The 70,913-nt window shown below is 43.4% G+C and overlaps 2 protein-coding genes, 3 long non-coding RNA genes, 9 other non-coding genes and 3 pseudogenes across 16 annotated transcripts in view; 5 read left to right on the forward strand and 12 right to left on the reverse strand.

The window, feature by feature from the left end:
• The window catches only part of LOC114856494 (U2 spliceosomal RNA), a 191-nt gene extending 45 nt beyond the window's left edge, over positions 1–146 (reverse strand). Inside the window, exon 1 of the small nuclear RNA XR_003786123.1 lies at positions 1–146. This exon is cut by the window's left edge and continues 45 nt beyond it. This is a non-coding gene — a small nuclear RNA (U2 spliceosomal RNA).
• A 587-nt stretch (positions 147–733) lies between these two features.
• Positions 734–896, reverse strand: LOC114856416 (U1 spliceosomal RNA). The gene has a single exon (XR_003786056.1). It is a non-coding gene; the product is annotated as a U1 spliceosomal RNA (small nuclear RNA).
• Positions 897–2,813: 1,917 nt separating this feature from the next.
• LOC114856495 (U2 spliceosomal RNA) lies at positions 2,814–3,004 on the reverse strand. The gene has a single exon (XR_003786124.1). It is a non-coding gene; the product is annotated as a U2 spliceosomal RNA (small nuclear RNA).
• Positions 3,005–3,592: 588 nt separating this feature from the next.
• Positions 3,593–3,755, reverse strand: LOC114856459 (U1 spliceosomal RNA). Its single transcript, XR_003786091.1, has one exon. It is a non-coding gene; the product is annotated as a U1 spliceosomal RNA (small nuclear RNA).
• A 1,921-nt stretch (positions 3,756–5,676) lies between these two features.
• On the reverse strand, positions 5,677–5,867 carry LOC114856417 (U2 spliceosomal RNA). The gene has a single exon (XR_003786057.1). It is a non-coding gene; the product is annotated as a U2 spliceosomal RNA (small nuclear RNA).
• Positions 5,868–6,453: 586 nt separating this feature from the next.
• On the reverse strand, positions 6,454–6,616 carry LOC114856463 (U1 spliceosomal RNA). The gene has a single exon (XR_003786095.1). It is a non-coding gene; the product is annotated as a U1 spliceosomal RNA (small nuclear RNA).
• Positions 6,617–8,529: 1,913 nt separating this feature from the next.
• Positions 8,530–8,720, reverse strand: LOC114856418 (U2 spliceosomal RNA). The gene has a single exon (XR_003786058.1). It is a non-coding gene; the product is annotated as a U2 spliceosomal RNA (small nuclear RNA).
• A 585-nt stretch (positions 8,721–9,305) lies between these two features.
• LOC114856460 (U1 spliceosomal RNA) lies at positions 9,306–9,468 on the reverse strand. The gene has a single exon (XR_003786092.1). It is a non-coding gene; the product is annotated as a U1 spliceosomal RNA (small nuclear RNA).
• Positions 9,469–10,020: 552 nt separating this feature from the next.
• LOC121202255 (uncharacterized) lies at positions 10,021–11,789 on the reverse strand. Its single transcript, XR_005897735.2, has 4 exons — positions 11,653–11,789; positions 11,035–11,275; positions 10,692–10,921; positions 10,021–10,550 (listed from the first exon to the last, which is right to left on the reverse strand). It is a non-coding gene; the product is annotated as an uncharacterized LOC121202255 (long non-coding RNA).
• LOC114855709 (uncharacterized) lies at positions 10,792–17,064 on the forward strand. 2 transcript variants are annotated; one of them, XR_008694820.1, is made up of 7 exons: positions 10,792–10,926; positions 11,568–12,346; positions 13,569–13,682; positions 13,978–14,217; positions 15,047–15,485; positions 15,675–16,383; positions 16,811–17,064. It is a non-coding gene; the product is annotated as an uncharacterized LOC114855709 (long non-coding RNA). The 2 variants fall into 2 exon arrangements; XR_003785966.3 differs by having other exon boundaries at positions 11,568–11,751.
• Positions 12,332–12,494, forward strand: LOC114856468 (U1 spliceosomal RNA). The gene has a single exon (XR_003786100.1). It is a non-coding gene; the product is annotated as a U1 spliceosomal RNA (small nuclear RNA).
• A 144-nt stretch (positions 17,065–17,208) lies between the features above and the next one.
• LOC129604156 (uncharacterized) lies at positions 17,209–19,083 on the reverse strand. Its single transcript, XR_008694819.1, has 3 exons — positions 18,813–19,083; positions 17,751–17,852; positions 17,209–17,515 (listed from the first exon to the last, which is right to left on the reverse strand). It is a non-coding gene; the product is annotated as an uncharacterized LOC129604156 (long non-coding RNA).
• Positions 19,084–19,669: 586 nt separating this feature from the next.
• On the reverse strand, positions 19,670–19,849 carry LOC114856428 (U2 spliceosomal RNA; annotated as a pseudogene).
• Positions 19,850–33,390: 13,541 nt separating this feature from the next.
• On the reverse strand, positions 33,391–33,517 carry LOC114856436 (U2 spliceosomal RNA; annotated as a pseudogene).
• Positions 33,518–36,570: 3,053 nt separating this feature from the next.
• LOC114856362 (uncharacterized) lies at positions 36,571–43,365 on the forward strand. The gene is made up of 12 exons (XM_055509264.1): positions 36,571–37,558; positions 38,050–38,355; positions 38,988–39,078; positions 39,187–39,381; positions 39,497–39,859; positions 40,021–40,211; positions 40,288–40,597; positions 40,718–41,253; positions 41,352–41,540; positions 41,613–42,072; positions 42,197–42,455; positions 42,873–43,365. The coding sequence occupies exons 4-8, from the start codon at positions 39,244–39,246 to the stop codon at positions 40,784–40,786; spliced, it is 1,071 nt and encodes a 356-aa protein (XP_055365239.1). The 5' UTR covers positions 36,571–37,558; positions 38,050–38,355; positions 38,988–39,078; positions 39,187–39,243; the 3' UTR covers positions 40,787–41,253; positions 41,352–41,540; positions 41,613–42,072; positions 42,197–42,455; positions 42,873–43,365.
• A 23,014-nt stretch (positions 43,366–66,379) lies between these two features.
• Positions 66,380–70,913, forward strand: part of LOC114856098 (interferon-induced GTP-binding protein Mx3-like) — a 9,519-nt gene continuing 4,985 nt past the window's right edge. Inside the window, exon 1 of one of the 2 annotated variants that reach the window (XM_055508874.1) lies at positions 66,380–66,450. The gene's annotated coding sequence lies outside the window, so the exon portion shown is untranslated. Of the gene's footprint in view, positions 66,451–68,780 lie in introns of those variants that run through there. The other variant, XM_029151774.3, reaches the window with a different exon arrangement.
• LOC114856434 (U2 spliceosomal RNA) lies at positions 68,412–68,587 on the forward strand (annotated as a pseudogene).

Here is a 70,913-nt window from a genome sequence, read left to right on the forward strand (position 1 = left end):
GTGGAGTGGACGGAGCAAGCCCCTATTCCATCTCCCTGCTCCAAAAATCAATTTAATATATGGTCCCCGGGTAGGGGACGTATCAGATATTAAACTGATAAGAACAGATACTACACTTGATCTTAGCCAAAAGGCCGAGAAGCGATACCGCCATGACGTAGAAGCTGAAGTACACGTTCTCCCCAACAGTCAGTCTCAGTGACGGTGCAAACGTCTACGTTCAGTTGACCAGTAGATTAGAGTTTAACAGTGTGGTCCAGTGGGACCAAATGCTAAGACGTGCAACGCTTACAGAAAACGGAGGAAAGGGTTGCTCCTTAAACGTTTAAAGTCATGGTTAGTAGGGCGCCACTGGGTCATGTGACAGGCTATTGTCCAATAGGATTCATAATAAATTGGTGCTGATGACGTTTGTCATTATTACTTCTGTGTTAACTAGTCTAGCCTCAGATGAGCTAATACAAACAAATCTATCATCTTTCTCACTGAAGAAAAACTGTTTGCTCGATTAACAAGTTGACAAATAAAACTGCAGCTTCCACATCTAGTGGAGAAAAGAGAAATGCATCGAAATGTAATAAATAAAACGGGTACGGTAAAGATCAACTGAATGAATGAAGCTTGTATTTATTACAGCAGAATAGTTAAAGAACAGATTTGAGAGTAGATTTTTTACGTGAGCCATAGCTTCATTCATACAATACTCAACGCCAATACCTTTTGAACACTTAATCAGGGGAGAGCGCGAACGCAGTCCCCCACTACCAGAAATTATGCAGTCGAGATTCCCACATTTGGGGAATTCGCAGAGGTCAGTCAGCCTCAGTGCAATGGCTGAGCCTCGCCCTGGGTGAACCACCTACATGATCATGGTATCTCCCCTGCCAGGTAAGTATGAGTTGCTGAACCCGCGCTCGGGAGCCCCTTTCACACGTGATCCCTGATGACTGACGGTGCTGAAAATCATTAAACTCACAAAGTACAACGTCTCAGAAGGACGTGAAAGCACAGAAATCCACCCCAAAGGTAATGCGTTATACATAAGGACACAGACGTTATTTATATTTTTTACGATAGAATACCACATCTCCCATCGTGCTTTGTAGCAGTTCCCGGAAGTACGACACCCAGAAGAACAGCTTTATTGAGTTCTACTGGGCTCCACTGTTTACTTTAGGGACTGTTTTAACCGTTTATACGGTAGTTAAATGTCTACAGTGATAAAGAACGGTTCGTCCAAAATTTACCGGTGACCATATACTTGTAAAAAACCAATCGCGTGGCAGAACTGAACCGCAGACAACCAATCGAGTCGCAGCTGAAATCAGAAAAACAGCGCCTGCGTGGGTAAAAAGCGACTCCACATTTCTTTTAACACAGACCGTTACATATAGTTTAGATCAGCCGAAGTCTGTTTCTGCACATTACTTAAATTGCAAAGCTGCCTGAGGACCTGTTTTGCGGTAGGAAAGAATTATAGAATTATTTGTTTCCGCGACTGTTAGAGGATGAAGCGAAATCAATGTGTGTCTTTTAGATGCACGATTTTATATAGAAGTTTGTTCTCTGACAAAGGAAACATTTTGAAGCAACAACCGTTTCTTAAGTTACTATGTAAAAATGTCTGATTATATCTTTGAAGGTGCAAAGGAATTTGGACTCATCAGATCATATTTCCAAAGTTTAGCTGTTTTGATCTTTAGTCGTTGCTACAACCTCATTATTAGACCATATTTTTGCATTAGCTGGATAAATGACTTTGAAGGAATGTTGTTGCTTCAAGTCCATTAGAAATAACGCTAGTTTTGTCGGCTAGTGACGCTAGTTTTGTCGGCTTTAAATAGTTTTCATCTTCATTTGAAACAGACGAGTTAACGTTACAAAATGTTTCCTTTGTCAGAAAACAAACTTCCACGACTAAAGTTGTGCAGCTAAAAGTACACATTCACAATATTCTACTGGCCCGCTTCATCCTTTCGCGGAAACCAACAATTATTTCCTACCGCAAAACATGTCACCATACGTCCACAGGCAGCTTTGCCATTTAAGTAATGTGCAAAATCAAACTCTCTGACCTAGCATATGTGGAACAGTCTGTGTTAAAAGAAATGTCGAGTCGCTTTCTACCCACGCAGGAGCGGGTGCGAGCGCCGATTGTCTAATTTCAGCCGCGACTCGAGGAACCGCATTAACTGCAGCAATGCACGATGGGAGACGTCCCTCTAGGATGTTGTACTTTGTGAGTTCAAAGAGTTTCAGCACCGCCATTCATCAGGGATCACGTGTGAAAGGGTCTTCTGAGAGCGGGTTCAGCAACTCATACTTACCTGGCAGGGGAGATACCATGATCGGGGAGTAAAGGACAGATACAAACCATAAACTATTGGACGGTCAAACAGAATATCAGCCGTTTAAACTTGATGTATGACGGGACACAAGAGATTAGTTGTTTTTGTAAGAATGTTACAAGAAGAGTGTTGAACCTAACCAGTCACAGAGCACATGATGACTATGTTGGGATCACAGAATAAAGGATTCAACCTTTGAATATATGACTTGGCGTTTACATGAGTCTGTGTCACCGAACCTCATTTAGAACTGAGCTGAGATCAGGAGATGCTTTTCATGAGTGGTTCCTGCATATGTCATACAATCTGTAGGTGGACAGTTTGACATTGCTGTGTAGTGGAACCACATCTTAGATGTTACAAAATATTTTACACTGACTTTTGCAGAGAACAATATCCTGTCAAATATATGGATACATTACTTTCTAATGAATAAGGAGCAGAATCTACCATTTTTACATCCATAGGGGGTGCACCGTTCCCAGAAGTACTGCAATACTGGGTCGATGCGTGGAGTGGACGGAGCAAGCCCCTATTCCATCTCCCTGCTCCAAAAATCAATTTAATATATGGTCCCCGGGTAGGGGACGTATCAGATATTAAACTGATAAGAACAGATACTACACTTGATCTTAGCCAAAAGGCCGAGAAGCGATACCGCCATGACGTAGAAGCTGAAGTACACAGTTCTCCCAACAGTCAGTCTCAGTGACGGTGCAAACGTCTACGTTCAGTTGACCAGTAGATTAGAGTTTAACAGTGTGGTCCAGTGGGACCAAATGCTAAGACGTGCAACGCTTACAGAAAACGGAGGAAAGGGTTGCTCCTTAAACGTTTAAAGTCATGGTTAGTAGGGCGCCACTGGGTCATGTGACAGGCTATTGTCCAATAGGATTCATAATAAATTGGTGCTGATGACGTTTGTCATTATTACTTCTGTGTTAACTAGTCTAGCCTCAGATGAGCTAATACAAACAAATCTATCATCTTTCTCACTGAAGAAAAACTGTTTGCTCGATTAACAAGTTGACAAATAAAACTGCAGCTTCCACATCTAGTGGAGAAAAGAGAAATGCATCGAAATGTAATAAATAAAACGGGTACGGTAAAGATCAACTGAATGAATGAAGCTTGTATTTATTACAGCAGAGTAGTTAAAGAACAGGATTTGAGAGTAGATTTTTTACGTGAGCCATAGCTTCATTCATACGATACTCAACGCCAATACCTTTTGAACACTTAATCAGGGGAGAGCGCGAACGCAGTCCCCCACTACCAGAAATTATGCAGTCGAGATTCCCACATTTGGGGAATTCGCAGAGGTCAGACAGCCTCAGTGCAATGGCTGAGCCTCGCCCTGGGTGAACCACCTACATGATCATGGTATCTCCCCTGCCAGGTAAGTATGAGTTGCTGAACCCGCGCTCGGGAGCCCCTTTCACACGTGATCCCTGATGACTGACGGTGCTGAAAATCATTAAACTCACAAAGTACAACGTCTCAGAAGGACGTGAAAGCACAGAAATCCACCCCAAAGGTAATGCGTTATACATAAGGACACAGACGTTATTTATATTTTTTACGATAGAATACCACATCTCCCATCGTGCTTTGTAGCAGTTCCCGGAAGTACGACACCCAGAAGAACAGCTTTATTGAGTTCTACTGGGCTCCACTGTTTACTTTAGGGACTGTTTTAAACCGTTTATACGGTAGTTAAATGTCTACAGTGATAAAGAACGGTTCGTCCAAAATTTACCGGTGACATATACTTGTAAAAAACCAATCGCGTGGCAGAACTGAACCGCAGACAACCAATCGAGTCGCAGCTGAAATCACACAAACAGCGCCTGCGTGGGTAAAAAGCGACTCCACATTTCTTTTAACACAGACTGTTACATATAGTTTAGATCAGCCGAAGTCTGTTTCTGCACATTACTTAAATTGCAAAGCTGCCTGAGGACCTGTTTTGCGGTAGGAAAGAATTATAGAATTATTTGTTTCCGCGACCGTTAGAGGATGAAGCGAAATCAATGTGTGTCTTTTAGATGCACGACTTTATATAGAAGTTTGTTCTCTGACAAAGGAAACATTTTGAAGCAACAACCGTTTCTTAAGTTACTATGTAAAAATGTCTGATTATATCTTTGAAGGTGCAAAGAAATTTGGACTCATCAGATCATATTTCCAAAGTTTAGCTGTTTTGATCTTTAGTCGTTGCTACAAACCTCATTATTAGACCATATTTTTGCATTAGCTGGATAAATGACTTTGAAGGAATGTTGTTGCTTCAAGTCCATTAGAAATAACGCTAGTTTTTGTCGGCTAGTGACGCTAGTTTTGTCGGCTTTAAATAGTTTTCATCTTCATTTGAAACAGACGAGTTAACGTTACAAAATGTTTCCTTTGTCAGAAAACAAACTTCCACGACTAAAGTTGTGCAGCTAAAAGTACACATTCACAATATTCTACTGGCCCGCTTCATCCTTTCGCGGAAACCAACAATTATTTCCTACCGCAAAACATGTCACCATACGTCCACAGGCAGCTTTGCCATTTAAGTAATGTGCAAAATCAAACTCTCTGACCTAACATATGTGGAACAGTCTGTGTTAAAAGAAATGTCGAGTCGCTTTCTACCCACGCAGGAGCGGGTGCGAGCGCCGATTGTCTAATTTTCAGCCGCGACTCGAGGAACCGCATTAACTGCAGCAATGCACGATGGGAGACGTCCCTCTAGGATGTTGTACTTTGTGAGTTCAAAGAGTTTCAGCACCGTCAGTCATCAGGGATCACGTGTGAAAGGGTCTCCTGAGAGCGGGTTCAGCAACTCATACTTACCTGGCAGGGGAGATACCATGATCGGGGTGTAAAGGACAGATACAAACCATAAACTATTGGACGGTCAAACAGAATATCAGCCGTTTAAACTTGATGTATGACGGGACACAAGAGATTAGTTGTTTTTGTAAGAATGTTACAAGAAGAGTGTTGAACCTAACCAGTCACAGAGCACATGATGACTATGTTGGGATCACAGAATAAAGGATTCAACCTTTGAATATATGACTTGGCGTTTACATGAGTCTGTGTCACCGAACCTCATTTAGAACTGAGCTGAGATCAGGAGAATGCTTTTCATGAGTGGTTCCTGCATATGTCATACAATCTGTAGGTGGACAGTTTGACATTGCTGTGTAGTGGAACCACATCTTAGATGTTACAAAATATTTTACACTGACTTTTGCAGAGAACAATATCCTGTCAAATATATGGATACATTACTTTCTAATGAATAAGGAGCAGAATCTACCATTTTTACATCCATAGGGGGTGCACCGTTCCCAGAAGTACTGCAATACTGGGTCGATGCGTGGAGTGGACGGAGCAAGCCCCTATTCCATCTCCCTGCTCCAAAAATCAATTTAATATATGGTCCCCGGGTAGGGGACGTATCAGATATTAAACTGATAAGAACAGATACTACACTTGATCTTAGCCAAAAGGCCGAGAAGCGATACCGCCATGACGTAGAAGCTGAAGTACACATTCTCCCAACAGTCAGTCTCAGTGACGGTGCAAACGTCTACGTTCAGTTGACCAGTAGATTAGAGTTTAACAGTGTGGTCCAGTGGGACCAAATGCTAAGACGTGCAACGCTTACAGAAAACGGAGGAAAGGGTTGCTCCTTAAACGTTTAAAGTCATGGTTAGTAGGGCGCCACTGGGTCATGTGACAGGCTATTGTCCAATAGGATTCATAATAAATTGGTGCTGATGACGTTTGTCATTATTACTTCTGTGTTAACTAGTCTAGCCTCAGATGAGCTAATACAAACAAATCTATCATCTTTCTCACTGAAGAAAAACTGTTTGCTCGATTAACAAGTTGACAAATAAAACTGCAGCTTCCACATCTAGTGGAGAAAAGAGAAATGCATCGAAATGTAATAAATAAAACGGGTACGGTAAAGATCAACTGAACGAATGAAGCTTGTATTTATTACAGCAGAATAGTTAAAGAACAGATTTGAGAGTAGATTTTTTACGTGAGCCATAGCTTCATTCATACAATACTCAACGCCAATAACTTTTGAACACTTAATCAGGGGAGAGCGCGAACGCAGTCCCCCACTACCAGAAATTATGCAGTCGAGATTCCCACATTTGGGGAATTCGCAGAGGTCAGACAGCCTCAGTGCAATGGCTGAGCCTCGCCCTGGGTGAACCACCTACATGATCATGGTATCTCCCCTGCCAGGTAAGTAGGAGTTGCTGAACCCGCGCTCGGGAGCCCCTTTCACACGTGATCCCTGATGACTGACGGTGCTGAAAATCATTAAACTCACAAAGTACAACGTCTCAGAAGGACGTGAAAGCACAGAAATCCACCCCAAAGGTAATGCGTTATACATAAGGACACAGACGTTATTTATATTTTTTACGATAGAATACCACATCTCCCATCGTGCTTTGTAGCAGTTCCCGGAAGTACGACACCCAGAAGAACAGCTTTATTGAGTTCTACTGGGCTCCACTGTTTACTTTAGGGACTGTTTTAACCGTTTATACGGTAGTTAAATGTCTACAGTGATAAAGAACGGTTCGTCCAAAATTTACCGGTGACCATATACTTGTAAAAAACCAATCGCGTGGCAGAACTGAACCGCAGACAACCAATCGAGTCGCAGCTGAAATCACACAAACAGCGCCTGCGTGGGTAAAAAGCGACTCCACATTTCTTTTAACACAGACTGTTACATATAGTTTAGATCAGCCGAAGTCTGTTTCTGCACATTACTTAAATTGCAAAGCTGCCTGAGGACCTGTTTTGCGGTAGGAAAGAATTATAGAATTATTTGTTTCCGCGACCGTTAGAGGATGAAGCGAAATCAATGTGTGTCTTTTAGATGCACGACTTTATATAGAAGTTTGTTCTCTGACAAAGGAAACATTTTGAAGCAACAACCGTTTCTTAAGTTACTATGTAAAAATGTCTGATTATATCTTTGAAGGTGCAAAGAAATTTGGACTCATCAGATCATATTTCCAAAGTTTAGCTGTTTTGATCTTTAGTCGTTGCTACAACCTCATTATTAGACCATATTTTTGCATTAGCTGGATAAATGACTTTGAAGGAATGTTGTTGCTTCAAGTCCATTAGAAATAACGCTAGTTTTGTCGGCTAGTGACGCTAGTTTTGTCGGCTTTAAATAGTTTTCATCTTCATTTGAAACAGACGAGTTAACGTTACAAAATGTTTCCTTTGTCAGAAAACAAACTTCCACGACTAAAGTTGTGCAGCTAAAAGTACACATTCACAATATTCTACTGGCCCGCTTCATCCTTTTGCGGAAACCAACAATTATTTCCTACCGCAAAACATGTCACCATACGTCCACAGGCAGCTTTGCCATTTAAGTAATGTGCAAAATCAAACTCTCTGACCTAACATATGTGGAACAGTCTGTGTTAAAAGAAATGTCGAGTCGCTTTCTACCCACGCAGGAGCGGGTGCGAGCGCCGATTGTCTAATTTCAGCCGCGACTCGAGGAACCGCATTAACTGCAGCAATGCACGATGGGAGACGTCCCTCTAGGATGTTGTACTTTGTGAGTTCAAAGAGTTTCAGCACCGTCATCAGGGATCACGTGTGAAAGGGTCTCCTGAGAGCGGGTTCAGCAACTCATACTTACCTGGCAGGGGAGATACCATGATCGGGGTGTAAAGGACAGATACAAACCATAAACTATTGGACGGTCAAACAGAATATCAGCCGTTTAAACTTGATGTATGACGGGACACAAGAGATTAGTTGTTTTTGTAAGAATGTTACAAGAAGAGTGTTGAACCTAACCAATCACAGAGCACATGATGACTATGTTGGGATCACAGAATAAAGGATTAAACCTTTGAATATATGACTTGGCGTTTACATGAGTCTGTGTCACCGAACCTCATTTAGAACTGAGCTGAGATCAGGAGATGCTTTTCATGAGTGGTTCCTGCATATGTCATACAATCTGTAGGTGGACAGTTTGACATTGCTGTGTAGTGGAACCACATCTTAGATGTTACAAAATATTTTACACTGACTTTTGCAGAGAACAATATCCTGTCAAATATATGGATACATTACTTTCTAATGAATAAGGAGCAGAATCTACCATTTTTACATCCATAGGGGGTGCACCGTTCCCAGAAGTACTGCAATACTGGGTCGATGCGTGGAGTGGACGGAGCAAGCCCCTATTCCATCTCCCTGCTCCAAAAATCAATTTAATATATGGTCCCCGGGTAGGGGACGTATCAGATATTAAACTGATAAGAACAGATACTACACTTGATCTTAGCCAAAAGGCCGAGAAGCGATACCGCCATGACGTAGAAGCTGAAGTACACGTTCTCCCAACAGTCAGTCTCAGTGACGGTGCAAACGTCTACGTTCAGTTGACCAGTAGATTAGAGTTTAACAGTGTGGTCCAGTGGGACCAAATGCTAAGACGTGCAACGCTTACAGAAAACGGAGGAAAGGGTTGCTCCTTAAACGTTTAAAGTCATGGTTAGTAGGGCGCCACTGGGTCATGTGACAGGCTATTGTCCAATAGGATTCATAATAAATTGGTGCTGATGACGTTTGTCATTATTACTTCTGTGTTAACTAGTCTAGCCTCAGATGAGCTAATACAAACAAATCTATCATCTTTCTCACTGAAGAAAAACTGTTTGCTCGATTAACAAGTTGACAAATAAAACTGCAGCTTCCACATCTAGTGGAGAAAAGAGAAATGCATCGAAATGTAATAAATAAAACGGGTACGGTAAAGATCAACTGAATGAATGAAGCTTGTATTTATTACAGCAGAGTAGTTAAAGAACAGATTTGAGAGTAGATTTTTACGTGAGCCATAGCTTCATTCATACGATACTCAACGCCAATACCTTTTGAACACTTAATCAGGGGAGAGCGCGAACGCAGTCCCCCACTACCAGAAATTATGCAGTCGAGATTCCCACATTTGGGGAATTCGCAGAGGTCAGACAGCCTCAGTGCAATGGCTGAGCCTCGCCCTGGGTGAACCACCTACATGATCATGGTATCTCCCCTGCCAGGTAAGTATGAGTTGCTGAACCCGCGCTCGGGAGCCCCTTTCACACGTGATCCCTGATGACTGACGGTGCTGAAAATCATTAAACTCACAAAGTACAACGTCTCAGAAGGACGTGAAAGCACAGAAATCCACCCCAAAGGTAATGCGTTATACATAAGGACACAGACGTTATTTATATTTTTTACGATAGAATACCACATCTCCCATCGTGCTTTGTAGCAGTTCCCGGAAGTACGACACCCAGAAGAACAGCTTTATTGAGTTCTACTGGGCTCCACTGTTTACTTTAGGGACTGTTTTAAACCGTTTATACGGTAGTTAAATGTCTACAGTGATAAAGAACGGTTCGTCCAAAATTTACCGGTGACCATATACTTGTAAACAACCAATCGCGTGGCAGAACTGAACCGCAGACAACCAATCGAGTCGCAGCTGAAATCAGACAAACAGCGCCTGCGTGGGTAAAAAGCGACTCCACATTTCTTTTAACACAGACTGTTACATATAGTTTAGATCAGCCGAAGTCTGTTTCTGCACATTACTTAAATTGCAAAGCTGCCCGAGGACCTGTTTTGCGGTAGGAAAGAATTATAGAATTATTTGTTTCCGCGACCGTTAGAGGATGAAGCGAAATCAATGTGTGTCTTTTAGATGCACGACTTTATATAGAAGTTTGTTCTCTGACAAAGGAAACATTTTGAAGCAACAACCGTTTCTTAAGTTACTATGTAAAAATGTCTGATTATATCTTTGAAGGTGCAAAGAAATTTGGACTCATCAGATCATATTTCCAAAGTTTAGCTGTTTTGTTCTTTTGTCGTTGCTACAACCTCATTATTAGACCATATTTTTGCATTAGCTGGATAAATGACTTTGAAGGAATGTTGTTGCTTCAAGTCCATTAGAAATAACGTGACGCTAGTTGTAGCGTCCAGTCAAAAAATCAAGCTCATATGGGCTGATTAGCTTCTTTCCTTATTGCTCATTTGTTCTCTTTGATAAGCAGCCATCTTTTCTGTTGGGACTCTAGCACGTTCTGTGCGACGAGGTGTGTCGTTATAGAGAGTTTCCTTGGTGGCTTTGTTTCGATGCTGCACAATTATTGCAGTTAGCAATTTTTCATTACTGTCTATATTTTCATCATCGTTCAATCTTATATTATACCTATAAGTCCTCACTTTTCTGACTCTTTCCTTGCAACTTCGCCATTTGTTCGTTAGAATCCTTGTTACCTGCAGATGAGCATGGTGCATCCTCCATTTTCAGGTCACTGTCCCTTATTCCTGTTGCTCCAGGTATCAGACCAACTTCTGTTGCCTGCTGTTCGCTGTATACGATAGCTTCTACACGTGGTCTTCGACATTGACGACAGCACTGCAGAAGTTCCGAGATCTTACTTTCTTCACAGCGCAGCTTTACTGGTGGTCTGAAGCCTTTCTTTATTGTGGAGGTCACCTCAAACCTGCCGTAAGAGCTCGGCAAAGACACAATACAATAAATGAAACACGACAATCATTAAGCTAGCTTAGCAGACACGAAATCGTTTAAACTTATAATTCAAATAATAAACTTTACCTCGTTGCCACTTTGACCGGAGCTAAACAAACCAAAACAAAAAATACCGTCGCCGTAATTTGCCTCTTTCTTCCTTGACGTCTCTCCCCGTGTACTATTTTCAGTTCTCCGTCGTGTCCACCTTTTTCGCTTTCGAGCGCACCTCGTTCTTGTGGCGCGTTCAACCGTTGAAAACAGTTACCTTTGTGGCACATTCACTGACCCAGCAACAACTCCGTAATTTCCATTAACAAACCGTTTCCTGTGGCAACACAATAAACCAACATCCTCAGACGCTACACTCCCACCAAATCATGTGTGTTTTACTCAATAACACAAATATTAAAATACAAATGATTTCAGAATACATATTAACTTCAGATGAACATAAAGTGCTATAACCTACACTGCATTTTCGTATTTACTTTACCTTATTCAGTTCAGACTCTAAACAAAACTAACTTATGAACTGGCCGTTCAACTACAGACATTTTGCCTGTCTGTACACCTTCTTTGTTCAGATTTTTGTTAACCAACCTCAATGTTTCTTTTAGGCTTGTGCCACCTCTGTCTGAAAGCAATGCTGTGGAGATACTCCTTTCTCCAGCAGCTCCAAACCTGCTCTGTGAGATATTGCACCTGTCGCCATCTTTTGCGTCCATAGAGGTCTTCCTTGATGAACATCCCTGCTGGAGTAGACTTCATGGTGATAAGATGATTAGGAGTGAGCGGTTCCAGGTTGGTTGGATCGTTTAAGTTATCCACTGTCAAAGGGCGACTGTTAACTATTGACATTGCTTCATACAGTAACGTCCCTAGGGAAGAATCACTGAGTCTATAGGAAGGGAGTGAAAGAGTGAGACTGAGGACATTTCTTATGGTCTTAATCTGTCGTTCCCACACTCCACCAGTGTGACTTGCATGGGGTGCATTTAAGACAAAGTCACATTGCATTGAGACCCGAAAGGTTTTTAGTCTTTTTGCATCTAGCTCCTGAAGAGCTGTGTTAAGTTCATTTTTGGCTCATAAAACAGTCCCTAAAGTAAACAGTGGAGCCCAGTAGAACTCAATAAAGCTGTTCTTCTGGGTGTCGTACTTCCGGGAACTGCTACAAAGCACGATGGGAGATGTGGTATTCTATCGTAAAAAATATAAATAACGTCTGTGTCCTTATGTATAACGCATTACCTTTGGGGTGGATTTCTGTGCTTTCACGTCCTTCTGAGACGTTGTACTTTGTGAGTTTAATGATTTTCAGCACCGTCAGTCATCAGGGATCACGTGTGAAAGGGGCTCCCGAGCGCGGGTTCAGCAACTCATACTTACCTGGCAGGTGAGATACCATGATCATGTAGGTGGTTCACCCAGGGCGAGGCTCAGCCATTGCACTGAGGCTGTCTGACCTCTGCGAATTCCCCAAATGTGGGAATCTCAACTGCATAATTTCTGGTAGTGGGGGACTGCGTTCGCGCTCTCCCCTGATTAAGTGTTTAAAAGGTATTGTCGTTGAGTATCGTATGAATCCTATGAATGAAGCTATATAAGGTTTAACTGGAGGGAGTAGGACTTTAAGCAGCACAATTTAACAATATATTACATTTAAAGAATAGCTGTGCCAGTATGAGTTCAACAACAATTAGCTTAATGGAGAATAAGTTGTTACTATTGGCCAACCAGAAAGGAATTTTTTTATACATTTCACAGTCATACATTTAGTGTGTATGTGGGTAGTCGAGGACACAGATTCTGTGACATATGCAGGAACCACTCATGAAAACCATCCCCTGACTGTTGGATGCCAAAAGCTGATCTAGGACTAAGCTCAGTCTAAAATAAGGTTTAGAGCCACAAATTCAAATGAACTTTAAGTCACATGCTTAAGGTTGAATCCTTTATTTGTATATATGTAGGTTTTGATTAGTAGTCATACAATTACGATGAATGAAATGAAATACAAATGACTTGTTTATTGACAAACACTACTACACCATTGTAAATAATCAAGTTTCACAACCTTCAAACAGCTCAGTGTAATTGTGGTCATGCTAACAGCTACACTGCACAGAGCTCCTTAAATTTTAATGTTAATGTTAAATGTTAAATGATTCTCTGGACTGATCCAAACATGACTGTCCAGTCACTGTGGCACTGTTTGGCTCCATTGGATCAGAGGACAGAGGATGATTAACACTATAAACCAGGGGTGTCAAACAGAAGCCATCGAGGGCCGCTTTCCCTGCTGGTTTTCCAAGTCTCACTGGCCCAGCTCCTACTGATAACTTTGATCAGGTGTGTTCAGTCAATGACAAGCTGGAAAAGCCAACTAACACACCTGATCACGGTAAGCAGCAGAGAGAGTTAGAAAACCAGCAGGGGCAGTGACCCTCGAGGACAGAGGAATTTACACATGGTATAAATCTGTTGCGCAATGAGAAAGTTTGTATCTTTCAGGCATGATTATCAGTTGTAAATGTCTTTGCATTAACTCCCCTGGCAGCGTTTAACTGGATGTTACCTGTACACATTATCATGTGTCTGTCTGATGGCCGTCATAGGAGCTGCCCTATACATGCTCATATCTGCTGGATCCTGGATCCCACATCACTTAAGCGAACTTGGCTCATCCAGCTTGTTGGAGAGAGAGCGGACATTTCCTATAGTAACATATGGTACGTATGGCGTGTACCTCCGCTTCCTACAAGCACCATTGTTAGCTATCAGCTCAATGCTGAGCTTATTGCTTTGTTGTCACATACCTTCAGTTTCCTTACAGCTGGTTCCTCCAGCTGTTTAATTTGCTCTTTGACAATGACTCAAATTTGAGATGAAATTATGGTTCAAACTTTTTATCTGAAAGTATCAATTTAAATTGTGTATTAAATTCTGTTTTTCCTCAACAGTGTGGTTCAGGGGGTTTAAGCTAACACACCTGATCACCGATGTTCTCTGCTTGTCCCTTTACAGCCACCCTGGCGATGCCGGGCAGGTCGATGAGTGTCAGGTTGGGAACAGAGACGCGATCTCCAGACTGATCAGGTCGTCGCTGATGCCCACACCCACCACAGCCATTTCATCCCGATGTGGGACTCCATGTCGCCTTTGCAATTGAAGCCCCTGCATTAGTACGGCTTCTCCCATGTGTGGATCCTGATGTGCTCCTTCAAATGGCTCGACTTTTTGAACCTCTTGGTGCAGATGGGACAGGTGTGTCTCCTCTCTTTGGTCAGACCACTTACAGCTTCTTCCAGTGCAAAACTGAAGAGTTCTTTGTGGCACAGGTATATCCTGATATATATCACACTGAACATCCAGAAACATACAGTATCAATCCACAACATCTTCCCGAGATGAGGGCTTGATGGTTTGGGTGTATACCTCAACAGTTGCTTATACACTGCTAGACAGTCTTATTCTGCTTGGCAGCTGTCTGAACTGCAGTTCCCCATAAGAGCTGCCATGTGACATAAGGTGTGGCAGAAATTTCCCATAAAGAGACAGATGAGAGAGTTGTCTTTTGTGAGATTTATTATAAAAATAAAGGAAAATAAAAAATAATGGGGAATGCAAATCAAAAACATGGATGTTGATCTTGCACATCAACAAACCAAAAACCAGCTGGGGAGATCAGTGCTCTGAATGTTTAAGAATGTTTACATTCTCACTTCTGCATCATCGTGTCTTGTTATCCAAAGGAAGGAACACCAAGCTTCGAAGACAAGATGCATTCGCTTTAACAGCTTTGGGTCTGGTGGGGAGTCAGATAGGATGGAGCCAGAGTCCGGGTGTAAAAGACAAACATATATCATAAACTATTAGTCAGTCTAATGGAACATCAGATGTTTAAACTTGATGTACAACAAGGCACAAGAAATTAGTTGTTTGTGTAAGAATGTTCAGTATTGCAACTAACCAGCACATGACGACTGTATTGTATAAGAAAAAGCACACAGGCACAATTTTTAGTTAACGTTAAGGTCTCATTTTCTGTAGCTCTGCAACTTGCTACTGTCTTTTTTGTCCTATCAAACTCAAGGGAGACCATGACTTGGACCAGGTTGGGGCTATTGTGAGAGTGCATCCTACAGTATGTAGGCAACCGGTTCAGGGTGTACCCTGCCTCCCGCCCTCAGCCTTCTTGGATAGGCTCCAGCCCCCCTGCGACCCCGCACGGGATTCAGCAGTAGAAAATGGACGGATGGATGGATGAATGACTTCTAACTTCCCTTCAGCTCATTAGCTGAGATTACACACAGTGGTTTACAATATCGATGCACTGAGCTAAAGCCTGCTGCTGTGTTGCCCACATCAGATTTGCACTTGTTGCTATCTGCCACCGTAATGGCGGACCAGCTAAAAAATGTACGGACCAAAAGAGACCCGCATCACTGGATGTAAACTTCTTTATTATCACTCTCGATCCAAACATGAGTTAAATGAGTTAACGTGAATGGTGATCAGGAGAATCATATAAGGTAAGGCTTTGTGGAATCCCTCCAGGCTTGTATTGTAGTCCAGTAACAGAATAAATGATTCAACCTTAAATATGTGACTTGAAGTTCACATGAATCTAAAAGCTTTTCTCTGAACAACTGATCAGTCCCCCACTGTGACCTAATGACCTAATCATTGATATGTTTTGTTTGTATGTTTTTCTCTTACAGTTAGTGTCTTCAGCTTTTCCCATCAGGGGTTGCCACAGCAAATCATCCTTTTCCATCTATCTCTATCCTGGGCATCTTGTACTTTCACACCAGCCAACCTCATGTCCTCTGTTAGCACATTCATGTATCTCCTCCTCTGTCGTTCTTTTGCCCTCTTCTATGACTCTGAAATTTATTTTAAAAATTCCTTTCTGGTTGGCCAGTAGTAACATCTTATTCTCCATTAAAGGAGTCATATCATGCTTTTCATTCTAAAAAATATTAGACTTTAATGTCTCAGTAAGGTCTCTGTAAATTTTCATCCCATAAAACCCTGTAGATCGTCCACACTGCCCCTGTCAATGTGTGGTTTTCACTCCCCATCAGCAAACGCTGTGTTTTCTGGGCGTGTCGCAAGCGAAGCTGCTCGCCACACCTCTGTGCGGAAGCGCATACCTTTTTTGTTGTTGTTTTTTTTTTTTAATTGGCTCCATGGATACGAGCCACCGCACGGTTACGATACAATAGGTGGCAGTAGTGCGACATTGAGAATGCAATCCACCGCAATCCTCCAAAGAAGAAGAAGACCCACTACAGGACTGCACGACATTAGTCAGCTGGTTCTTAGCGTAGTAGAACCATACGTCTACGATCCCGAATCTGACCCTGAAGCTGAAGAGGAGGCTGTTGAAGTCGCCACATTTCGGCTGATGCAAGATGTGTCTCATTGGTAATGTCGCATTTACTTCAATTTAATTGATTTATGTAATTTGCAAAGCGACTAGCGGTTGCTAATGCGAATGCTAAATGGCGTGTGCAGCTTCAATATTCACAACACGACTTACCTGGAAAACTCTCGTTAATAGAAAACACTACTTTAGCTTACATTATACAAATAAGTTTGAGAGCATAGCTGAAATAATATAAATACATTTTACATTTACACATTTCACTGTTTTTGTCTTACTTGTGCTGCTGCTCTGACAATTTTATTTAAAAAATGTGCATTAATATTTAGAGCAATCACTGCATGACCTACCTGGGAACAAAAAGCATTGGTTCAAATTATATATTGACCTAACGTATTTTTACTGCTTTTAATTATGTTTTTTGTCATTCATGATAAATTTGACAGTAATATGTCTCTGTATCTAAAGTTGTTACAGGTATCTAGTCTACAGAGGCTAGTGAGCTGGTGCTGAGGATTCCTGGGGTGAAGAATCTGAGTTGCCATCTCTTCATGCTTCTTCATGCTTGGGTTGTAGATGAAGGCAGTTTCCTGATGGATAAAACACTAAAACACTCATAGTATGATTGATGTAGACCACCTGTAGAATAACTCCTTTACCGTTTGAGTAAAAATTTGTTTTTTGAGAGTGCAACACTCATTAAGAATTTTTTAAACTTTATTTATATATAATTTATATGCGTTTTATTTATGGCCGCTTCAACTTTATAGCTTACCATATTAGAAAGAGAAAAACATGTAATTTCAATACTATGATTTCCTAAATAAAAGTGTTTTCCCTTCAGAAACAGAGTTCAGTGAAATACATAATAGTTAAAGCCAACTTTATTGTAAACCAAAAAAATGCACCACTACTCCAAAGCTAGAACAAACTGTTACCTTCACACTCCAATGTGCAATGTATAGGTTACTGAGTTAATTAAGAAGTCTGGGGGTTTGAGGACGAAGGAGAAGCTTTTGCAGGGCCTTGCAGACGAAATGCATGAAAGTAGGGTAAACAGGGAGATGTGGTGATCCTTGTTCTCATCACTATTTGGAAGACTGAGCGGAAGCAGTCCTCTACCAGATGGAAGCTGTGGCTGTCCTCACCATCACCTCATCAAAACAAAAGGTACTGCAATCAGAATTGTAGATTAGTGAAATGTTCATTATTATGTAGGTCAAAACCTTCTCTAATGTAAGAACACACAATACCAGACAAAAAATTAAACCAAACAAGAGGACAGGCCTGTCTGTGCTAAAACAACAGATAAACAGTTGTTACAATTCAAATATAAAATCTAAACAGTATATACCAGTTAAAATCTTCTATTACCTATCTTACTGTTGGTACATACAAACTTACATACCTTCACTCCTGAGCTGGGCAGCAGATGTCTGTGTACCAACAGTCTGCAGTGATTTCTCTGTTTGACAGCCTCCTTGCATGTGGGCAACTGGGATTTGCCCTCCTACAGTATAGAAAAGACTGTTACATTTACTGTAAATTGTTTTGGTCCTACAAATATAATGGCTATGGTACAAGCTATAGGTAACTGACCAGATAAGCAGCAGGTATTGTAGAGATGTGACTAATTAGCAACTAAGCTTGAAACACAACACAGTAATCATTCCAACTAATCATGTTAGAATTTGATAGAACAATGACATAACCCCAAATCACAAGTTGATTTAGGCTGTGATACAGGACGGGGTAATAAACATAACCGCGTTCATCTGCAGGTTCTTTTTGTAGCGATCGACAAGCTGTAGCTCTAAAGTGCAAAGGCCTAAAGACATGCTAACGGCTAACGCAACACACAAAACAGGAGCGGCAGCACGTCAACAGGACAAAAGCTCGATCCACCGCTTCCTGCCTGTCGCCGATCGAAGGCCCATCGCTATTAGCTGTTCCCCACACAGGTGTGTGGTTGCACCAACTCAGAGTAGCACATTTGAAAGGGACAAAGGCTCGGTTGACTCACTGTAGCCGTTAGCGATGCTAGCGATTAGCTTGTCTCACATGTGGGTTACTGCATTTTAAACAGACCCAACTAACATATTTAGATATCACAAGTATCAAGCACAAACTTACTACAGCGAGCTAGATCCACCGCTTCCTGTCTGTCGCCGCTGGAAGGGCGATAACGATCAGCTGTTCCCCGCAGGTGTATGTGATTACAGAAAAGGACAGACGCTAGACCCACCGCTCCCTGCCCGTAGCCGCTCGATGCCCATAGCCATTAGCTTTTCTCCACACAGGTGTGTGGCTGCAGGAGCCCACATGAGCACATTTGAAGGGGACAAAGGCTCGGTCGAATGGCTGTAGCCGTTAGCATAGCTAGCTAGTAACTTGACTCACACATAGGTTACTACATTTAAACGGACAAACTAACATTTTAAAACATTATAAATTTTAAGCATGTACTTACTTCAGTGAGTGGATGACGGACTTTAGGAATAGGTCCTTTTTTTCCAACAGGAGCCGTGAAACAAATCCAGCATTGTACGCACCCTCGTTTGAAATGCACATACGTATAAATGCTGAGGCAGTGTTTCTGGCACCGGTCCGTTAAAAATAAAAGTGACCCACAAATCCTCACTTGTTGATCCCTTGTTAAAGTGAATAGACTTTGGTGTTGGTTAGAACACCCAAGAACCGAACTATTTCTATGGGAGGACTTGGGCGCGGCCGTGCTGGTCTGTTCACGGTGAGTGAGAGGGGGGAAATGGGCGGAAGTCCAGTTTTGGTTCGGGATCATTGTGGGGGTGGTGGTTCAGGATTTGCAAGGAGAACTTTCAACCAGTGTGACGACAACTGGGACACGGCCTCAGAGTAGGTCGTGGCTGTTTTCATTGGATGAGAAAATTTACGTTTTCAAAATGTGAAAAAAGCAGGAAATGCATTTCTACCGTGCTCAGTGTGTGTATATGTGACCCATAGAGTCATAGGGACGCTCCAAAATGTCTAAAAAGTGGATTTTGCATGATATGGGCCCTTTAAGCTAATTGTTGTGTAGGAAATGCTGTTGGGCTGATACTGGCACAGCTATTCTTCAAATGTAATGTTAAATTGTGCTGCTTAAAGTTCTACTGCCTACATAAATAACACCAGACAAACAACATCAAATGTGGAACATTTAAAACATGCTCATTAGCTGCACTCCAGCATATGCAAACAAACTGTTTTAATATTTTAAAGATCCGAGCTTAACAAAGTAAACATGCGAGACATAATTCCACTGACCTGCTAAGGTTAAAGCAGCATGGTTTACCGTCATACATGTAGAGAGGATGCACCATTCCCGGATGTACTGCAATACCGGGTCGATGCGTGGAGTGGACGGAGCAAGCCCCTATTCCATCTCCCTGCTCCAAAAATCAATTTAATATATGGTCCCCAGGTAGGAGACGTATCAGATATTAAACTGATAAGAACAGATTTTTTTTGATTAATAAAATTAACTATCTTTACACAAAAGTGTATCCACAAGCCAAAATATTACAACAAATTGAACCAAAATAAAAGTAAACAACCAAAAACAGGAAATTAAAAACAAAAAGTACTTTTCCACCACCCTCCAACATATGATTCCACATGTGACTGCAACCAAAGATCTGAACAACTAGCAAGTCAAATAGATCACACTGTATTTTTACAATAAAAAAAACATTAATTCAAAGTTAAGTCCGCCGTTTACCCCCTTTCCCACCATGTCATTTCTACAACCACCCAAACCCTCCCTTTCATCTGTCTTTGGCAACACCCTAGCTTTGTCACATCCCCACTCATCCTGTCTTGTATCTCCCATTCGACCCTTCTCCTCACCACTTCAGCCCTACATTGTTTTCCATGCCTAACTAAATCATGTCGTGCTAACCAGAGCCCCCGCTTATATAAACTCAACAACAGCCATAATGCCGTACAATCACCCTCAACACATGATGCCCTCACACCCCTCTCCACCACTTCCCAAGACAACACAAAACCCGTCTCAGCCATCCGCACCAGCCTTTGTGCCTCATCCTAAATCGTTCTTGCAAACCCACAGTCCCACAGAACACGATGCACAGTTTCTGGTGCATAACATGCCTCCCTGGGGCAGCACGGAGACCGACTAAGCCTATGCTGGTACATTTTCTCCCTAATCGGGAGACAACTTTGCAAGCAAGCCCAATGCAAGTCCCTCAGCCCATTATCCATCCCCGTCGCCTGTACACAGCCCAAATCCAACTCAGACACCCCGACTACTGGTGGCAAGCCTGCCTTCCCCTGTACAACCCTGTATAAAGACCTATGCTGCTTCCACATTCCACCCTGCAAAGTCTCCGGATGGATCACCCACCGCGCCGCCCTTGGAAAATGCCACGGCATCTGCTCAGACCTCGGGCCGATATTAGACCATGGTATTAGGTTCCTAGCCAAATAGGAAAAGAAATAACACAAACCAGAGCTGGCAGGATGACCTACTGCAGACACCATGTCCTGCAGCAAGGAGGCCACAAAAATGGTGTCTTCACCGGTATGTTTGGCACACCTCTCCCACCCATCTCCACACCCAAAATCATGCGCCCATGTGCAACCCATTCATGCCCACCCCCCCTAACAAAATCAAAAACCACCCGCAAGTCCTTTGTACGACCACTGGCATGGGGAACACATATGCCAAATGGAGCACTGAAGAGGGTACATGCACCTTAAGCACCAAACCCTTCCTCGTCAATGTAAACCTCCTACCTTTCCACAATGCCAACTTAGATTTTGCCCTTCGCAAAGGCCTAAGCTAATTCACTGACGCACTGTTAGCAGTATCAAACAGGACTCCAAGTATCTTTAACAGACCATGACACACTGGCAGGTCCCCCGGTGCATCCTGCCACATCTTCCACCTGCCAAAAATCTTCACTGCACACTTGTCATTATTAAGCCTTGCACTGGAAACTCTACCAAACTCCTTAAATACTTCCAATGCACGTATTGCGCAGTCATCCTTGTCAAGCTGTAACGTAGCATCATCTGCATATTGCAAAATCTCCACTCGCAACCCACCACCCCCTGGAATCAATGCCCCTCTCACCTGAGAGTCAGCTTGGATGAGAGGCTCCATGTACAATACAAACAGTATAGGTGAGAGTGGGCACCCCTGCCTAACCCCCGACCGTAATGCAAATGCACTGCCAATATGGCCATTCACCATCACAACATACACCCTCATACAAAGCCTCCAACAATCCAACCACCACACTCTCAAAACCCATCGCCCTCAAAATTTAAACAAAAAACCCCAATGCACCCTATCAAAAGCCTGGTCCAGACCCACTACCATGAAAGGCAAATCACGATCCTCTGCCCAGGCAGTGACATCACGAATCAACTGCAGGTTAAGTCATGCTGCCCTCCCAGCACCCCTCCTCAAACCACCTAGTGCCTTAGTCAGCTCCAGAAGTGGAAGAAGAAGAGGGGTGCCTCCAACGATGCCACATGCTCACAAGAGACCCGTCCAGCTATTAGGTCTAAAAAACTATGCGGCTCACCGCCCATCGCTTTTTCCTCAAAAAAAAATCCCAATAGTGCTCCGTCACCACCTCCACCATACCCCCACTATCTTCTATCACCCGACCACTCATGTCTTTGACTCCCTTAAAAACCTGTTTAGCCCGCCTTGCCCACACAGAGATAAAGAAATGTGCAGTACACACTTTCTGCATGCAACAAAATCCCAAGCCCTGCGCTCATAAAAGGAGCGCAGCTGACCCTTAAATCGCATGCACACTGATTCATTGGCCAGACCCCAGGTATTTGCTGGGGCCTGTTCCCTTTCAAGCCCCTTTTGCCAGTGTCTCACTCTAGCTGCCTTTTGCCTAGCACGGTGCACACAATACTTTACACAAAAAGGACCTGATACGTTCCTTCACCACCTTCCACCATTCAACAGGCCCCCCCATAATGGACACAGACCAATTCGATCTTGCAGGAAGGAACCCATCATGATCAGAAATTTTTTTTTAACACAGCCCTGCCTGAATTCAAAACAACAGACTTGGGGAAAAAAAAAACAATTCAGTCGTCTGCAGACCCCTCTGGAGTTCCTCCAGGTTGGGACCAGCAACTGTGGCTGCACCTCCCGACTGCCATCCACCAACCCCAAAGCTCGGAGAGGTCTCTCCCACCCCTGACACCCCTCCCCCCTGCCCACCACCACCTCATCATTCCAGTCCCCTCCCACAATAACATGACAGTTTGTAAAACTAAAAGGGACCAGATACTCCACCATCTGCCCCCTTTCCCCCTAACCTGAGAACCGTAAACTACAATGGCTCTAAAAGCCATCCTGTTCAACTGAAAATTCACCCCTACCACGCTCCCCTGTACAACCAAAACATCCTGTTCCACCTGCACCCCCCGCCCAAACAAAACTCCCACCCCCAAAGAATGCACCCAGACTATACTCCGCTCCCCCTTGTCCCCATTCCTCACTAAACCTAAGCACATCCTCACCATCTCTCAAATGTACTTCCTGCACCAAAACAACAGACAACCCCAAGTCCTTAATGAAACTGAAAACCATGATACCTTTCAGAGGATAACGAAGCCCCCTGAAATTAAAAGTTCCAACACACAAAAACATGTTCTACTGTCCCCCACAAAACACAAAAAAACACTTGCAAATCACATCATCAACTCCCGAGCTCAGAGGACCCTTGGGCCCCATACACATCCATGTCGTCCATCTGCTCTGCCCATGAGCATGTTGTACTCCCTGCAGATCCATGTCTCTCCTCTGCCTCCTCTTTCTTCACTCCATGCGGAAAAGAGAGTGTCAACATAGCTTGTAAGAAAGCAAAATCCAAACCAAAGGACTCCACAGCAGAAAAGTTTGTCTCAGTCACAGTTTTGACAACCATACCACTTCCTTCTTTTATGCTGGGTGCCTCGGAAGTGTCGTCAACCTGTGATCCAGCTACCTCCATCACTCCTGAACCTTTGGCTTTCTTAACTACTTGCTGCTCACTCTCCATGCCACACTGCTCCTGTGCAGCAGAATCTGGTCCTCTGCGCCCTTTGAGCATAGTCGCCTGCACGGTGACATCAAAAGCCATCCTTAGTGTTGCATCTGAGGGCACCACCCCGACTCCAGTCACACCAGAAGTCACATCGTCCACCCACCTCTCTCCTGCAGAAACCGCCAACAGATTTACTTCACTCTCGACCACCTCCTCAGGGTTTTGCTGCACATTGAAGCCTCCAGTCGTCCTCGAAAGATCTCCCTCCACTACATCAGCAAAGAACGTTGCTTCTTTGGACAGTTTCTATAGAGATGCCTAAGGTCCCCACATGCATTGCAGATCTTCGCAAAAGGGCATACCTTCATTTTTTTTTTTTTTTTTTTTTTTTTTTGTTCTGTCCAGCAGTTTAGCAAGCAGCATATATTACGCTGAATGCCACATTGTGATGGACAGCTTTGCTTTAACAAGAAGAGTATATATAGAATATATATACTCTTCCTGATTTATGGTTTATTTAATGGTTTATTTAGCTAATCCAAAATGTGTGTGATGTTGCTGTGTGTGGGGGGGGTAAGGGGTGCAACCAGCTGCTGAAACCAAGCAAATCTGTTAAGTAAACAATCGGAGCAAAAAAATAAATAAAAATAAATAAATAAGAAGCATGGATGTACCTTAGGCTAACACATTCACAACTAAACAATTTTTGTACTGTGGTTTACCTTGGAGATTAATACCAATACCAATAAGGTATGTGCACACACTAATACAAACATATACATACAATATACATACATATGTGCATTATTATACATATCCCATACTACTTAATAAAGGTCATGACATACAACACCACAAATTCCACATTCACACATTATTCATATTGGCAGTGATAAGTATCAGTAATACTTACAGTTGGATTTGGAAAGTGTCCCACTACAAGGTTAGTAAGGCTGTAGCTTAACATTATTCACCCAAAGGGTGAGGCAGACGTTGGTGCATGAACAATGCCACTTGTGGAAGCCAGGGTGATGTGAGGGGCTCCGCCACTACGCCCATCCAGCAAGCAGAGGAAGGAATCCCAGCAGCCAGGGAGCCCACACACCTTCAGTTCCAGGAGGGCAGGTGTTGCAACCCAAGCTGCCCACACAGAGCCCCCCAGGCAGAGCTGCAGCAGCAACAGAGACAGCACCCGAGGCCAGAGTGGGCCACCGGGGGTCAACGCTGTCCGCCCCATGAGAACCAGGGGCAAACACTCCCCCCGGCGGGAGGGTCGGCCCGAAAGAGTAGAGCCCGAGGACCCACGGTCCGTAGGGAGCCCGCCAGAAGATGCCCCCGCGCCCAGAGTGGGGCCCGCCCCCAGTCCACCACCCCCACATGGGCGGAGCGGGGCCTACCCCATCGGTCCGACCTCATCCCCTGGCGCCACAGCGGCCTGCAGCTCAAGGCCAGCAATTGGTGAGGTCAGCAGAAAAGAGACCACCCAGGCAGACGATCATCGTACCCCGGGCGAAAAACCGGACCCCCCCACACTTCAACCGCACCACACGCATACCAACTCACACAAACACAGACGCATACACCCACCCACATGTGCAACACACATCATCACATCAACACACACACACACACACCATAGACTCTCTCACAACAAACTAGTCAATCATACGTGAACCAATGCACTCTCAGATACATTCTCGCACCCACACCATTCGTTTGATCACATTCGTGGGGAGGGGAGGTCTCCGGCCTGCCGTCCATGTGGCCCCAGGCAGGGACCGCAGCTCCTCCCGAGCCCCGACCAACCCCCCCAACCCGGGGGAGGCAGAGGGCAGTAGAAAAAGGTACCCCAGAACCCTGCAACCCAGCTTGGACGTGAGTGTGTGGAACTAAAGTGCACTGAAGGTGGGTGACACCTCCAGGAGCACAACCGCTGGCTGACGGTGTGTCCCCCGGACAGTGCCCCCCTTCGCCCTAAATGTCTTTTTGCAGTTAAAACTGGGTGGTGATCTCTCCATCAGGGCCAGTGGCCGAGGCCACAACTGGCCTCAGCCCCAGGCCGCAGTGAAAGAGCCCACCCCCGGCCCTAAATGTATGTATATGTAGCTAAGTATGAGGAACTTTGGGAGATACCCAATTCTCCGGGGGGTCCAGCAGACAGAGCCATCAACGGGAAGGCTCCGTCTACTGGCCCCCCCGGAAGGAGCCCCCAGATTCCTGGACAAGTGTGTATGACTAATGCAATTAAAACTGCAGAGCATCCCACTTGGAAAGGACGGAACCACTTCCCAGTAGCCCCGGTCCCTCCATCAGCAGGACGCCCCTTGCAGACCTAAGTGGATGAATGCGGAGAAATGTAGTTGGGAAGCAGAGCACCAGGGTCCGCAGAGCCAGGTTCCCGACTGGCTCTGCTACCTATCCCACCACCCCCCACAACCCCCAGCCAGGAAGGGACAGCCGAGACCCAGGGACCGCAGTACTACTGCCCAGGCGCCACACGCAGCACAGCCAGAGCCATCCTCACCCTTCTTTCACACTTACCCATTCTCTCGCTCAAGTATGCCCATGCTCGCCCCGTGTAGTGTGACACTCAAACCCACACACATACTCTGCGGTTGTGCATTGAGGGCCAGCCTCCGCCCAGGGCCCAATGAAGGTTCTAGCCTGAGTAGTCCGCCAACCCCCCCTGCAACAGGCCCGATCAGTTACCAGAGGGCGTCGGACCGCTAGGGCAGGCAGCGCCCCAGGGGAGAGACACCCCTCCGGGCACAGGCAGGCACCCCCAGAGGGAGTCCCCCGGACTCAGGTCACCCAGGTCTCCACCCCCAGGTCCGCCCCCGCACACCGGCAGGGAGGCCCGCCTCCGGCTCCCCGGAGACAGGCACACGCCAACCCTCAAAATGGTCCCACCCCGGCACAGGGCCGCCGGTCTCAGCAGCCACCACACCCCCGCCGCAGGGGACCCATGCGGCCAGCCCAGAGTCCACCAACCCGTTGTCCCGGTTCCTTAGGCAGGCAGGCACCACCAACCACTAGTCACCCCCCCTCCACTGTGCCAGACATGACGCAGCACCCGAGCCCCACGCATCCTTACCTGGAAATGGAATCAATCAGAGTATAGTTTTGGTCATTGATTTGATGAAGCAGACAATGTGTCTAAGGTGGTATAACCTAACAAGCTGTTCAGGTATTGAGTAATGCTTAATTTTTTTTTAGTTTTCCAGTTCATGAGGATGATTTTCTTTGCGACACAGAGGGCAGAAAGAAGTGTGTGTGATGAGTTTGTCTCTAGATCAAGCCCACTTAGATCTCCTAGAAGACAAAGTGCAGGGGCTGCTGGGATTGGACAGCTTAACTGGGTTGACAGGTGTTCACATACTCTTTGCCAAAATTGCTGCACAGGTGAACATGACCAGAATGCATGTAGGAATCTATCTGCTGTGTTATCTGTACAGTGAGGGCAAATATTTGAGTTTGTGAGACCCATTTGGAACATCCTTTGTCCTGTATAGTGAGTTCTATGAAGAATTTTGTATTGTATTAGTTGTAAATTTGTATTTTTTGTCATTCTGAATAAATTAGAACATATGTTATTCCAGAACGTGTAATTAGTGGTGATATTGAGATCAGCTTCCCATTTAGAGATCGGAAGGTTCACTGTCTGGTCTACATTGGAAATTAAGATATAGATTTTGGATACTGTCTTTTTCCCTGATATATCAATAAATCGCTCTATTACTGGTGGTGGTTGCATGTGGATGGCAGTATTCTTACTTTTTGCATTAAGTATTGACTTTAGTTGTTGGTATTCTAAGAAATTGGCACTAGTGATTTCATAGTGAGACACTAGTTCTTCAAAAGAGGTAAACTTGTCTCTTGTGAAAACATGTTTCAGATGTGTTATCCCTTTGATATGCCAAGTTGGAAAGTGTATTGCCTTTTTGTTTTGTATGATGTCTGGATTGTTCCAGAGAGGTGTGTTTTGGCAAAGAGTAAGCGAAGACCCATTAATTTTAAGAAACTCCCACCAGGCTTGCAGAGATGCTTTTATGCTAATGTTCTGGTAACAACTATGATGTTTGATTTTGGTGCTGATAAAGGGCAGATCTGCAACTTTAATATTTCCACAAAATGTTTGTTCAATGTCTATCCAGGAGGAGTCTGCTGGCATGGGTTTTATCCATTTGTGGACATGGTTCAGTCTATTGGCAAGAAAATAGTGGTGGAAGTTAGGTAGTTCTAGGCCGCCGCAGCGTCTGGATTTTTGAAGAGTTTTTAAACTAATTCGTGGTGGCTTGGTTTTCCACAAAAACTGTGAGATGTAGGAGTCTAATGTCTTAAACCACGCCTGGGCATACCTTCATGACATGGCCACCCCTTTCACAGTAACGGTATGTCACCCTGGTACACTCGGCATCCACATCACGCCTGCATTTCCTGCAAAAAAGTGGCTGGTGAGCATAATAGAGATAACCCCTATCTGTCCCCAGTTGGAAAAAAGCAGGTGGATGCCTGAGTTCGCCGCGTCCTTCTCTATCCTCATGTGTCCTTTACATATCTTGCAACAATGACACAACGTCAGCAAAACGACAGAAAAAATCCTTTATTGCCAAGTCAGTCACAAAAGGGTTGAACATATGAATGGTAACAACCCTGAAATTTGGTCTATCCAAACTAATCACACCAAACGACCCCAGCTGCCCTGTGTTAGCGATGAACCCCAGCTGAAGCCAAAGTAAGATCATATCCTCTTGCCTGTGGATGCCACCAAAGGCAATAAACGTCGACGAGAGAGAGCAGCTCCTTTTCTTCTTACAAAAACATCTTTTGGCATCATCTCTCTGCTTGCTTGCTTCCTTCCACTGAAAACGAAAAGTGTGACACAGGCCAACACAAAGAAAAGCCTGTCCAGCCATGATGAGACGCTATGAATCCCCTCCCCGGGTAGGGGACGCATGAGATATTAAACTGATATGAACAGATTTTTTTTTTATTTTGTTTTTTTTAATTATAAAATTAACTACTTTTACACAAGAGTGTATACACCATCCAAATTATTACAACAAATTGAACCAAATATAAACCAAAACAACCAAAAAGAGTGAATCAAAACTAAAAGTACTTCTCCACCACCCTCCCCAACATATCATTCAACGTTTGACTGCAACCACAGATCAGAACAATTAGCTAGTCAAATACATCACACTGTATTGTTACAGTAAAAACCAACAAACAAAAACAAAATAGTAATTCAAAGTCAAGTCCGCCATTTACCCCTTTTCCCACCGTGTCCTCTCTACAACCAACCAAACCCTCCCTTCCATCTTTCTTTAGCAGCATGGTACCCCAGCTTTGTCACATCCCTACTCACCCTGTCTTGTATCTCCCATTCGACTCTTCTCCTCACCTCTTCAGCCCTACATTGTTTTCCATGCCTAACTAATTCTTGTCGTGCTAACCAGAGCCCTCGCTTATATAAACTCAACACCAGCCATAATGCCGTACATTCGCCCTCAACACTTGATGCCCCCACACCCCTCTCCACCACTTCCCAAGACAACACAAAATCTGGCTCAGCCTTTCTCACCAGCCTCCGTGCCCCATCCCAAAACATTCTTGCAAACCCTAGTCCCACAGAACATGATGCACCGTTTCTGGTGCATTACATGCCTCCCTGGGGCAGCACGGAGATCGACCTAGCCCATGCCTGTACATTTTCTCCCTAACCGGGAGACACCTATGCAGGCAAGCCCAATGCAAGTCCCTCAGTTCATTGTCCAGCCCTGTCGCCTGTACACGGCCCCAATCCACCTCAGACACCCCAACTACTGGTGGCAAGCCCTTCTTTCCCTGTACCACCCTGTATAAGGACCTATGCTGCTTCCACAACCCACCCTGCAGAGTCTCCGGATGGATCTTTACCCACCGCGCCGCCCAGGCAAAATGCCATGGCATCTGTTCAGATCTTGGGCCGATATTAGACCATGGTATTAGGTTCCTAGCCGAATAGGAAAAGAAATAACGCAAACCAGAGCTTGCAGGATGACCAACCTCAGACACCATGTCTTGCAGCAAGGAAGCCACAAAAATGGTGTCCAACTTCAACGGTATAGTTGGCACGTCTCTCCCACCCATCTCCACACCCAACATCATACGCCCACGTGCAACCCATTCATACCCACCCCCCCAAACAAAATCAAAAACCACCCGCAACAACGTTCTTCGCACAACCACTGGCATGGGGAACACGTATGCCAAATGGAGCACTGAAGAGAGTACATCCACCTTAAGCACCAAAACCTTCCCCGTCAAAGTCAACCTTCGACCCTTCCACAATGCCAACTTAGCTTTTACCCTTCTCATAAGCCTAAGCGAATTCATTGATGCACTGTTAGCAGTATCAAGACTCCAAGTATCTTTAATGGACCATGACACACTGGCAGGTCCCCCGGTGCATCCTGCCGCATCTTCCACCTGCCAAAAAACTTCACTGCACACTTGTCAATATTGAGCCTTGCACCAGAAACTCTACCAAACTCCTCAAATACTTCCAATGCACGTATTGCGCAGTCGTCCTTGTCGAGCAGTAACGTGGCATCATCAGCGTATTGTGAAATCTTCACTCGCAACCCACCACCCCCTGGAATCAATGCCCCTCTCACTCGAGAGTCAGCTCGGATAGCGGCTGCCAGAGGCTCCATGTACAGTACAAACAGTAAAGGTGAGAGTGGGCACCCTTGCCTAACCCCCGACTGTAATGCAATTGCACTGCCCATGTGACCGTTCACCATCACAACACTCTGCACACCCTCATACAAAGCCTCCAACCATCCCACAAAACCTCTTCCGAAACCCATCGCCCTCAAAACACTAAACAAAAAACCCCAATGCACTCTATCAAAGGCCTTTGCCTTTGCCTGATCCAGACCCACCACCATGAGAGGCATATCACGATCCTCTGCCCAGGCCGTGATATCACGAATCAACTGCAGGTTAAGACGTGATGCCCTCCCTGCAACCCCGCATGTTTGGTCTACGTGAACAATACTGGGAAGGATGGTTCCAAGCCGCCCTGCAAAAACTTTAGCCAGAACTTTGTAGTCCACACCAAGCATTGTCAAAGGCCTCCAATTGTTCAATTCACTAGCATCACCTTTCTTAAACAACAAAACAATTACCCCAAGCTGCATTGATCGCCCCCAAGTGCCGCTTCTCAGACCTTCCGTGAGGACCTCCAAAAGGACTGGCCCCAACAGGCTCCAGAAAGCTAAATAAAATTCGACAGGCAAACCATCAAGTCCCGGAACACGCCCTCTCCTCAAACTACCCAGAGCCTTAGTCAGCTCCAGTAGTGTGAGGGATGCCTCCAGCGCTGCCGCATGCTCGCAAGAGACTCGTCCAGTTACTAGGTCTAAAAAACTACACGGCTCACCCCCCACCACTTTTTTCTCAAAAACCTCCCGATAGTGCTTCGTCACCAGCTCCACCATTCCCCCACTATCTGTCACCACCCGACCGCTCGTGTCTTTGACCCCCTTAAAAACCCGTTTAGCCTGCCTTGCCCTTACAGAGCTAAAGAAATGTGCAGTACATTCCTCGGCACAATTCCTCCTTCTGCTTGCAACAAAATCCCGAGCCCTGTTCTCATAAAAGGAGCGCAGCTGACCCTTCAATCGCATGCACACTGACTCATTGGCCAGACCCCCGGCATTTGCCAGGGCCTGTTCCCTTTCAAGCCCTTTTTGCCAGCGTCTCACCCTAGCTGTCTTTTGCCTAGCACGGCGCACGCAGTACTTTACATAAAAAGACCTGATACGTTCCTTTGCCACCTCCCACCATTGAACAGCCCCCCCACATAGTGGACGCAGACCAATTAGGTTTTGCAGGAATGTCTCAAAACTACCCCGAAACGCAGCCTCTCCCAAAACACTACAATTCAACTTCCAATAACCTGGTCCAAAACCTTGTCCCTCCACAGTCCCCATAAAAACCAACCCATCATGATCAGAAAAAAAATTGACACAGCCCTGCCTGAATTCAAAACAATAGATTTAGAAAAAAACACATAATCCAGTCGCCTGCAGACCCCTCTGGAATTCCTCCAGGTGGGGCCTAGCAACTGTGGCTGCACCTCCCGACTGGCATCCACCAACCCCATAGCCCGGAGAGGTCCCTCCCACCCCTGACACCCCTCCCCCCTACCCGCCACCTCATCATTCCAGTCCCCTCCCACAATAACATGACGGTTTGTAGCGCAAAACGGAACCAAATCCTCCACCATCTGCCTCCTTTCCCCCCTAACCTGAGAACCATAAACTACAATGGCTCTAAAAGCCAACCCGTTCAACTGAAAATCCACCCCTACCGCCCCCCCCCTGCACAACCACAAAATCCCGTTCCACCTGCACCTCCCGCCCAAACAATACTCCCACCCCCGAAGAATGCACCCCACCAATACTCCACACCGCCCCCCCTTGTCCCCATTCCTCACTAAACTTAAGCACATCCTCACCATCCCGCAAATGTACTTCCTGCATCAAAACAACAGACAACCCCAAGTCTTTAATGAAATTGAAAACCATAATCCTTTTCAGAGGATCACGGAGCCCCCTGACATTAAAAGTTCCAACGCGCAAAAACATGCCCTGTTGTCATCCACAACGAACACAAAAAACCTGCACAGCACATCATCAAGTCCCAAGCTCCGAGGACCCTTGAGCCCCATACACATCCATGTCGTCCATCTGCTCTGCCCAAGAACATGTTGTGCTCCCTGCAGATCCACGTCTCTCCTCTGTCTCCTCTTTCCCCACTCCATGCGGAGAAGAGAGTGTCAACATGGCTGGGGAGAAAACAAAATCCAAACCAAAGGACTCCACAGCAGAAAAGTTTGTCTCAGTTGCAGTTTCGACAACCATACCACTTCCTTCTTTTGTGTTGGGCACCTCCGAAGTGTCGTCAACCTGTGGTCCAGCTACCTCCGGCACTCCCGAACCTTTGGCCTTCTTGACTACTTGCTGCTCACTCTCCATGCCACACTGCTCCTGTGCAGTAGTATCCGGTCCTCTGCGTCCTTTTCGGGTAGTCGCCTGCACGGTGACATCCACAGCCACCCTCGGCGTTGCATCTGAGGGCACCGCCCCAACCCCAGTCACACCAGAAGCCGCATCGTCCACCGACCTCTCTCCTGCTGAAATCGCCAACAGATTTATTTCACTCTCGCCCACCTCCTCACGGTCCTGCTGCACATTGCAGTCTCCAGTCGTTCTGGAAAGATCTCCCCCTACTACATCAGCAAAAGAACGTTGCTTCTTTGGACAGTTCCTATAAAGATGGCCAGGTTCCCCACATGCATTGCAGATTTTCCCAAAAGGGCATGCCTCCATGACATGGCCATCCCTCTCACAGTAACGACATGTCACCCTGGTACACTCGGCCTCCACATGGCCATGACGCCGGCATTTCCTGCAAAAAAGTGGCTGGCGAGCATAATAGAGATAACCCCTATCTGCCCCCAGTTGGAAATAAGCAGGTGGATGCCTGAATCCATCGTGTCCTTCTCTATCCTCATGTAGCAGGACTTGAAACTGTCTGCGCCCAGTCCAAAATCCACAAGAGTCTTTTACATATCTTGCTGACGACACAACGTCAGCAAAACGACCCAAAAAATCCTTTATTGCCAAGTCAGTAACAAAAGGGTTAAACATATGAATGGTAATAACCCTGAAATTTGGTCTATCCAAACTGATCACATCAAAAAAACCCAGCTGCCCTGTATTAGCTAATCGCCTGCAGCTATCAGCGACAGTTTGATGAACTGCAGCTGAAGCCAAAGTTAGATCATATGCTCTTGCCTGTGGATGCCACTGAAGACAATAAACGTCGACGACTTTAAGAGACAGCAGCTCCTTGATGATCTTCTTACAAAAAACATCCCTTGGCATCACTTCTCCACTTACTTCTTTCCACTGAAAACGTAAAGTATGACGCAGACCAACACGAGGGAAAGCTTGTCCGGACGCCATGACAAAACACTGTAAAGTCCCCCCCCCCGGTGTAGGGGACGCATCTGATATTAAACTGATAAGAACAGATACTACACTTGATCTTAGCCAAAAGGCCGAGAAGCGATACCGCCATGACGTAGAAGCTGAAGTACCTATTCTCCCAACAGTCAGTCTCAGTGACGGTGCAAACGTCTACGTTCAGTTGACCAGTATATCAGAGTTTAACAGTGTGACCCAGTTGGACTAAACACTGGATATAATGGAGGAAAGGTTTGCTGTTTAAACGTTTAAAGTCCTGGTTAGTAGGGCGCCACTGGGTCATGTGACACGCTATTGTCCAATAGGATTCATAAAAGCGCTCCACCCGCATTTCGCTGTCAAATAAAATACCCATCCCTGATGAGTCCACTACCCCCACACTCCACCAATGTAAACTGTTGAATGGCCCCGTCATCATCCAAACCACAACCTGTCATCACGTTCTCCTCTGTGATCTTCTGTCCTTCACCAGCTCCCACCTGTATAATTTCACCTGAAGCTGAATCACGATCACGCTGCTCCTCCACAAAGCTCATTTCCACCCTAGTGACCTGCTTTGCCACCTCAGCAAAAGTCTTTTTCCGGCTAGGGCAGTCTCTGTACAAATGACCCAGATCTCCACAACTATTCAATTTCATTTATATAGTGCCAAATCACAACAAAGTTATCTCAAAGCACTTTACAAGGTAAGGTTTAAGATCTTCGTAAGAGGTCCTTCTTTTGGCTCCAAGGACAGATATAGCCAAGTATCATCTGGATAACAATAAAAATTTATAGAATGCGTCCTAATAATCTCACCTAGAGGAGACACGTATAGGCTGAACAGAATTGGACCAAGCACAGAACCCTGCGGTACACCATAGCTAATCCTTGTGCATGTGGAGCATTTGTCATTAACATGAACAAACTGGAATTGGTTCAACGAATAGGATTTAAACCACCCCAGTGCTGTTCCTTTAATCCCCATGCTATGTTCTAATCTCTGTAATAGAATGCTGTGATCAATTGTATCAAATGCAGTACTAAGATCTAACAGGTCAAGGACAGAGACCTGACCATTGTCTGAAGCTAAGAGAAGATCATTAGTGACTCTAACAAGAGCTGTTTCTGTGCTATGATATTTTCTAAATCCTGACTGAAAATCTTCATACAGGTGGTCAGCTAATTGTTTAGCTACAATTTTTTCAAGAATCTTAGAGATAAATGGTAAATTTGGCCTATAGTTGGCTAGTTCTCCAGGGTCCAGAGTAGTTTTTTTCAATAGAGGTTTGACCACAGCCACCTTAAAAGCCTGTGGTACATAGCCTATTAGTAAAGATTGGTTGGTTTGATTTAATATGGACAAGCTGATTAAGGCCAAAACTTGTTTAAGTAATCTGGTTGGGATTGGGTCTAAAAGGCATGTGAACAACTTGGAAGAGTTAATTATTGAGGTTAACACTATATGAGTTATGGGGAAGAAGTTGTCTAGGTAAGACCGAGGACTTGTTAAATTTAAAGTGTGCTAGTTCTGATAAGAAACCTGGGTTTGTCTTTGTTTTCCTCAATTAAGAAGGAATAATGTGTTTTTCTAGCAGTACGAAATGCTCTTTTATATATTATTAGACTGTTCATCCATGCAATACAGCTTACATTTACTTTGTTGGAACGCCACTGCCTTTCTAGTTATCTTGTCCTGTGCCAAGTTTTCCCCCAAAACTGCTCCAATTAGCCACAAAGACCACATCGTTTGCAGGACACCACCTAGACAAATAAGCGGTGGAGCAATGACAGCCGGCTATACATGTCATCGCTGGTTACATTGGGGAGGGGTCCAGAGAATACTAAGGTGTCCGACATTGTTTTGGCGAACAAACACATCGACTCAATGTTAGTTTTAGGGACTTCCGATTGGCTTTACTGGGCGTCATTAGCTCCTGCGTGTATTATGATCTTAGTGTATTTACGCTTAAACAGGAGCTTAAGATAAGACTCAATGTCGCTCGCTCTGGCCCCAGGCAAACACTTAACTATGATCGCTGGATTCTCTAACTTCACGTTTTGGACTATGGAGTCACTAATGATCAGAGTGGGTTTCTCAGCGAGTGTGTCGCTGAGTGGGGAAAGTCAGTTTGAAATGTGAAGCGGTTGGTGGTGAACCGTGGGTGCCTGTCTAAAGCTACGTTTCTTACGAGCCGTAACCCACTGTTATGGGAAAAATAGTTTCTTCCTTATTCTATGCAGTTATTATATGATTTATGACTTATGTTCTGCAATAAATATCTTAGATTGTTCAATGGTTGTCTCTGCCTGATAGACTCTCAACTCTAGCCCCCAAACCCAAGGCCAGGGAGTTGTGTCTCTCTGTCTGTTGAGACTTAGTGCTCCTTCCTCTAGACGTAAGCAATGCAGGTGTGAGAATGTAAACATCTTCACACACACGGCGACAGGGAGGAGATGGTGCATGTAATTTTATTGGGTTAGACAGACATTCCACCCTAGTCAGACAGAGGGGTTAAAAGAAGAAGTACTTGAGGATTGTGAGCTCTTTGCATCACACCTTTGTTGTGTGTGCACTGATCTCCCCAGCTGGTTTTTGGTTTGATGATGTGCACGATCAACATCCATGTTTTTGATTTACTTTCCCCATTGTTTTTACTTTCCTTTATTTTTATAATAGGTCACACAAAAGACAACTCTCTCATCTGCCTCTTTATGGGAAATTTCCGCCACACCCACTCATGACCCAGCTGCCTGGGGCCGGCCAAGAAACTGCTAGCAGTTAAGCTAGGAGGCTCCGCACTGGCTAGCTGGCCTGTTTTCTAAGGTGCAAAGTCGAGACTCTAAGTTTAACAATCTTGCCTCCAAACCTGTAATTTTGTTTTATTTTAATCACCTTCTCATTACCTCTCCAGCTTTGGAGGAGACCTCTCACTCTTATTGGTCACGTGATTTGGAATGCGCTCGAGATTCTGCTTGATTACTCGATTAATAAGTTTAAAGATAAAACTGCAGCACAGTACTACATCCAAATTTAATAATTGCAAACAGGTACAGCTCATGTGATTCTTTTTCAACAGTTGATCAGGGGAGAGCGCGAACGCTGTCCCCCACTACCAGAAATTATGCAGTCGAGATTCCCACATTTGGGGAATGTGGTGGAAATTTTCCATAAAGAAGTAGATGAGAGAGAGTTGTCCTTTTGTGCGATTTATTGAAATAATAAAGAAAATAAAAATAATGGGGAAAGCAAATAAAAAGCATGGATGTTGATCGTGCACATCAACAAACCAAAAACCAGCTGGGGAGATCAGTGCACACACCACGAAGGTGTGATGCAAAGAGCCCACGATCCTCAAGTTGCTTCTGCCTTTTAACCCCTTTCTCTGGTTCTGGTGGAATGTCTCTCTGCAGCAATGGAATTGTTTGCGCCACCTTATCTCGCTGTGAGTGAGAATGTTTGCTTTCTCACTTCTGCATCGTCATGTCTTGTTATCCAAAGGAAGGAACACCGAGCTTCCAAGACAATATGCATTTGCTTTAACAGCCTTGGGTCTGGTGGGGAGTCAGATAGGATGGAGCCAGAGTCCGGGTGTAAGAGACAAACATATATCAGAAATTATTAGTCAGTCAAATGGAGCATCAGATGTTTAGACTTGATGTACGTCAGGGCACAAGAGATTATTTGTTTGTGTAAGAATGTTCAGTATTGCACCTAACCAGCACATGACGAGTGTGTTGGATAAGAAACAGCACAAGGCAAAATTTTTCCATTACAGGGAATTCGCCAGAACCTGTTTCTACGGTAGTCTACAGTCTACAGTGTGGACTGTAGACTGTTACGCCGCGTGATTGGTCTGGTGTCTACGATGGCCGGAACCAATCGCGCTTCAATGTCTACGGTCTACAGGTCACCGTAGACAGTTACGCTGTCCGATTTGTCGGGGCTGAGTCTACATGCGGACCCCCAACAACCAATCACAGCGCTCGCTCTTTTCCAAAGGTAAACACACGCTGGACAGACGCTGACATTTTTTTGCCGGAGACCAGATTTTATTCCTGTACGTTGCTTAAATACAGTCCTATTCTTTTCAGTGGTCATTAAATGCGCACACACGGTGACCGGACATACAAAACCTCTGTTTGTGGTAAGTAACAAGTGTTGTTTTCCGCGACAGCTACGAGGACGAAGATGAATATGAGTTCATGTACCGTTACTTTCTCGACTCTATTCGTAGGTCCGAGTTTGTTTCCTGATAAAGAACATATTTTGTAACGTTAACTTAAGCTTAGCTTAAAATGAAAAGAGTGAAAACTATTTGTATGTACTTCAGCAAGTCATTTATCCAGTTCATGTAGAAATACTGTCTAAAATGAGCTCCTACTAAAAAAGAACTAAACACCAAAGCTTATGAAATAGTTTGAATATGAATAATGTAATTAGTCATTAAACAATTTAAAGAAACAAATACTTTAAACTACTTTATTTTTGGATCTGTAACGATGCTGTAACAGACAGTTTTTGCTTTGTACTACATGTCCCACTCATCTCAGTAGTTAACACTGTTCTGTGGGTGCAGATGCCTCCATATTCTGTTCTCTACTTCTGTCAGTGCATTCATATTCTACTTGTTAATAGGCCACAGGTAAAGATGGCAACAATCCGCATTGTGAACCCAGGTGCCCCTGCACATCGTCAGCAGGCTGTGCTGCTGTCGAAAGAGGCATGTCTTTACCGGGAGAAGAAAAAGGTCTTCCCAAAACCTCCCCTGGAACTGCTGAACCCACTCACTGCACTGGACCATGCAGAGACAATCCTCCAAGCAGAGGGAGTCCCTGCACTGTCACGACAGCAGTGTCTGGGACGGCTGGTGTTGCTGTTCGGCCAGTATGGACACGCACCTTTCCACTGGCTTGTGGAGAACCACGTAGGCTGTATGAAGTAGTAAGTGTGTTACATTTATCACTTTTGTAGGTGAAAAACTACAGGGGCAGCATGTTACAAGCCTTTGACGTTCATCAGCGTTTTGGGGTTCATTCAGGTTCATTGTTCCTTTAGGAACTTCAGTGAGAATAATGACCCAACTAAATTCATGTACCTTTGGGATTGCAGCATAGTTGACAAGCACAGAACAGAGATGTCAAAGCCCCATAGAAAGGCAGAGATAGCCAACTAGTGGCTTAAAGACTATCTGACAGAGTATGCAGAGAGCTTCCCACAGGTCTCCATTGTCCTTGAGGCGAATGTGGACAGGTGTATCTACGGTCAGAGAGGGTTTGAGGGCCACACGTTTCAGGAGATGTGGGAACTCTACCAACAATATAGCGTTCAAAAGGACAGTCCAGAGAAATTTAGCAATGAACAGAGGGACATGATAAAGAAGGCAAACAGTTCTGTGAGGAGGTGGTTGAACACACCACTGACGCACAAGTATGCAGATGGAGAGGTTCAGGAGATAGATTAATGACAAGGAGGATGTAAGTGTGACATAAAGAATGTTAATCAGATTACTGATGTTTCAGTTCAAATCACATATGGTCCATCAGTAAAGTTAAATACTGTTGGGTGTATGGCAGCTGAAGACAAGGACCTCCAGTTTCAGGCCCTCTTCATGGCCAGAGGATGATGATGATGATGAACTGGCAGCTGCATCCCAGGCCGTGGAAGGTAAGTGACATGCAGAGAGTTAATGGTTGTTCAATGATTTGTTTCATAGTAGAACATTTTTATTACACCTTATTACACTTACAGTACTTTTGTTTTATTACTTTTTAGATAGAATAAAGTCCCAGGATCCCCTGCCCTTGAATTCGCCTTCAAAGACATCCAAACATGCCCCCCCGGATGAGAAGCGTCACTCAGCCTCACAGAACACGTCTGCTGCCTGGCTGGATGAGCCAGAGTCTACTGTTCAGCCCACAGAGGCTGGGTTATGTTCCTCCTTTGCAGACACCTCTAAGTGACTTACCCGTAAGTTATACTTGGATTTAAATGCAAGCAGCATGAATGAGAATCCTACGTTTTAATGTCATTCTGTAGACAAGAATCACCAGACGTGCTCTTGTATGCACCATTTTTTTTGCAGGTGGAGTTAGACGGTTGGGCGCACCTGTGGGAGAAACCTGATGGCATCCCATCTGCTGACATTCACTGGCTTAAGGAAGACACCACAAGAGGAATGTTCACCGCTGTTCATGTGTACAAAGACAACACTGGTGTGCTCAAGAGGAGACGGGTGATGGCATCTGACCGCATGTGGTTCTACCCTCCAGAACCTCCGGCCTATGCCGGAGGGGTTCTGCCAGGCCCACAGCTTTTTTTCCGAAGCCGTGTGTTTGTGTGGCATCCAGTTGGGGTTTGGAGGTGCTGGCTGAAGTGTCCACGTGGTGACAAGTGTGTGGGGGCAGGAAATGATGTGCACCTCTACAAGTCTGGCTATCACCACCGGGTCTGACTTATGTTGTCTCAAATGTTTACCTTATTGGTGATCTTGTACTTCATTTATTTACTCAAATAGAGTGCTGTGTAACTAGCGTCTGTCTGAGCTCAGGAAAAGGAGCAGTTGATGTGATTTTATGCCCTTATTTGATCTGCTTGTTTTGTTTACAGCCTCGTCACATCTGCGACGTGTCCAGCTGGTACACAATGCTGACTGAGGTTTTGTGCTGTGGCCGGTGTACCAAGGCAGGCAGGAACCATGAGGGCATTACGGTCGGACGGTGGCTTGCATGGGATGCTGCTATTCTGGCACAGCTGAGCGAAGCCCATCAAGCCATGTTTCCTGGTGTTGTCACTAGCAAGTGAGTAAACTGAATGCGCAGTGTGAATTTAACCAAACAGCAGTAGTTCAGCTGACTCAACTGGCTCTGCTTACAGACGTGGCGTGGACAAAAACGTTGTGCGTCTTCTGCGTCACAGGACTGAAGGGAACACCATGATCAAAGTGTGGCGGCAGATACAGAAAAATCGTCATGACACCACGCTGCTCATGACTGTGGCAGAACCCGGAGGGATTGTTTCTGCATTGAGGCACAAGTTCCAGGCTCCACCTCCTCCAAGAGAGCTGCCTTCTGCGCCACTTTTGCGCCACGCCTTTCTTCTGGCTGAGGCCAATAATGTCCAGGACTACCGGAACCAGATCCTTTCCTCTTTTGGCACAGTGTTAAAAATGGATTCCACCAAGAAAGTATGTAAATCCCCATAACAAACATTAGTGGAATACAACACCTTGTTATACTGTTATTAACAAATGTTTCTCTCCGTAAAATAAATCACTTGATCTTACCAAATTCTCTGTATGCTCCAGGTGGTGAAGAAGCTGTCTGGAGAGGGCCAGTATTCACCAGTATTGTCAATGAATTCTCCCAAAAATTGACCTTTGTGTTGACCTGTGAGGAGTCCACAGAGAAGCTGGCGCCAATGTGCAGTGGAGTCATACAAAGGTTCCGACTGGTTAATCAACCGGTCCCCAAAATTTTGTATGTGGACCATGGGTGTTGTCGTGCACAAGGTCCAACAGCTGTTGAGACTCTGTCTGAGCGTTGGGTGAAAAGGGGGATGGTTGTGCGTTTAGACATTTTCCACAGGTTTCACCGATTTGACGCAGCCATTCGAACAGACAGTCACTCTAAGTACGCTGCCTTTAAGTCTGCGCTGGCTGTCAGGGCCAAGCACGACAGGGTGACGACTCTGTCTGATGAAGACATTGTCCGAGACCACATTTTTAGGGACCACCTAAAACACCATGTGCGGAGGATCACGCTCGGGGCGCAGGAAACATTCCGGCTCATCCACATGGCGATTGAAGAGTTAAAGGGTCCGGCTGGGCTGAATAAAAGCAAGGTGAGCCTTTTCAAAACACCAGGTTAGTACAAACTTAATGTCGTAGGTTTACAGGAGGACAAAAGGCTCAGATGATACAAATGTGTATGTTTGTAAAGAGGCCATTGATGACATGTGGGCAAGCCAGCAGCGACACTTGGAGTGCATCCAGGATCCACCAGACATGATCATGTACAGGGTGGCGCGTATTACGACCATCAACAAAGTGGATGTGCCGTACTACAAATGCCTGCGTGGAAGCAATAGCCTGGAGGGATTCCACAAGATGTTGCCTAATATGATTACAGGTAGAAACCTAGAAATAGTGTCTGTTAGACACGGGCCAGGGATTGTTGTAATGCATTTGTTTCTATGTGTAGGTCCCCACTGTGCTGCACGGCCTTATCATCAGGTTTACCTGATAAATGGCATTGCACGGTGGAACGCTGACAGGAGCTCAGATGCTGTGTTTGGGGGCAAAGGACGGAGGCACCGGACGTATTCAGCGCCGCTGATTGATCGTCTCAACAGACGCTATGAGCAGCTGTTTGGAACGACCGAGGAGGGGAATTATCGGGCCCCGGTTAATGTGGCGTCTAACGAGCTGCTTGGGTTGGAGTACCTGTACCACAGGAGGACCACGGCCATTTTCCCTGCAGGACATGGTCCATGATGGACCTGGTCCAAAGGAGGAAGTGGTTCAGCCGGGTCACCAAGTTACAGAAGAGGCTGATGAGGCCTATCAGTGACCCAGAGGCCCAGACTGATGTGCTGGATGCTGGCCTGCCCCACATCAATATGACCAGCCACGACACCTCTACTGTCCACTCACCAGCCTTTGTAAGTTGCATTTAAAAACTATAAGAACTAATTAAATAAACAAAACGAGAGCAAAACAAGCCAACGCAAACATTTAAGAGTGCTGCTTTTCTGAAATGTAGATTTACTGTATCATTTAATTCAGGAAGACACCTGCAGTCCAAGTCTCTTCCGGGCTTTGACAAGCTGGAGAAATTCTGCTCTGTGCTAGTGGAGATCGGCTTAACAGAGGATAAGCTGTCACTTAACACTGAGCAGAGGTCCAAGGTCCTGGAGGCCTGGGATGCAGTGGAGGAGCATGACACGCAGCCACAAAGGTTCAACCAGCTGTACAGGACACACTGGGGCAACACTACTGTTGCACCAAGAGAGATGATCTTGTTGATGCTGCAGTGATTCAAAAGGTAAAGATGGCCAAACGCTACGCACCAGCTTAACAAGACATCAGTGCTAATAACAACAGGCTAATGTACATACTGGTCAAACTGTTGTGGCTGCGGTCACCTGGAGGGTGTCAAACCAGCCCAGAAAAGGCTTCCATCCTGAAGGCCTATGACCGGATTGAACACCGGATTTTAGTAGACGATCCGGTCCTCAGCAAGGCAGGAATTTCTGTGCCAAAAATAAAAAAATTCACATGGCAGCCTCTCAGAGTCACCCACCACCACCACCACCATCCGTGATAAAACAGACAGCTGGCATCCACATGGCAGCTTTTCAGTGCCACACACCACCACCCCTGCTAGTCCCACGGCTGGCGATCAAAACCCCTGTCACATCCACAGTCACCAGGCCTTTGACCACTGTGTCTTCACCCACAGCAGACCTCTCTTCACAAACTGTAACCCCCTGTACAATGCCCAGCAGCAGTACCCCTCCGTCCTGGGTAAGATCTACCTACTACAAGCGGAAACGTGATGACCAACCTTCAGCCCTGGAAACCAAGGTGAGAAACTTGCCAGCTTGTGCACTCTGTGGCAAACCCACTCAAGGACACTCTAAATACAAAAAAAGGACATTTTGCCCTGTAAAGAGCATGTCTTCCTCAAAGGGACTGGAAAACAGAATATATTCCATCTACAAGGAATTTGTATCTGCTGTAGACGCTCTCAAGCATTGAGCTTGTCCACAGAGCAGCTCCACTGTACATGTCGTGAATAGTTGTAATATTTTATTATAAAGCAGTATTGTAGATTTTTGATGTTTATGCAAATGGTCAAGTTTAAGCAATTGTGCACAGAGAGTAGCTCTATTGTACATGTTGTAAATAGTTTTAATATTTATATTAAAACTTTACCTTTATATTTAAGTAAAATTGCATAGATTTATAATGTTTATGAAAATGTTCAAGATGTTAAATTAATGCCAAATAAACAGTTACATTAATTACAAAAAAATGTGTGATTTCTTTCTTCGCAAGCACTTGTTTCTATGGTAGTGCAAACTCTACAGTCTACTGTAGACAGTTATGCTGACCGATTCGTCGACGCTCTACCAAGGCCGTAACCAATCGTGCTTCAACGTCTACAATCTACAGTCTACCATTGGTTGATTGGTTGGAACTCTATGGTGACTGGAACCAATAGATATTTTAATAGTTCTTCCCCCAAACCCACTGTTATCTGACCATTTGTTATTAACTTTTGAATTTACCATACTTGACCTTGCAGCAGCTGGAAAGAAATCCTACTATAGCAGATGTTTATCTGACAACGCTGTTGCCAGATTCAAGCAGATAATTCATAATTCATCATCCTTTGGCTCATCGTCATGTAGCTACGCAGAAGGAAATTCTCCTTAATCATTATGAAAGTCTAATAATATATATGAAAAGAAAAAGCACTTTGTGCTGCTAGAAAAACATATTCCTCCTTAATTGAGGAAAACAAAAACAACCCCAGGTAGCCAGGCTGGCTAAGAGTCATAGTGTCACGGATCGGCAGGGAAAGGACCCACATGCACAGCACAGAGATCTCGGACAGATAGTAGAGTTTAAGGGGTTTAATACGGTTCTCGAGATAACAGACGGTCCGGGTCATACACAGGGAGTCACAGATGTCGGTACAGGTGGAGCAGGCAGATACAGGTCCAAAGGCAGGCAGGGTTTCTGTAACGGGAAGACAAGGATTACAGTACCGTAGAGGAGCAGGCGAGGGTCAGGAGTCAGGAAACAGAACAGGATCAAGATACGTGCAGACGGGATAAATAAACGCTGGACGGTAATAACTACCATACATACATACATGACGATCTGGCGGGGAACTAAGGAAACAGGTGGTGGTTAAATACAAGAAGTGATTACTGATACGGAGCAGGTGTGACTAATGAGGACTAGAAGTAAAGCTGAAACCGAAAACAGAAACCGGGAGACTACCAAAATAAAGACAGGAAGTGGAAACTGGAACCCAAAACATGATGATATGACTGAACAACAAGGTGCCTTCAAAATAAAACTGAAAACAGAGCCAGAACCTGACACATAGCTGTGCTGAGCCTACCATCCCCTTAAATCTCAGAAGTAGATGACTTTATGAGCTATTATACTCTCCTCTGTTTTACTTAGAGAGCTTTCCCCCGATAACTCATATGGAGTTAACTTCAATAATTAACTCTTCCAAGTCATCCACTTGTCTGAGACCCAATCCCAACCAGATTACTCAAACAAGTTCTACCTTTAATCAACTCGCCCATATTAAATCAAATCAACCAATCTTTACATATAGACTATGTAGTACAGGCTGTGGTCAAATCTTGTATTGTAAAAACCTACTCTGGACACTGGAGAACTAGCACTAGAACTACAGTATAGGCCAATTTAATTTACCCCTCATTTCTAAGATTCTTGAAAAAAATTATGACTAAACAATTATCTGACCACCTGAGTGGGAATAACATGCAGGAAGATTTTCAGTTAGGATTTAGAAAACATCATAGCACAGAAACAGCTCTGGTTAGAATCACTAGTGATCTTCGCTTAGCTTCAGACAATGGTCTAGTTTCTGTCCTTGTCTTGTTAGATCTTAGTGCTTCATTTGATACAATTGATCCCAACTTTCTATTACAGAGACAGGAAAACAGTATGGGAATCAAAGGAACAGCACTGGGATCGTTTAAATCCTATTTGTTGAAATGTCACAATCCGCCACACAAGATGGCAAAACGAGGCTGTGGCTACGCGCGTCTAACCAGCAACAGAACCCATCAATAGTCCAATGCAGTAACCAACCTGACGCGTGGAGCGATGAGGTGAGAATGATGACACAGCACAGAGTGATGTGCTGCAGGAGTCTTTAAAGGGAGGCAGAGGGAAGGCACAGGTGTGGCGGGTTGGGCTGATTGCCATGAGTCTACTGAGGGAAAGAGAGGTAGTGAGCATGGGCCAAAGCAGAGGTGTGGAATGGTGAGGGAGAAGGTGTGGTCCAGGGTAAAAACAACAGGATGGCTGGCAAAGCCAGCCCAGAATCCTGACATAACAAGATTCCAGTTTGTTCATGTTAATGGCAAATCCTCCATATGCACAAGGATTAGCTTTGGAGTACCACAGGGTTCTGTGCTTGGTCCATTACTGTTTAGTCTATACATATCTCCTCTAGGTGAGATTATCAGGAAGCATTCGATAAATTGTCATTGTTATGTGGATGATACTCTGCTATATATGTCTGGAACCAAATGAAACAGATCAACTAGTCAAAATTCAAAGTTGTTTAAAAAACATCAAAGTCTGGATGTCCCAAAACCTCCTTCAACTAAATTCAGATAAAACTGAAATTCTTATCGTTGGGCCTATCAGATAGCCACCCTGGATAGCATAACGTTAGCTTCAGATACAACTGCGAGGAACCTTGATGTCATCTTTGACCAGGACCTCTCTTTTACATCATATATTAAACAAATCTCCAGAACCACCTACTTTCATCTTAGAAATATAGCTAAAATCAGAAGCATCCTCTCTCAGAGCGATGCAGAAAAACTGATTCATGCATTTGTTACCTCTAGGCTGGACTACTGTAACTGCTTACTCATAGGATGTCCTAACAGCTCTTTAAAAAGCCTCCAGCATGGATCAGTTTCTCTGCATCGCTCTGAGAGAGGATGCTTCTGATTTTAACTATATTTCTAAGGTGGAAGTAGGCGGTTCTGGAGATTTGTTTAATGTATGATGTAAAAGAGAGATCCTGGTCAAAGATGACACCAAGGTTCCTCACAGAAGAATCTGAAGCTAATGTTATGCCATCCAGGGTGGCTATCTGACTCAATAGTGTCTCTCTCAGATTTTTAGGCCCAACAATAAGAATCTCGGTTTTATCTGAGTTTAGTTGAAGGAAGTTTTGGGACATCCAGGATTTGATGTCTTTTAAACAACCCTGAATTTTGACTAGTTGATCTGTTTCATTTGGTTCCAAGGACATATATAGCTGAGTATCATCTGCGTAAAAATGAAAATTAATAGAATGCTTTCTAATAATCTCACCTAGAGGAGACATGTATAGGCTAAACAGAATTGGACCCAGCACAGAACCCTGTGGTACTCCATAGCTAATCCTTGTGCATGTGGAGAATTCCTCATTAACATGAACAAACTGGAATGTGTTCAACAAATAGGATTTAAACCATCCCAATGCTGTTCCTTTAATCCCGATTCTGTTCTAGTGTCTGTAATAGAATGTTATGATCAATTGTATCAAATGCAGTACTAAGATCTAACAGGACAAGGACAGAAACTAGACCATTGTCTGAAGCTAATAGAAGATCATTGGTGACTCTAACCAGAGCTGTTTCTGTGCTGTGATGTTTTCTAAATCCTGACTGAAAATCTTCATACAGGTTATTCCCACTCAGGTGGTTAGATAATTGTTTAGCCACGATTTTTTCCAGAATCTTGGAAATAAAGGGTAAATTTGAAATGGGCCTATAGTTGGCTAGTTGTCCAGGGTCAAGGGTTGTTTTTTTCAATAGAGGTTTGACCACAGCCACCTTAAAAGCCTGTGGTACATAGCCTAGTTGTAAAGATTGGTTGATTTGATTTAATATGGACGAGCTGATTAAAGGTAGAACTTCTTTGAGTAATCTGGTTGGGATTGGATCTAAAAGACAAGTGGACGACTTGGAAGAGTTAATTATTGAGGTTAACTCCATATGAGTTATGGGGAAGAAGCTGTCTAGGTAAGACAGAGGATTTAATAAATTAAAGCTGCAATAGACATAGACTGTTGGAGGACTTAATTTATACACTGAGCTCCTCTGTTTTCTTCCATCTTTGCTATCCAATATTCTCCCATTAATCTTCCATGTTTAACTAACTTTGTCTCTTTCTCTCTAGTAGTTGTGCTTCTCCCCTGCTCTCTCTCTCTCCCCCACTCTGTCCTAACCTACAGGTGAGTCTGAGTCTCACCTACAGGTGAGTCTGAGTCTCAGTCTGAGTAGGTGACACAGAGCTATATGTGATGGGCAGCTGCGGATCCAACCATCTTGCCTGTTTCCAGTCCCTGGTCCAATCATTCTGCTGTGCTTTTCTCTCTCTCTATCCCCTCACCCCAACCGGTCAAGGCAGATGGCCGCCCACATTCAGCCTGGTTCTGCTGTAGGTTTCTTCCACGTTTAAGAGGGAGTTTTTTCCTATCTACCGTTAGGGTTAGGGGGGTTAGCTGCTTATTGACAATATTAAATAAAGTTGTGTATTATATAAATTAATAAATTAAATTAAATTAAATGTAAAATTGCCAGTTAGACGTACCTTGCACCAGTCAAAGTGTAATCACTTCAACAACAGAGTCAGATTTTGGATCAAACATATGTTTGAACTATGGTTGACGAGGTAGCCAGTTTCGCTGTTACAGTGTATTCAGTGACCGTGATTTTTGATCCCCGAGGCAGATCACGGCTATGCGCTTCCTCAAAGGGATGTGGTGATCAACTTTGCTTGCGACACATCCCTAAAACAGAGCGTTGTGGATGAGAGCTTAAAACAGACGGGCCGTGGGTTCACGATTGGGTTCACCTGTCTTGTCTTGTATTTAAGGTCTCAGTTTGTGAACAGTCTTTGTTGGTGCATTACTTGTTGTTGTTGTGTTACCGTGCCATTGTGCTCTGTCCAGGTTTGTGTGTTTGTTTGCTGATGGTGTTAGATACTATTGTTTGCATGTTTTGTGTTTTAGAATGGTTATTTAGTTTCCTGCTCTGCAGTGATCTTTAGTTTACCTGTGAGTTATATGTGTTAGTTTGCATTATTTATTTCCGGCCTATCCTGCATACGCAGCGTCCTTAGTTTGTATTGTCCTCTGTCTGTATGTTCTATTTATTTATTAAATCATTTATTGTCAGTCCTGTCTGTGGGTCGTGCATTTGGGTCCTCCCTCCAGTTCAGTTTGATGGTAGTCTCAAGGAGCGTGTTTTAGAATACTGTTCAGTCTAGTTTGACCCTCGCCCGTAACACCATCTTGGACAAGGTATTGGTGCACAAGGGTATGCCAACTGTGTCCGACGGTGTAGATGTATTGTAGCTGTTTGGAGTGTTGGGGGGGTGTCCATTCATCAGGGGTGGGGATAATATTTGGGAGAGGGGTGCAAGTGGAGCATGATTTCGTAAATGTTCAGGGTACACTGAAAAATAAAGGTGCTAACTGGAACCAGAAATAGTTCTAGAAGAACTGTATCTGCAACAAACCATTTAGAAGGTAGTTCATTAAAGAACCATTTTTGTCAGTGTTTTATTGAAGAACTATTAAAAGTCTCCCGAAAAAAATAAAAAAAATAGTTCTTTTATGCACCATAATTGGTTCTATTAAGAACCTTTCATAAAATGGTTCTCCAAAGAACTTCCTACCCCATCAGTGTTTCCTTAAAGAACTCAAAAGACATTCTCCAAAGAACTAATAAAAAAGTCTCTAAATAGTTGTTCAAAGAACTTTTGTTTAAGGAGCTATTTTTTTACCTTCAAAATAAAATGCTTCTTTTTTTTTTTTTTTTTTTTGTTCTGTCCAGCAGTTTAGCAAGCTGCATATCTTACGCTGAATGCCATATTGTGATTGACAGCTTTGCTTTAACAAGAGGAGTATATATATATATATATAATATATATACTCTTCTTGATTTATGGTTTATTTGATGGTTTATTTAGCTAATCCCAAATATGTGATGTTGCTGTGTTGGTGGACAGGTTAAGTTTCTGCTTTAGGGTGTGTATGCGGGAGGGTGTGTGGGGGGTAAGGGGTGCAACCAGCTGCTGAAACCAAGCAGATCTGTTAAGTAAACAATCGGAGCAAAATAAATAAGAAGCAGGGATGTACCTTAGGCTAACACATTTATAACTAAACAACTGTTGTACTGTGGTTTACCTTGGAGATAAATACTAATACCGATAATAGTGTTAAGGTGTGTGCACATACTCATACAAACATATACATATCATATACATACATATGTGCATTGTTATACATATCCCATACTACTTAATAAAAGTCATGACATACAACACCACAATTTCCATATTCAAACATTATTGATATTGGTAGTGATAAGTATCAGTAATACTTACAGTTGGATTTGGAAAGTGTCCCACTACAAGGTTAGTAAGGCTGTAGCTTGATATTATTCACCCAAAGGGTGAGGCAGACGTTGGTGCATGAACAATGCCACTTGTGGAAGCCAGGGTGATGTGAGGGGCTCTGCCACTACGCCCATCCAACAAGCAGAGGAAAGAATTTGAGCAGCCAGGGAGCCCACACACCTTCAGTTCCAGGAGGGCAGGTGTTGCGACCCAAGCCGCCCACACAGAGCCCCCCAGGCAGAGCTGCAGCAGCCACAGAGACAACACCTGAGGTCAGAGTGGGCCACCGGGGTTCAATGCTGTCCGCCCCATGAGAACCAGGGGCAAACATTCCCCCCGGTGGGAGGGCCGGCTTAATAGAGTGGAGCCCGAGGACCCACGGTCCGTAGGGAGCCCGCCAGGAGATGCCCCCGCGCCCAGAGTGGGACCAGCCCCCCGTCCACCACCCCCACACGAGCGGAGCGGGGCCTACCTCACCGGCCCGACCTCATCCCCTGGCACCACACCGGCCTGCAGCACAAGGCCAGCAATTGGTGGGAGTCAGCAGTAAAGAAACCACCCAGGCAGGTGATCATCGTACCCCGGGTGGAAAACCGGACCCCCCACAGTCCAACCGCACCACACGCATACAAACTCACACAAACACAGACGCATACACCCACCCACATGTACAACACACATCATCACACACACACCATAAACTCTCACAACAAACTAGTCAATCATACGTGAACCAATGCACTCTCAGATACATTCTCGCTCCCACACCATTCGCTCGATCACATTCGTGGGGAGGGTAGGTCTCCGGCTTGCTGTCCATGTAGCCCCAGGCAGGGACCGCAGCTCCTCCCGAGCCCCGCCCAACCCCCCCTCAGCCGGGTGAGGCAGAGGGCAGCAGAAAAGGTACCCCAGAACCCTGAAACCCAGCTTAGACGTGATTGTGTGGAACTAAAGTGCACTGAAGGTGGGTGACACCTCCAGGAGCACGACCGCTGGCTGACGGTGTGTCCCCCGGACACTGCACCCCCTCACCCTATATGTCTTTTTGCAGTTAAAACTGGGTGGTGATCTCTCCGCCAGGGCCAGTGGGCGAGGCCACAACTGGCCTCAGCCCCAGGCCCCAGTGAAAGAGCCCACCCCCGGCCCCACATGTATGTGTATGTGGCTAAGTATGAGGAACTTTGGGAGATAGCCAATTCTCCGAGGGGTCCAGCAGGCAGAGCCATCAATGGGAAGGCTCCGTCTACTGGCCCCCCCAGAAGGAGCCCCCAGATTCCTGGACGAATAAAATGCTTCTTAAATTAAAATGATCTGTCAAGTAATACAAGTGCAAGAATGTTGTAATATGTAAATACTTTACTATTCTTTATCATGCGAAGAACCAATAAAACATTTGACAGTCCAAACTCAGGCAAAGTTTAATCACCAGTTTTATATATTATATATTCACTGTGAAAACGTGACAAAACAATTTTTCAACTTTTAAACCTTGAATATTTTAAAATGTACAACATACAAATAAAAGTAAGCACTTGTGATTCTAAAATAACACTTGTTTAGTAATGAAAAAAAAAACCTTTTAACAAAGAATAAACTAAAAATTAAGACCTAGGACTCGCTGGAGAGACTACGTCTCTCGGCTGGCCTGGGAACGTCTTGGGGTCCCACCGGAAGAGCTGGAGGAAGTGTCCGGGGAGAGGGAAGTCTGGAACTCTCTGCTTAGACTACTGCCCCCGCGACCCGGCCCCGGATAAGCGGATGAAAATGGATGGATGGATAAACTAAAAATTAAATCAATAATTAAATTATTTTAAATACATCCATGTGATATTTAATTGCTGCCAACATGCTGTTGGTCACTGTCATTATCTTGATCAGTTACCTGCGTTATAAATCATTCAGGACAAAAAGAAACAAATTTAAATTATATTATCTTATTACCATATGTCTAAACCTATACGTAATATATTGAGAGAAAAAAAAGAATAAGTAGATTTAACTTGCCTTAGATTTCTTAATGATGATGGCTCAGTGCCGCCCTCTGAGGTTGGGAGGAGACTCACAACATGAGATGGATACCTGTAAATTTTAAATGTAATGAACTTCAATTCTAATCCAGAAATTTTTAATCAATCCCAAAATCTCAAGACTTACATTTCTCTTGGCTCAAGTAGTCAAATAGTGCTTGAATGAGCAGGTTTTTAAGTCTGTTCTTGCTTGGCGACTTCAGGACTGCATTCTTATTAGTTAATGCAGCTAGAGCTAGAAGAAACCGCATTTTGCAGCTCAACATGGGTTGGGGCGCTGGCACAGTAGGACCTACATGGTTTTCAATCCCTCTGATAATAAATTTTAGATGTAACACAAACATAACACAAAATACGAATAGTGAGCATAAACATAGTGTACAATAAGCTTAACAAGTGCCTCACTCTTTCAACTTCTCTAATGCAGACAAGAATTTCACTTGGTCCTTAATTTTTTGAAAAACTCACTCGCTCATTCTTTCCTTCATTGAAGGAAGATTCGGAACACGCGCATTAGTCAACATAAAGAATTAATTGTATTTTGTGATCAGCTATATTTCCACCAGTAGAAATGACAAGAGTGAGTTACCAAACATCTAAAAACATGTCTTCAATCATAATTGGTCCAAGTCCTGCCGTCTCAGACAGCAAATTTTGAGGTCAGAATGATGTACTATCTTGTAGCACAAATGTTATGCTTGTCTCCAATTGTTATATATATATATATATATATATATATATATATATATATATATATATATATATATATATATATATATATATGCCTCTCTGATGTGGTATGACTGATGGTAATGAGCACAATCAGGGTTATTTTCAGTTATCAGTTATATTTTGTTAAAAAAATGCATTTACTCATCATGAATTTCAGGTGTCTCAAAGTCTTATCTGCAGATACTGTGATTCAAAATTGCTTCCCTTCAAAATTCAGCTGTAATCAACATCTTTTAAAACCTGTAGGTCTCATATAAATGGTTCTAAGATTTTATCAAATCCATACATTTTCACCAATCTGTGTTTGACATGTATTAAATGATGAATATGTTTTAGAGATGATCCATACTTTGGTGGGATATTTCCCAAAATAAAATAAAATGCAGACACTTTGTGTACAACTCGCTCTTTCTGGGGCAGTCTTCTATTCCACATACAATGAAGAATCCACTTTCACATTCTTGGTATATCTTTTGATGTTTAAGCAGTTTTTCATGTGTGGGTTTTCTTGTGGGACACCGTGGACACTGGTATGACGCTTCCATTAAAATGCTTACCTACGAAATCTTCCTGATAGCTTGCCAATTTTTTTTCTACAAGCCAAATAGATACCTCTGCTACAGTCCTATACTGAGCCATGGTCTTTTAAAACAAGACAAAACAAAGACTGCCTTGTATTTTCTGTGACACAATTTCATAATAATCTTGCATCTAACATCATTTTAACTAATACGTATATGCAATTGATTTATTATTGAGTAAATGTTGAATCAAATGAAACCACCAAGCTAGCAAACATGGATTGGATTTATTGCGACAGGTTGTTCCCACGTACCAAGGCCGCTCTGCGTAATATGCAGCGACAGGCTCTCTAACAAGGCAATGATACCTTTAAACTGCTTCGCCACTAGAAGACCAAGCATTGTGCATGTTACGTGATGTTAAAAGGGCGCTACTAATAAAATTGCATAAACAGTGGATTTATGTTTATTATATTAAAAAATACATGATGCCAGTCGCCTCATTTCATTTTTGTTGTATTCATTCACCGCACCTTAGAGGCCAGTTTGTGGTGTGAAAAAGGTTGGGGGCCGCTTGTATAATATATATAAATATATAAATGATAGGAGGAAATGGCTTGGGTTAATGTTACATCAAAATGTTCAAATACCAAAGTTACGAATTTACCACTGAAATAGGCTGGAAGCTATCAGTTTAATAACAAGGTTAATTAGGCCAAGATAAGTTAGCAAACTCATCAAAAACTAAATTAGAAAGACAATAAAAATGTAACTTTTGTGTACTTTAAAATGTGTTAACATACTGACCTAACGTCATTGCCAACTACATGCCAAATTTATGCTGATTTTAAACGTCAACTTAGCTATACTTTTAGCTAACGTTAGCTTAAACTTACCACATAATTTACCTATGTTAGCAAACTTATAGCTCTAATTAACGCTAACAAACATTGCCTTATTTTAAAATATAAAAACGTTTGTGTGAAAATACATTACCATACCCGAACTCGCCGCAGTTGTCCAGAAATACACAGTTCCAGACGTCACTTGAAAATTGGCAGTCCAGATACTTTGATAACTGCTGTCACCAAAAGGCCCCCTGTGGAAAAAAAATTGTGGGCACCTTTTTGGGTAAGACGTATATCGCCTCCTGCCCTTGAGGGGTGTTAGATCATTTACTTTGCTCTTTGGTAAAAGAAGCAATACCACAGTGCTTAAATTCTTTGTTACAAGAAAAAGTTGTGAATGGAAAAGTGAATGGACAAATTCCACAGGTTAAAGATAGCAAGTGTATCTGCTGTCTGATGCCAGTTATACAGTTTCAAGATCTACAATTGTTTGGTTTAATATTTTCAATAATGTCTATATGAAAGAAGGGTATTTTAGAACCATGTACATGGTTGAGAGCAAATTCTTAAGCACTGTATGGTAGTTTATTGAGGCGGAACCAATTTTCGCCAGTCAAGGTGATGTCAGGGCATTGTAATGTTGTTGTAATGTGATCTGCTACATCAGCCACATGCAGAAAAGTTGTTTATGTGGTGCTGAATTACGTTACAGCATGAAGCTTTCTGAAGATTTTGACGGCAGCAAGTTCGGTCCCAAGGTTACTTTACTGTAGATTAGTGTGGCCATTGAAGTACGTTTTTCTAGCATCTGCGTTGCAATCAAATTGCTAACATTCTGCAGTTACTAACATGGCACGCCACAATGTTTCTTGAAAGTTCCGTAATTTTTTCCATATTATGACCTTTTATAAGTTCTGTGAAAATTGTACTGTTCATAAGTGTCATTTTATTTGATTGTTTACATCTCTCAAGAAATGTGTTTCACATGTATTTTACATGTCGTTTATTTAGTTCTCATGACATGCTGAGGATTGTGGAACAAATGTCTGTGAAAGAGAACACCCTGTGTCGTGATGGGGATCTATAACAAGTGAGTGAGTTAAGTCTGCATGTATACGTATGTGTTTTTACTTAGGTTTGAAGAGTTTGTGTCAAATCTAAAAGATCAATTTCTGGCCCAATCTTATCAATTGACTTTGAGAAGAAAACTGTAGAGATCAAACTGCCAGCAACACGTTTGAGATGTAGATTGATGTAACATACAAGACAAGTGTACTGTAATAACGAAAAAGCTGTTTGACAGTGTTCAAGTGTTGTTGGCAGTTTTTTTAATATTAAATTAAGAAGCAGGCCAAGAAACAGTATGGTTATTCATTATTATGACATAATAATAATGCCATTGTCCATCTGAAAATAGCTAAAGGTAAAGAACCTCTTGATTCTTGAAAGAACCATTTGTAGAGGCTGAAGAACCCCTGACAGACAAAAATGGTCCACTAAACCTGCATAGATCCCCAAAGAACTATGCAGGCTTCTGAAGAACCATGTAGGAACCCTTTTTATCTGAGTGTAGGTTGGTCGGGAGAAGGTGCTGGCGAACTGCCAGAGGTGGTCCATGTGAACCAGACGTGTGGGGTGGCAGGTCCATCATTGTATCAGCATTTGCAGCTAATTAGGGATACTACAGCTTGGGTTGAAGACGGGGACTTGCCTTTGACAGTGATTGGGTTGGACCAGGCAAAGGCATTTGATCGGGTGCACTGGGGTTCTTTTGTTCAGTGTGTTGGAGGGTATGGGACACATTTGACGCTGATGGGGAAAGTGCTGGTGTTAAAGGTAGATGTTCTGTCATTGGTACTTCATGTATCCGTTGCCGAGGAGTCTGCGACGGTCCTTGACTCATTGGGTTTTGGATTTTGTGTGTGGGTGGCCAGGAAAAGAATGCAGGCAGTGGTGGAAAATGGGTTTGGGATGTCCCCAACTTTCCCTTGAAACTGGATGTGGTGTTTGTTATGTCTTTGGTGAAAGGTTTGGTTGGGAGAAAGCACACCTAAGAGATGTGAATTGGATGTGTCTCCATAAAAGCCTCCCAGTGAGGGAAAAGATGTACTGTACAGACACAGGTTGAGCAGGTCACCTGTGTGCCCAAAGGTGATGTGCATGGTGGAGGAAATGGTGAAACATGTTATGTGGGAGAGTGGGTTTGTGAAGGTGGTATGGGCAAGGGCGATGGGAGTGCTGCAGGCAGTTCATTGGGGGTTGGCAATATCGTGGGGGATGGTGGAATGTGGTGAGGGATGGGGGGTGAAGCAGAGGGAATAATTGTAATTGTTGATAAGTATGTAAAAGAGGGCTTTATGGGTTATGCGTCAAGCACTAGTGAAGGGAGCAGTTTTTCAAATAATATAAACTGCTGTTCCAATTGTGTCCACTGGGTGGCGGACATTACAGATGTAGCACAACTGATCATTTTTATCCACGGAGTTGATGACACATGACCGTCACCAAAGAGTTTGTGGAGTCAGTGACAGATACAATGACAGCAGCTGATATTTTCACCGCACTCATCGGCTCGTGGACGTGGCTGGAGTGGACTGGTCCCACGCTGTCAGCCTGGCTACAGATGGTGCGCCCTCAGTGATCAGGCAAAAAGCAGGCGCAAAAAAGTTGTCATGCAGAATTATGACTGTGTGTATTCCCCTCTTTGGTTGCTCCAAATAGCTGTTTACAGGTGGTGCTGAATACGTCTGGTGCCTCCGTCCTTTGCCCCCAAACATAGCATCTGAGCTCCTGTCAGCGTTCCACCACGCAATGCCACTTATCAGGTAACAGCAATGAGGCCAGGCAGGACAGTGGGGACCTGCACATGGAATCAAATGCATTAGAACAATCACAGGCCTGTATCTAACAGGCACTATGCTGTGGGTTATTACCTGGAATTATATTAGGTAACATCTTGTGGATTGGCTCCAGGCTATTGCTTCCACACAGACATTTACAGTACAGAACATCCACTTTATTGATGGTTGTAATTCGAGCCACCCTATACATGATTATGTCTGGTGGATCCTGGATCCACTGTTGCTGCTGCCATGTCCACATCTCATCAATGGCCTCTTTACAAACATACAGTACACACATTTACACATTGGTGGCATCTGGGCCTTTATCCTCCTGTAAAAATACAACATTAAGTTTGTACTAACCTGGTGTTTTAAAAAGGCTCACCCCGCTTTCATCCAGCCTGGACCCTTCAGCCCCTCAATTGCCATGTGGATGAGCAGAATAGCGAAAGAATGAAAGAATGTCTCCTGCACCCAAAGTGTGAGCCTCCACACACTGTGTTTGAGGTGGTCCCTGGAAATGTGGTCACAGACAATGTCCTCATCTGATAGAGTCTTCATCCTGTCTTGCTTGGCTCTGACAGGTCCAGGTCAGTGCGGTTGTAGGCCAGATCAGCCCCGGCCAATGCAGACTTAAAGACCGCGTACTGGGAGTGACTGTCTGTTCGAATGGCTGCATCAAATCGGTGGATCCAGTGAAAGATGTCTAGACGCATAATCATCCCCCTCTTCAGCCAAGGCTCAAACAGAGTCTCCACAGCTGTTGGGCCTTGTCCACGACAACACCCATGGTTCGACATGATACAGAATGATAGACATATGGTGGACTCCTCACAATTCAACACAAACGTCACTATCTGGGAGAACTCATTGTCAATACTGGTGAACCACTCGGCTGAGCCATGACCCTCTCCAGACAGCTTCTTTACCACCTAGAACATACAGAGAATTTGATAATATTAGTGACTTATTTTACGGAGAGAAACATTTGGGTTGTTTTTTTTAATAAAAAAAAGTATAGCAAGGTGTTGTATTTCACTAATTTCTGTTATGGTGAATTACATACTTTTTTAGTGGAATCCATTTTTAATACTGTGCCAAAAGAGTAAAAGATCTGGTTCCGTAAATCTTGAATATTGTTGGCCTCAGCCAGAAGAAAGGTGTGACGCAAAAGTGGCGCAGAAGGCAGCTCTCTTGGAAGAGGTGGAGCCTGGAAGCTGTGCCTTAACACAGAAATGATCCCACCAGGTTCTGCCACAGTCATGAGCAGCATGGTGTACAGGTCCCTCTGGTGAAGATACTCTTCATGATGATTCTCCTGGATCTACTGCCACACTATAATCATAGTTTTTCCTTCAGTCCTGTCACGCAGAAGGCGCACAATGTTTTTGCCCACGCCACGTCTGTAAGCAGAGCCAGTAGAGCGAGCTGAACCACTGCTGTTTATTTAAATTTACACTGCATTCAGTTTACTCACTTGCTAGTGAGAACAGCAGGAAACATAGCTTGATGGGCTTCGCTCAGCTGTGCCAGAATAGCAGCATCCCATGCCACCTACTGTCCTACCGTGCTGCCTTCATGGTTGCTGCCTGCCTTGGTACATGGACCACACCACAAAACCTCAGTCAAGATTGTGTACCATTTTGTTTGTAAACAAAAAACAACAAGCAAATCCAATAAAGGCTAAAAATCACACAAACTACACTGGAAAAAAAAATCTGTTGGATTAACTTAATTCAATAATAGACATTGTTTGCACATACAATTTTTTTTTTGACATAAAATGTCTGAATTGAGTTGAACATTATTATTATCATTATGTTCTCAATTAATACAATTGCTTTGTGTTGACACTAATATGTTTGTGTAAAGTAATTGACAATTGTTACTCCAGTTCAAATTTATCACTTCATTCCAACACAATCAAATAAATTTTATCCCATTAATCAATCACTTTAGTACAACACTATTTTTAAGTTATCAAGTGTATATTCATAAAAGTACTGTATTAAATACTGTATAATTTAAAAAAGAGACATGCACGTTTTTAACAATGTACTTTATTTGTGTCTAGAACACTATACTCTTTGCTACATTACATATTAATGCACTAAGCACTTCTGTACACAATGCAATGACTTTAAAATCCCCCAAAAAGTCAAATGACCAAATAAAACGGTACTATTGCCTCTTCAGAAAATGTGAAGGTGCAGGTGCATAGTAAATATAACTATTTTTTCCCTAGATTGCTGAAACTAGTTAAGTTCCTTTTTGAGTGAGGCAAGTATTTAAACAATCAAAATATTTAAATAAGTGCAATGTATTTTAACAGCAAATTGAGCATGAACCCGAAATGCAGTGAACAAACAATTATTACAACTGTAAAACATCTCATCACTTAGACTCGTTTAAGCGACTTAGACTATATGTTCAACAACCTACTCTTAGTCTTCAAGCAGTGATTTAGTGGTAAAGTTTAGTTTTTAACCCTTGGACCTTTTTTGACAGATCAGCTTCATCCAACTCCATGATAATCTTTTGAAAGGCTTCAAAGGTGTAGCGCAGCTTTGTTGGATACTTTATGTTTAAGGCTTAGCACAGTCCAAACAGCAAGGCAGATGCAAGGGCCACGTTGTCCAGACCTTCAAGCACCACCACTCCTTCGAGGATTACTCCAACATCTGCACAGTCACTGGTAAGAGTCTGTCTGGCAATGTAAATCCCCACTGTTGTCCTCTCTATGGCACTTAGTGTGGTAGCCTCAGTCATGTCCTAGTTAAACAAAGATTCAGTTTATACATTATACATTACTTTCTATGAAGCAAGTTTTAATTTTTGTATTAAAAAAATGCTACTATGTAGACTCACCGTGTACTCTTGCACTAGATCATCAGGATCCTCGTTGAATTATATGCAGAGTCCTTTTATGACAAACTCCCTGCAGGTGTCAATGTCGTTCTCCAAAATTAAAAATGAAGAATATAGTAGCATTTTAGTTATTGAGGAAAACTTAGTCCCCCGTGTCATCTTAATTTTATTATTCACATATTTAATGAAAAATTAAATTCATTATATAGTAATATACTTAAAAAAAGTTCTTACTGTCATCACGGCCATCAAATTCTTGAGCTTTGTCCCCTGCTGTCCTGATCGCTTTGCAAACACCCTCAACAGACTTGAGTAGTGTAAGTCAAGCTGCGACAGAAACCTTGACTTCAGAGGCATAGTTGTGATACGCTTAAACTCTGCATTTATCTGAAATGACAACATTTTAAACATAAATTTGTTCAGTCCAAATGCATTTAATTTTCATTTAATACTCTACTGTATATTCTTAAACACAAGTCACACTCTTAGAAATGCTTAAAATTACCTCTATTGCATCAAAAATAGCTGGCCATCTTTCTTGTACATCACTGATCATTGGAGCATCACAAACTGTTTCTTGTCTTCTTAATGTGAATGTTTTTTTTTCCATTTTGGCTCTGGTTAACTCTCTGTTATTACGCTGTTTGATTTTGGGAAAGCAGTTCCAACCTCATCTTTTCCAAGGACTGGTAGCTCTCTCCAAGTGGAAAGGAGGGACAATAAGCCACTTCATCCCTCTTTGGCTTTTTAACATTAAAGGCAGGACTACGTATCCCATCTGGCTTATGTTTTAAAGCATTTACACATACTTCGGGACATCCTATTTTCCGGAGATGTGTACGGTAGTTGGATAACTTGTACTTGAGACTGGTCTTCCAACCGCCATAGCCAGTCGCTGAACCTTGTTCTCGTAAACATGGATGCCTCATTATAAGCGCCTCTGCAACATTGTCAAATTCTCTGTCCGTGACATACACTTTGTATTTAACGATCTCCTGAATTAATCCTTCCGGTATATCTGACTTCAGCTTTGGACTGGGGATCAGCAAAGTCCCTTTCTCATGAAAAGCTTTGTTCGCCTCTTGAAGCTTGAAATCTGCATCATAAGGAAGATGTGGAACACATAACATGTCTGGCCATGAAGACCGTGAAGACAACGATTCCGGAGTTGAAAGAAGTACAGTGCTGTCCAGAGAAGAAGTTGTGCTGTCTTCAAGACAATTGGAGGGCGGGATGGAGCAATTTTCCACACGGTGACCAGCATCAACACTCGCAAGTTTGCTGCAAGTGTATATGACTTTCAGTTTACTTTTGTCCTGTATTTCTTCAGTAGCAGTTACATTCATAAACTCATTCCCAAACAGTGTGTCCATGAACTGAAGTCGAACGGGTTCCTGTATTTTAGACTGATTCTTTATCTCAGTCACTAGTTTAGACATGGTTAAAGACAGGCCAGCAGAAAACAGCACCCTCTGACAGCTGTCTGGCCCTAGGATTACTCGGTTCTCTCTGTTCGAAAAATAAGACCAAGTAAACAAAAGGTTTGCAATTATTAGGAACATGATTGATTAGGATCATGATCAATAATTAGCCTTATTATGTAAAGGGGTGATTTTTATTTTTATAATTGAGTGGTTATTAATTATGAAGAATCTTTAAGAAATAACACCAAGTTCACCCACATGTTTAATTGTATTTGCTTATACAGTATTTGATTTGTTATATTACCTCAAATACAGATTGATCTCTTCAAAGTCACCATTCTCACACACCCAACGAGATAGGCAGCCAAAGGATACTCGCCAGTCAGTTCACAGATGTCCACAACATCAAGTTCTCTTGTTGGAGAAGGAGTCAGCTCATACGCTCCATAGTGCTCATTATACCATCCACACAGCAGTTTCAAAACCAGAAACAACCTCTGATTCAAAATGCTTATTTCTTGGATTTCACCAAACTCAGACAAGCCACCTTCTGACCCATGAGCAACTACCATGCCTATCCTGTAGTTTATGCCCTTGCTCCAAACATTTCTGGCAAGCTGTATTTCCCCTAAAGAGGAATCTCTCTTCCTAAAAGCTACAGCTAGCTCCTCCTTCACACAATCTAATGTGACAGAACATACGTCTGACACATCCAGAATTGGTTTATCAATGTTTGGGCAGGACAAGTGGTACCCTATCACAAACTGATTTTTTACAGCTAAAGTGAGAGGGGTGTTTTCAAAACAACTGGTGTGTTTAATGACCTTTTTAAAGAAACATTGTTTTGCCTCAAAACGAATAGTCCAAAGTTCCACAAGGGGCCCAAAAAAACTAATTAACTGTGGGTAATGTTCCAAGTAGTGGTGTTTGGGCATCAGTGATTTTTCAGGGAACACTTCTTGATACCTATGTCTGTGATCTGAAATCTTGGTCTCAAGGTAAGCAATAGACTCATCATTGTGGACTGGGGCAACCACAAGCTCAACAATCTGTTTAAGGTCTAACAAGACCTGCCATGCTGGATCGTGCTCAGGGATCCTAGGCCCAATTAGAAAAGGAAGCAATCTCAACAAGTTCCAGGCCTAACAAATACCCTAACCCTAACCCTTATTTCTTTTATCAATCCACTTATACGGAAAGTGTAGAATAGAGACATTAATATCCTCCAAAGTAATATACTTCTTTGATATTAATGATGAGAGACAACAAGCTATTTCAACTGGGACAATACCTTTAAGAAGATCATGAGCAATGTCAGGAGGGTAGCCACTAACAACATGAAAATAAGAAAGTGCTTTAGTCAAAGGACAAGCTCTTTTAACTCCAAAACAGCTACTGCCAGTATCTAGAGCTACTCTGACATGAGTTTCATGTATATCTTTTGTTCTGATGCTGAAGGCTCCAGATCTAACCTCATTTGAAGCAATGTCTGTACCAGTTGCTGAACAAAATCGACAGACCTCAAAGTCATCAATATACAAGCCCAAAGATAGTTATAACACTGGGTCTGACAAGAAATTGTTTCCCTTAAAGTGCAGACCATCTCTGAAAGACCTGTACACATTTCTGTTGCAGTCTCTGCTTCCCTTTGTTTTTCTTGATGATATACTATTTTATCCACTACATCCTTCCTATTTAACAGCACTTGTAGGGATGCAAGAATGGGCACATACTGCACAGTTTTGTTTTCCTTAGCATTCAAAATATACTCGACTGGCTCAACAATGTTGAAGTTAGCCTTGTAATACTGCTTGCGTTGATATGCAGAACTCAAAGGACCACCTTTTGCTATGGCTTTGTTTACAGTATAGGGTTTCCTGTGGACAGAGAAAATGTTACAATCTTTCAATCTTCGAATGAATAAGAACTGTGAACTGTTCTGCTTTTGTGTGATTTAAATGTTCCACAGATATTTGTTTAAAAGCTGCAACCTAAAAACATACAACTTACAAGCTCATTTTTTTTCAGGTGTGCATTAATGTGAGACCAGTACAGCCTTTCAGAGATAAGTTTCACACTGGGACATAAGTGGCAACTAAATATACAGCTCTTTGTTTGACAATTGGTTTTGGTTACATGATACCCACTTAAATGAACTAGAAGTGCATTCCATGTTCGAAAAGTGCATGAGCAGCTATCATACACACATGGAAAACGATTACTATTACCATAATATGTATGTTTTACTCTTAAATGCGTTAATATTTTGGACCTAGTTGGTAAAACTAAGGAGCAGGCCTTACAACGCCACATTCACAGCAACATTCCACATCATCATCACTGAAAAAGAGAAATTAAAATATATCAGTTCATGTGTAATGGGAAATCTAAAAAATAACTTTTTTCTAGATATAAAAATATCTGTCGTAACAAAATTTCCACTAAACCCCCACACCCTCACTCGTAAAACCTGCTAAATTGATGTAGAGACAGACTATGGGAGTTGCCAAAAGAGGTGTTCAAACTTCAATAAATTAGAAAATATGAGCAAATTAAATGATAGAGCAACCTACAAAACCAAAACAAAGTCAATCATATACTCACCACAAAAACAGATTTTATAACTTGGAGAGGTTTGCTTGTCAATCTGAAAGGAGAAAAAAGTAACAGAATTAATGTTTCTACAATGCAAATCTACATTTTTCTAAACACAAATGTGCATAAAAATTCTCACCACAGCCTCCTTGCTGAGGCAGAAGAGTGGCATATAGTTACAGCTAAAGAAAAAAAAAACGTGCTCATGCTCGGTCAAATAACACGTCCTCAACGTACAGTAGTAACACTCAACGTTATATAGTCAAGTCATTATATAGTCAAGCCTCACGAGTGGTAACGGACTAACTAAAGCCTGAGCTTACTAAGGTAAATCCTCCTTGATAAAACAAAATCGAACAAAAACTAACATAATAGAAAACTATACCTTGCTACTGTAGCATGGTAACTGAGCCCACATTTTCAAATTGATAGACGCAGTTCTAACAATAATAAGCATAATTCGGTGGCGTTTACAAAATAACTGAGTACAAAGTGACTCTACAGTGTACCCTTTCTATTATTGTCTGCTTACCGCTGCGAAAAATGTAAGATAACTCTTTATAACTGCGTAGTAACAGTAATGGCGCCTGCTTTGACTTTTTCCACTAGTGTGGCAGCTGAAGTTGACGCAGATATACAACAGCACGAGAGTAAATAGTTACATGCCAGTTAATTAACTTATGCTGCCTAATCTCATGACATTATCAAAGCGCATGTGTATTAATTAGTCAATATACAAATTATATTTAGGCATGAATACTTACCGAGCAGAGCTGGACGGACCAGAAACGACGAGTAGTGGCGGCAGATCCCAACCTGATGAGTCAAATTAACCTTATTGTTTTGTTAAATATGACCTAAACACTAGGTTGTTTCATTTGACCCGTCTGAGTCAAAATTAATATATATACAGTAGCTGGGTTAAATATTACCCATATGCTTTGTCATTACCTACAACCCAAATGTTCTGTTCATTGGCAACTGGACTTGCTATTTCTTCTTGAAGACATGTAACTATTCAAACAATAGACTTCAAGTCTGGAGAAGTGAAGTTCAGAAATGAGGAAGCCTTTTGATTGAAAAATGACACGTTTTCAAGAAGAAGAAACTGCAAGTACAGTTGCCAACGAACAGAACCAGAACAAGAATGAGAAAAACCCTCCAAAGACAGGCGTGCCTAAGCTGTAAATCGAATCAAAAATATAATAACAGTAACATCAATAATAATAATAATACTCAACATTGCATAACCAGACAAACACAATACCAAGAAAGTATGTCAGTCTGAGTATTTAATTTCATTTGCACAAATATTTCATTTAAATCATTTGCTTCAAAATCTAAATACAGTATATGAAATTAATAAAGTACAACTTAAATTAAAATACTTTCCTAACACCCCAGCAGGTCCTTTAATACAGTACACTAGGTACTGGTGAAACTCTTTGTTTATGTAGCTCACATCAAAAACCAAAAGATTGCTCAAAAACAGCTTCCAGCAATGATTCAGTCACAAATGCAGAAAGCCTGGGAAGTTGTTGTTTCATCCTTGAGGCCCAGATTTTGTAGGACTGATTCATTCCATCAGGCTGCTCCCCAAATAATGAATACACAGTACTGTATGAAAATTAGTGAAACAATCTAACTGTCTAATATTTGGCTACAGTACACTTTCCATTGTATATGAGATGAAGCTGGATGATAAGTAGTCACCTTTATTGCTCACCTTTAACTGTCTCTACCTGTCCAGCAGCCACTCAGTTAATGTCCGTCAAAGTAGTTAATCTACATCAACGCTGTTCTTATAGTAATATAGAACAGTGAAGGTTAAGCACATTACATAACTTTAATCATATTTGTAGTTTTTCCTCCACTATGATTTTAGTTTAGTTCCCATCTGACTTCCCTACTTATACTGTTTAAGTGCAGAAAAGGCTTTGTTTGCATTTTTCAGTGCAGAAATTTGGATTTGTCGTGTTTCTTGTGTGTTAATTTAACCAGATGGCTGTTTTACTATTACCCTGCAGACTACTTAGTTCAACGCTGGCCGCATTTTACGAAGGCAATCCTGTCCAGGATGTCAATACTCTGAACAGCGAAGATCGTCGCTGCCTCTTTAGCTTTTATCTGCTCCATTATCTACTAAACATACACTCACTTGTTCTTTATGGCCCTGCGTCAACTCTCAAACTCTCATCGACTCTCAAGGTCGATGAAGTTTACTGTCTTCAGTGGCATCCACTGGCAAGAGCGTACAATGTTACTTTGGCCTCAGCTGCTGTTCATCAGACTGTGGCTGATAGCTGTATGCAATTAGCTAACAGAACTGAGCGCGATGAGGGTAAATCCAGATCGGAACTCTTTTCCCACCATCAGCAGAAGAACTGAAGGAGAAGAAGCACCTGACCAACAACCAGAAGATGGGTTTGTAGCTCTGATACCACAGCAGCTGGAGTACACAGACCACAGCATGGATGCCTCACCGACAACGTCCACAACGTCTGCAGCCATCAGGTTCTGGGGTGACTCACTAGCTACTACAAGCTTTACACCAGCATGAAAGAACTGTCTCTGTAGCTTCAGAGGCCGTGAAACTGTCATACAAGCGTGTGTCTGACACAAACACCTGCTTATGACAATCTTTAGCAAAGGAAAACAAGAAAAGAGAAACAGCAGAGTGAGCTCCATCTGCCGTCCTTGGAGCATGCTCTGCCACAGACACTGGTTGAAACAACAGGAGAGGCTTCAGACATGATTGGCCCAATAGAGCTGCATCCGAGGATCCAGGAAATGTCTGTCATGGCTGTGGTCAGGCTCCACCCACTCAGGCGCTTGCATCAGATTGATGGTTGGGAAAGGAGGAAGGTGACGGTTCCTTTTCACGTGACGTAGAAGACAGTACCGCAAACGCACACACACATTTATACATGTTGCACAGGAGCAGTTCGAGAGTGAGCGGCAATCTGTCAAGAAAAAAGGTTCAGGAGTGACAAAGGTAACTGGAAGACAGGCTGACGACACGTCCGGGGCATCCAGCACAAAAGAAGGAAGTGGTACTGTTGTAGAAACAGCATAGTGCATTTTCGTGGGTGGGAATTTTGTTTGGGTGGGGAGTGCAGGTGGAGCGGAATTTTGTTGTTGTGCAGGGGAGGGCGGTAGAAGTCGATTTTCAGTTGGGTGGGTTAGTTTCTAGAGCCATTGTAGTTTACGGTTTCTTAGGTTAGGAGGAAAAGGGGGCAGATGGTGGAGGATTTGGTCCCTTGTTGTGCTACAAATCGTCATGGTATTGTGGTAGGGGACTGGAATGATGAGGTAGTGGGCAGGAAGGATAGAAGGCAGGGGTGGGAGGGGCTGCTATGGGGTTGGTTGATGGTTGGTTGGGAGGTGCTGCAACAGTTATGTGAGGCTAGGCCTCACATGGAGGAACTCTAGGGGGGTCTGTAGGCGACTGGAACATTTGTTTTTTTTTTTCTAAGTCGGTTGTGTTATTGAATTGCAGCGTTTTGGGGAATGTGCTTTCGTATCACGTCCTTTTGTATAAAGTATTGTGTGCACCAAGCTAGACAAAAGGCAGCTAGGGTGGTTTAAGGGAGTCATAGACTTGACTGGTCGGGTGGTGACAGAGCACTATTAAGTGGTTTTTGAGGAAAAACAGGTGGACGGTGCGCCGCATCGTTTTTTAGACCGGGTTGCTGGACGGGTTTCTGGTGACCATGTGGCATCTCTGGAGGCACCACTCTTGCTTTTAGAGCTATCTAAGGCCCTGGGTGGGTTGAAGAAAAGATGTGTTCCTGGAGTTGATGGTCTGCCTGTTGAAATCTATTTAGCTTTCTGGAGCCTGAGAGAAGGCCTGAAGAGTGGGACCTAGGGGTGATCAATGCAGCTTGGGGTAATTGTTTTGCTGTTTAAGAAGGGTGATGCTAGTGATTTGAACAATTGTCGGCCTTTGGCAATGCTTGGTGTGGACTACAAGCTTCTGGCTAAAGTTCTTGCAGGATGGCTTGGGGCGGTTCTCCCCAAAATTGTTCATGTGGATCAAACATGTTGGGTTGCTGGGAGGGCAGCCCATCTTAACCGGCAGTTGATTCATGATATCACTGCCTGGGCAGAGGATCGTGATATGCCTCTGCTGGTGCTGGGGCTGGAACAGGCAAAGGCTTTTGATAGCATGCATTGCAGGAAGGGTGGGAAGTTGACATTGACTGGGAAGGTTTTGGTGCTTAAGGTTGATGTACTTTCATCTTTGCTTCATTTGGCACGTGTTCCCCATGCCAGTTGGGAACACATGCAGCATGCTGCAGGTGGTTTTTGATTTTGCACGTTGCACGTGGACGCATGATGTTGAGCATGGAGATGGGTGTGAAAGATGTGCCAAATATCCCATTAAAATTAGACACCATTTTTGCGGCCTCCTTACTGCAGGACGTATCTGTCGTTGATCATCCTGCAAGCTCTGCTTGTATTTCTTTTCCTATTTGGCTAGGATCCCAAAAATGGCATTTTGCCTGGGAGGCACAGTGGGTGAAGGTCCATTCGGAGACTTTGCAGGGTGGGACGTAGAAGCAGCACAGGTCATTATATAGGTGCCATGGTGCCAAAGAAAGATGGAAGGGGGGGTTGGGTACCTGTTGAAATAAAGTGAAAAAGGGGGCAAACGACGGGCTCGACTTTTAATGATTGTGTGTGTGTGTGTGTGTGTGTGTGTGTGTGTGTGTGTGTGTGTGTGTGTGTGTGTGTGTGTGTGTGTGTTTGTGTGTGTGTGTGTAAAAATACAGTGTGATGTATTTGACTTGCTATTTGTTTTGCTCTTTGGTTGCAATCACATGTGAAATGATATGTTGGGAAGAGAGGTGGAAAAGTTTATTTTGTTTGATTTCTTGTTTTGGTTGTTTGTTTTTATTTTGGTTCAATTGTTGTAATATTTTGAGTTGTGTATGTACTTCTGTGTTGAGTTAGTTCATTTTTATAATTAAAACAAAAACTGTTCTTATCAGTTTAATATCTGATACGTCCCCTACCCAGGGACTATATATTAAATTGATTTTTGGAGCAGGGAGATGGAAAAGGGGTTGCTCCGTCCACTCCACGCATCGACCTGGTATTGCAGTACATCCGGGAATGGTGCACTCCCTCTACATGTACTGTATAACAGGAGCGGGTGAGTGGACTTATGTCTGGCATGTTCACATAGGTTGTTAGTAAGCTCGGACCTTTAAAGTATTTAAACAGTCTGTTTGCATATACTGGAGCCTGCGCTCCAGTATATGCAAACAGACTAACAAGCATTTTTTTAAATGTTCCACATTTATTTCATTGCTTTTGACGTTGTGTTTGTCTGGTTTTATTTATGGAGGCAGTAGGACTTTAAGCAGCACAATTTAACATTATATTACATTTAAAAAATAGCTGTGCCAGTATGAGCTCAACAGCATTTCCTACACACAAAAATTAGCTTAATGGAGAATAAGATGTTACCACTGGCCAACCAGAAAGGAATTTTTTTTATAAATTTCCCTTTCATAAACTAACCGTAAGAAAAAAAACACACTATAAAAGATTAGGTAATTAATTAGTGCGTATGTGGGTAGTGGGGGACTGATCAGTTGTTCAGAGAAAAGCTTTTAGATTCATGTGAACTTCAAGTCTCATATTTAAGGTTGAATCTTTTATTCTGTTACTGGACTACAATACAAGCCTGGAGGGATTCCACAAAGCTTTGCCTAATATGATTCTCCTGACCACGATAAGCTCATTTAACTCATGTTTGGATCGTGACTTATATTAAAGAAGTTTACCTCCAGTTATGCTTTTGTTCTGTACATTTTTTAGCTGGTCTGCCATTGCGATGGCAGATAGCAACAAGTGCATACCTGATGTGGGCAACACAGCAACAGGCTTCAGCTCAGTGCATCGATAATGTAAACCATTGTGTGGCATCTCAGATAATGAGGGGAGTTAGAAGTCATTCATCCATCCATCCATCTGTTCTTCCGTTGAATCCCGTGTGGGGTCACAGGGGGGCTGGAACCTATCCAGGCAGGCTGAGGGCGAGAGGCAGGGTACACCCTGAACAGGTCGCCAGCCTATTGCAGGGCTTGAAGTCATTCACTCAAATAGAAAGAGAACAGAGAGAGGAACAAGCAGAGGAACTCAGTGTCACATGAGGCTTATATGCCATGTGAAGCAAGAGGATTGTCACTATTGTTATTTTTTCCAAATTGTTCAGTGAACATTAACATGTTCTACATATTGTAGGATGAACTCTCACAATAGCCCTGACCTGGTCAAGTCAACACAGTAAAGTAATGAGAAGAAGGCCAAGAAACTCCAACCTGTGCCACAAAGAAATCTTCAGTTTTGCACTGGAGGGAGCTGTGAGGATCCACACGGGGGAGAAAGAAGCCTTTGTACCGGTGCGAGCAGTGCGGCATGAACTTCAGGCAGAGCGGAGCATTGCCTTTGCACACAAAGATCCACATGGGAGAACGGCCGTACGAGTGCAGCGGCTGTGGCCGACGCTTCAATCGCAAAGGCGACATGGAGTCCCACATGGTGACTCACACTGGGGAGCGCCCCCACCTGTGTCTGGTGTGTGGGAAGAGCTACAGGAGGAAGAGCAACTTAAAGATGCACCTCAATATCCATGCGTATGAATGTATGTGTGTATTTTTCCTTCAGCCTCTTGTGCTGCAACTGGTTAAACACAAGTTATCATTGGTCTCCTTCAGCAGATGCACACTCTGTAGCCTGATTCCATTTCCATTCCATTTCTTTATTGTCATCTCTAACAAGAAAGCTACAGAAAAAAGTTACGTTGGGTTTAGTTTATTTGAAGATTATATGTACAATCACCAAAAAAGCATTAAAGCCAAGCCACTCACACAAGGCAATGACTCGACATCCAGCTAACGTTGTTGTCAGCAACTGGGTGGTCAGTGCAGAGAGGCTGTGCGGAGATGTTCTGTGATAGTCACACATATTTTAACTCCTGCAACTTTAAGCACTTTAGGCCTGTAAACTTTAACAAGGACGCATCTTTATCCAGCAACAGCACGACAGAAGAGCAGAACCTGGTAGGTCCCTACATGGCTGATGTGTCTATTCCCCCCATGCCCTGATCATGTGATATAGTGAAGGTCAACCTGCACTCACTCACTCACTCACTCACTGCTCCACACATCTAGTGGAAAATAATTAATTATTTTATTCCTTTAATTTGTTATTATTATTTATTACTTCCTATTAGTACTGTGGACCCTTCAGTGCTGATGTGTCTGTAAACGTTGGTAAAAACAACAAATACACCCTTACTTTGTTTTATTGTAATGATTGTTTTTAATCTGATTTTAACTTAACTTATAACATTCTTTGTTAGACCAATTCCTGTCTCTTTCTATATATATTTGTCCTTCTCCTTTACAATGTTTATCTCTCCTTTGCTGACACAACTGTGTTATG

This window comes from Betta splendens, chromosome 5, assembly GCF_900634795.4.
Source record: "Betta splendens chromosome 5, fBetSpl5.4, whole genome shotgun sequence".
NCBI lineage: Eukaryota > Metazoa > Chordata > Actinopteri > Anabantiformes > Osphronemidae > Betta > Betta splendens.

Excerpts from the sequence above, each read along its gene's own strand:
- LOC114856362 (XM_055509264.1), top strand. The coding sequence starts at position 39,244 with ATGCCCCCCCGGATGAGAAGCGTCACTCAGCCTCACAGAACACGTCTG. Across the intron at positions 39,860-40,020 it reads AGTCTGGCTATCACCACCGG|CCTCGTCACATCTGCGACGT; the intron begins GTCTGACTTATG and ends TTTTGTTTACAG. Across the intron at positions 40,598-40,717 it reads AAATGGATTCCACCAAGAAA|GTGGTGAAGAAGCTGTCTGG; the intron begins GTATGTAAATCC and ends TGTATGCTCCAG.